Genomic DNA, 72,089 nt, shown 5'->3' with positions numbered 1-72,089 from the left:
GAATCTTCCAGAAACTTCTCCTGTGACACTTGCCTCTCTGAATTCACCCAGGGATGAGTAAGAGATCATGAAATCTCTAAGAGGAAACAAGAACTATCAGTGGAATGATACTAATCAGAAACCCAGAGCTAACTCACACCCTTGCAAGACATCTATAAATGGATCCCTCATCTGAGAGATCTAGAGGCTAGAATTTTGTATTCTGTAAGGAAGTGTTGTTGGTTTGTTGGTGAGAAGATACATTGCATTGTTGGGTGATTTACTTGTTCATGAGGTGAAGAGGGCTTCTACAACTGGGAGGATGATGCTGGATTAGACAACTGGGCTGTAATCCTCTCTTACATTACTATTAATAAAGTTCTTTGAGTTTTCCTCCATATAATCTTGTATTTGTGAATCTTGTTGTTTATGAATGCAATTGTATGGTCAATGTGTTTCTGATTCTGCATTGTTTATGATGTTTTAGATAGAGATGCTTTGATAGTTTGTCGTTACTTTGACTCTACAGGTACTCTTTGAAGTGGGACAAGTAGGAGAGGAGTGGCAAATTCTATCAAGGAAAGGAGAAATCAAGCTAGGATCAAAGCAGAAGATTGAGGTTGGTCCTCTTTTCTTCTCCTCCATCTATCACACTTAAAGGAACTCTTAAAAAGCTTTCATTGTTTGTTTCTAAGATAGCCACCCATCTTAGTGGGACTAGCAGTTCGAATTGACACTAGTTTTCCCTCTAACAAAATGGCGACTCCACTAGGGAACGAATAGTTTGTTTTGTTTGTTTATTGTTTGCTTTATAAACTACAGATAGAGCCTGAAGTTAGTCAGCTAGCCTTCGAAATGCCTTTGCTATGCAATTGCAAAGTAGATGAATACTGCTTCAGTCAATCTCCAGGTTGGTTTATGAACTGAACATCTGACTTACAAAGCATTCTAAGTGCCCTTGTGGTAGCTCAGAACCTTATCAAATCCTACCCTTATGCTTTGTGTTTACTATCCATCATTACTCAACCTAAATCACTGAACTTAGCTACAAGTTTTGAGCAAAAACCAAGCTCAGTTTCGCTCCCTGGCCCATCACACTGTCTGTAACTGTGCAACCTAGATGCATCACACCTATCATGTGTTGTAGGTGAGATGCATCCCTGTTTCCCTGTGTTGTAGGTTTGATGATTGAGTGACACTGTTTTTTTCTCTGAAATTTGGTTTTTCCTCCTTGTTTTCAGCTTTATTCAGTAGTTTTGTTGTTCATAATCAGTACCTTCTTGCTAAAACCTTCTTCCTTCACATTATTTCAGCCTCCATCAGTTAGGAATTGTAAATGCTTTTGTGTATTTGTCAATCATTTACAGTCTTCCTTTGTCGAAAGTAGCCTAATCGAACTGTCGTTTTTGATGCAAGTGTCGTAATTGTCATTTTGAATCAAAAGAAGAGTGTCGTAAAGTCTTCCTCTTCTAGATAGTTGATTGTACTTTTGTCATTGTACTTGATTTGAGTTATTAGTATTTGAACTGTCGAAAAACAGTTTCCAATTCGAAATTGAAAAGTGTCGTCTTAGTCTTCCTTTTGTTTTGAAAATAAATTGTTTGAAATGTTGCTTTGAAATAAAATAGTTCAGATCTGTACTTAGCTTTCTTTTTGGACATTCACACCATAAGAAAGTGGAAAACAAATACATGCATGTGCATCTGCATTTTGACTGCTTGCGAAATTTGATTTAGAAAAGTGCATTTAGTGTGTGCTCTATGCTCTCTGCTGAAAGAAAATCATAATCTTCTTTCCTTTGTAGCTGTTATACTCCTATAGTAATAGGTGTCATATTTCATGATTGACTGGTTGGGCTCTGTAATATGTTCATCCTTTTCCTTGCAACAAATGGTTTCCATATTATCAAAAAATCAAAAAAATTAAAAAATGTAAAGAGGGTATACCCTAAAAGAAAAATCAAAGGGTAAAAAGAATAAAATTGTCAAAAGAAAAAAAATGAGAAGAAATGAACCCCAAATAAAAATAGACCAGGAAAGTGTGCAAGTCCAAAAAGCCACTACTATTTCATTTTCCGCAAACAAAGCATTGTGTGCAACTTCTTCAATTTATGCCACAAGTGTTGAATTTTCTGTTTTAGAAATAGAGAATAAAATCTGGCCAAACTGTTTAATCTTGGCAGATATGTAGATAGGTAGAGAAACAAAGGAGCTCAATTGTTTAATATGAGCCCTTGGAAGTAATAAGTGCAGACTTAGGTAGGCTTACAATGAAAAGAAAAGAAGATTGATGAGGGTTTGCCAGTTTAAGTGCACCCAATGAAAGAAGGAAAAAATGTTAGGCAAAGTAGGCTGGGTAGGTAGATTGTTGTTGCAGACTGAGACTTGTGATAGGTTTTGTCTCTTGAAAAATGTGTTAATTTACACTTCTATCACAAGTGCCATGGCAAACATTACTATTGGAGCAACTCAAGCAAGCATATTTCTTAACTAATTTCCCTTCATGTTTTTCCCTAAATCATTCACTAACACCCCCCAAAGGTACTAATATTTGCTTAGTATCCATAAGTCAATCATTCCATTTTATCAAATGCCTAAGTAAAATCCCGTTTTACTTAGGGAAATGGCAATATTCTCCATAAAAACCCTTTTCCGGCTTTAGCCCAAGTTTTAATACATGTAAAGTGTTTTAGAACTTGGCGCTATTATTCATTTCTCATATTAACCACTAAAATTTATTATATAAACTCCCATGTAAATATTACCCTTATCTCGTATTATATGTATATAATAAAAATCCCCATATTTTAATATTCTCGACCCCAGTTAATTATAACCATATATATGTTTGTCAGGGATTAAAGGTTTATCCAAAACCTTTTAATAACCTCCGCGCTTAAACCGTGGGATAATTAACCACCCGGGTTAATTATAACCAAGCCTCGCCAACCAATGAAAATGCCCCCAAAACCATTAACAACATTGTTTTATTATAAACCTGGCCCATTGTTAACCCTCCGCCATCTCCGCTGAGCGCCCACCGTCCGATCAACAGCTCCACATCCAACGGTCCGTGACTGTATCGTACCTCCCTCCACTGCTGAACTTTAACTCCCGGGGAACCGGCGATATTACCCCCATACCCTTGCCACGCGTCGAGCTCTCGCCATGCTCGCTCCCTCCCCGCCCGAAACCGCCCAAGCCCAAAAGCGGTGCGGGCAAAATAGCTTACCGCCCTCCCGCTGACCCTTTGCTGACGTCATCTGCTGACGTCCTCAACCTTCTGCTAACGTCACTGCCACATCATTTGTCTCATACCCTTTGCTGACGTCATCCATCCTTCGAACCAAAAATTCCCGCCAAAGTTCATTTTGTCAAATAAAAGGGTAAAAATATCATTTTTTCTATGTTTTCCTGCATAATGTGCTCCGGGCGTAAAGGCAACTGAGGTTACAGTTCCAGTTTTTTTGACTGCCTTCCCATGAGAAAGACTACAGCAATGAGGTCATGACCTCAATCAACCCGCCATTTCACAGTTTCTTCCTCTTTTAAATCAGGAATCAGAAAAAAGAGGGAGTTTCGAGCTTACAGAAGAAAGAAATGAAGATGTATAGGGATATTTGCTACCATAGCTGGTGGAAAACTATGGAAACATGCATTGCAAAAGGAAAAGCAGTGAACAGGGGTCATCTCAGCATTAAAGAGCACCAAGAGAAGTCAAACAGTATCTGTTCAAGGATTAAAGCATATCAGACGAGCATTGAAGATGTCAGAACAGAATTAAAGAAGGAAGATCAGAATTTAATGCACAGCAAAGACAGACAGTCAGTGCAGAGCTACTACAAGACAGCTGCAACTTGAACCCTAAAGGCCTGCGTCCAGCACATCATTAGTTATCTTTATCAAGCCCCTTCTCTGTTACTTGTAAATTACTTTAGATTAAAAATAGATATTATCTCACAGCTGTTATGAGATATTGATTGTACATATTTTGTTGTATAAATACCCCCTCCATTGGAGTTTTGAAGAGGTTGGGTATGTGTAGATTTCTTAGACTCCGTTGTAATATTGAAACTTTGGAATAAAGAGCTATTGGAACCAGCTGTTGTCTAACCTACTAGATGAAAAATTGAAGTAGAGAACTTGTCACAGAATTCTTGAATCAAACTCCGGATCAATAAGTCCCTTATACCTTGTGTTTTACAGTTTTCTTGTTTACTATATCATATGTGTTTCATAATCTGAATGATAAAGCAAAAGGTTAATTCCGAATTTGCTTAACTGCACTCTGTTTTCAGTCTTTATTATTCTTTGTGTTTTCTTCTGAATTAGAATAAATAGTGAATTCTTAATTGCTCCTATTTCCTGATTCTCTCGTATTGATTATTTGCTAAAGAATTCTTGACTACTCTTTATCGGTAATCATCCATTTTCCCCCTTTCAATATGTTGAAGGATTCTTAACTGCCCTTCACCCATTTGAGCCCATTCCATCTTCTTCAAATCTTTTGTGTGTTCTTTGTTTGACTACCTTGCTCTGTGATGCCATCCTCTGTTAGAAACCAAAGCCAAAAAGCCTGCTTCTTTGACTCCATCATGCCCAATGGACTGAACTGTTCTGTTTTACCTCACTGTTCTACTGAATCTCACAACCCAAACTCAAAAAAAACCCTTGAATTTCATAACTAGCCTAACACCTTTAAAACACAAAGCTAAATCATAAAGAGAGAGCCCTCTCTGGATACAGGTTGGCTAGATTCTGTATCTAAAAGATTGGTCTGTGGTTACCTCAGTCGTATTCCCTTTCTTACAACTTTTGGGAACAACCTGAGTGATAACAGTAGCTAGGATTTTCATTGCTAAAAGAACATAAACGACTGTTTATCATTTTAGATTGCATATTTAGGAATTTCACATCTACATCATGTGGTGAACCTTGAAAGACAAACTTCTAAGCAAGATCAACTCTAAAATAAACCTCAATGAACATAAAAACGCTTTGGAACCTAACGCAACACATCTAGAAGTCTAGGCTAGAGACTTGTTCTGGCGTCGTAAAACCTGGTAACTATCGTTTTCATCGTAGGTTGGGTGATTCCTCCTCTTTGATACGACAAGTGCCAATACGGACTTGTGCTCCCCATACCATCGAGTATATATTGGGAGACCACAATAGGCTGATATCCTTTATCGTTAGGAAGCCGTGTCTGCCGCCCTATCGATCGTAATGCACTAAACACATACATAAGTCCTTGGTAATTTCTCTATCATTTATCACCAAGGTGTATTTTGCAGTTTTACGATCGGTTTGGTAAACCCTCTATCTAGACTTCCAGAATAGTCACTTTCGTTCCTTTTCGACTCCTTAAAAGAAAAGGTCCATCTTAGTACTTGTCACTTCGGGCTCATTAAAAATCGAAGGTGACTAGAGTCACCTTTAGCTTTTTCTCAACTCTTAAAAATTGAAAAGAAAGTTGCGTCATAGTGTCTTTAAAATTTATTTTAATCAGAATAACATCCTCGTTCCTTCGTTGATCTGAGGTTGAGATAATGGAGTCTACCAATAAAGGAATCCCTCTTGGAGCGAATCCTAGTCCTTTCTCCTCTTGGGGAGATATTGGTTCTCCATATATGGCTACATTGTCCCTTCCAGGAATCATAATCGGCCTGCCAGTATGGATTTTCTCGACCTCTGTCATTCAAAACACTGTAATTCCTCAACAATCTAATCAGCAACCAGATGATGCTGAAGTTACCCCTTCGCCTTCTACTTCGTTTGTTTCTCCTTCCCCTTCTTCTTCTTCACTTGGTGAAACTAGTGACACTAAAAACCAAGTAGCTCTGAAGAAAAAGAAAGGGAAGAAGAAGAAGAAGAAGCCAGCTAAACAAGGGAACACCCAAGCATCATCTGGTGAAAATCTGCACGCTAAAAATTCCAAACCAAAAACTCCATGTGCAATTTGCAAAGTGAGCCATTACCATCGAGATTGCCCTTGCATCCCGCAGATCTTGAGAGAATGGTCTCCCCATTTGCACCATTCGATGTCATCAACCCCTGACAGTCAAGTTAATAGCACACCATCAACTAGTGAGAATGAAGTCAGTAGACAAAAAGGAAATGTCAGAGTTTCATGTAGGTTATGTGAAGGAGATCATACTCTTCACCGTTGTCCTTTTCTGGATGAAGCCAAAAGCATTTTGGATAACCGTCCTGCTTCACCGCAGCAACTTCCACCTGGATACAAGAAACTCTTGCCAAGTCCTTCACTAGTTGAAAACCCAATTGACATAACTCAATTGTCGATTGAATCACCTATCATTGAAAGTGAACCTTCAGAGTCCATACTAGACCAAAGTCAACTGGTCGAGATGGCAATTGACCTAGTCTTGCCTTCAGAAAATCCACCTTCAGATGATATAATTTCCAAAGAGAATGAGAACGACACCGTTCAAATTCTTTTTGTCAATACAGAGTCTAATGAACTTGGGGCCAATCCACCCATTCCTTCACCACAGGAAGAGACCCCCCAGTTCATGAAACTTATCCAGACATTTATCCGGTACCTCCTCCAAGCAGTCTAGTTGTTTTCTTTGATTGGAATCAACTAGCAAAACCCCGCCTTCCATCTAATGTACCATTCCGAATCATAGTACAAGTTTACAAAATGATCGTGTCTGGCACTATCATAGATGAAGGAGCTTCAGTGAGTATCCTTTCCTCAACTACTTGGAAAGCACTTGGTTCGCCATCTCTTTTGCCTGAAAAACAAAATTTTTCAGGCTTCAACAAAGGAACTAGTCGACCGTTAGGGATCCTTCCAAAGTTACCGATAACCTTGAGAAAGAAAACCGTTCATTTGAATGCGATGGTAGTCCAAGGTCCACTAGATTACAATCTACTCCTTGGACGTGACTATTTATATAGCATGGAAGCTATTGTTTTCACATTCTTTTGAGTGATGTGTTTTCCTCATGAAGGCAGACTGGTACAATTTGTTGACCAGCTTTCATGTCCTGGTTCAAACACAGCTATGAATCAACCATCATCCCTAAATGGTCTCTTCACATCAACAATGTCTCTTCAACCTTCATTCCATCTGCCTAATTATAGCGAGTAGTTCGGTGAGTGCGATAAAGGTTAGGGGGCATGCACCCTAGTCTGCTTCAACAGGCGAACCCAGAGGAAAAGAGAGATTTTCTTGAAAGGTCATAATACTTGGACCAAATAACATTTCCGTATAGGTTATGTAATCAGTTTGACACAATTATTTCCTTTGTACACTTGTGAATGGAAGCTCACAGCATTCACCTTCGTACGTTATGTGATTGAAAGCTCACAGCAATCACCTTCATCTATTTCGATGGACAAAGCAAAGGAAGAGTTTTTGTCGGCCGACAGAAACAATCCTGCCTAACCACAGGGACTTCCATTTGGTAACCTGGAAACTCTCCTTTTACTGAAAGACCTGGGGGCATGCAAACCTTTGCATGCAAGTGAAAAGCGACCTTTGATTTTCTTAGTTTATAGGTTCTTAACCCTTTAACCTCATAGCTCGTTCATTTCTAGCTTGCATAAAAAGGTCATGAGCATGTGTTATAGTAGTGTTCAAGCTCATTAAAAAATAAATCTACCAAGAGACATTATCAAAATACTGGTAAGAGCAATGTTCCCGCAAGGTTCAAGCTCGTTAAAAAATCAACCTGCACTGAGCACATGTTGGCACAAGGTTCAAGACCATTAAAAAATAAACCCGCTTTTGGTAAATAACCTTCGTGTTTGCTTTGCTATCTGCCCTTTTGAACTTTTGTTGTGTTCCTTCTATCACCTCCATTCGTTTGGCTAACCATACGCTTCCACTTGATTGTTTACCCTTTTGAGGAACATCTGCGACGAGTGATTATGATTTCCACCCTCTTCACACTGCCATGTTTTGAGAAGTTCCAAACTTAGCTGGAACTAGCTACTACCTAGAAATACCACTCGTTCCTAAAAAACGAGTCTCTTTTAAACTCTTTTTAGACTCGTTAAATATAAAAATATTGTCGAGCTATTGCCCTTCCCAGCTCGTTAAAGAAAGGGGAACACCATCCCTCTCATATATTTTAATCTTTTAGACTTGAGGGATTATTAAACAAAAATATCGAGCACTTGTCTTTGTCGGCTTGTTAAAACTATCGAAAAGTCATCCCTTTCGTATTATTTTACACTTTTTCGAACTTAAGGGATTATGCCACGAAAAAGGACTGTTGGAGTCTCCTTTTTTTTCCATTTTCAAACTCTCTAAACATGAAAAGGACTGAGTTATCTTTTTCGTTAAACTTGTTAAAACAATAGCAACAAACTTGTCCACCCAGACAAGAACGAGTCTCACTAACGCTACGCTCGCTAAACAGAAAGCGATAGGTTTGCTCGAAGGGAAAATTATAGACCAAGCATATGTTATCCTCCTCAATCTTGTCAAAAAATAAAGAGGTACTAGTCAGCAATGACTGGGGAAAAATGGGAAGAAAACTTGAAGAACTCTATTGGTAGCAGGTCGCTCTTGAACATGACACTTTCACTCCATCACCATGATTGAGTTGGGTTGGGTTTTTCCGTTCACTGTCACCATTGGTCCATCATGCCATCCATGGGGTTAATGATACCACTCCATATCAGTGTTGCCAATATGTTTAAGATAATTCATTCAGATAATTCACCATCCAGCAAACGCCTCATCCACTGCATTACATCCAATCTTCATTTTACATGACCACCATTTCTGAACCTTATATCATCAGATCATTTTCACCTCCACAAAAATCATTTGCTCCGTTTCGCGTCATAGATGTGGGATACATCAAGGCCCTCCGACGACAAGTCACTTCTTGTCGACATCAGCTCATTATCCAAGAAGTTGACTTACAAACAACCCTTTCAGTACTTTGAAGCTTGCATGCCTCAATGGCAAGTTTCTCACTTCTCGCGACAGGTTTACATCAATGACCTTCAACCGAAAGACTTTGCATGGTGTTCGACATCGGCTCATATATTCACACCACGTGAATTGTACTGTAGTACCTTGAGGGTCATCATCATTATCAGTGACTCCTCTCGCGTCTGTTAACAGCTCTCATTATTGGCTGGTAATCAGGCGATGTCTTTCCATGTTCGACTTCAAAACATCTTTTCATATGGATCGACTTGTACATCAGGTGAATATTGGACAAGTTTTGAAGACCCCGGATCAAGTTTCATCCATCTAGGCTACGATATATTCAGGAAAATAATGACATCAATTGTACACAGAAGTTGTACAACTAGTCATCTAAGCTAGGGAATATGACTCTTCATGCGAAGAATCACCAGTCGGCAACAACAAATGATTTTCTGTCTTATGTAAATGAAAATGAATTTATAAAGCTGAGCATGGGAATGCCCGCCTCAACTAGATCATGAAAATAATATGATGATGATGTATTGTATTGTATATTATACAGGTCACCTTCCAGTTTGAATACCTTGGATCCTCATGAATAAAGAATTTCACCCGACATCAGAAGGTTTATGACCTCATGCTTTAGGGGGCATTTGTTATAGACATATTTGGGCACTGCAACTCCAAACTCATATGTCCATAAACTAAGGATTCCTTAAGTCCCTAAAAGTGTTGCTTCATACCCTAAAGAATCATGGTCAACTGATTACATCATTTCCCAGAAGTTCCACCTGAAAAGCTACTTAGAACTGGCCAAAATTGGACCATACAGGCTGCTCCATGGACAAGGTGCGATGCATACTGACTGCCTAACTGGACAAGTGCGATGCATACTGAAATGGCAGAGACAGTTTGCAAGGTGGATGATCATGGAATCTTCCAGAAACTTCTCCTGTGACACTTGCCTCTCTGAATTCGCCCAGGGATGAGTAAGAGATCATAAAATCTCCAAGTGGAACCAACAACTATCAGTGGAATGACACTAATCAAAAACCCGGAGCTGACTCATACCCTTGCAAGACATCTATAAATGGATCCCTCATATGAGAGATCTAGAGGCTGGAATTTTGTATTTTGTAAGGTAGTGTTGTTGGTTTATTGGTGAGAAGAGACATTGCATTGTTGGGTGATTTGCTTGTTCATGAGGTGAAGAGGGCTTCTACAATTGGGAGGATGATGTTGGATCAAACAGCCGGGTTGTAATCCTCTCTTACATTATTATTAATAAAGTTCTTTGAGTTTTCCTTCATATAATCTTGTATTTGTGAATCTTATTGTTTATTAATGCTATTGTATGGTCAATGTGTTTCTAATTATGCATTGTTTATGATGTTTTAGATAGAGATGCTTTGATAGTTTGCTATTACTTTGACTCTACAGGTACTCTTTGAAGCGAGACAAGTAGGAGAGGAGTGGAAAATTCTATCAAGAAAAGGAGAAATCAAGCTAGGATCAAAGCAGAAGATCCAGGTTGGTCCTATTTTCTTCTCTTCCATCTATCACACTTAAAGGAACTCTTAAAAAGCTTTCATTGTTTGCTTCTAAGATAGCTACCAGTCTTAGTGGGACTAACAGTTCGAATCGACACTAGTTTTCCCTGAAACACTCAGATGAAGGTGGGGATGTGTACTTGGCTTCTTCAGGTACACATGTAGATCATGAGGCATGGTTGATTGACTTAGGTGCATCCTTTCAATTCACTCCCCATAAAGAGTGGTTCTGCAAAGTATGAAAAATATGATGGTGGTGACGTCTTCTTGGGGGATGACAGGAAGGCTAAAATTGTTGGTCGCGGAAAAGTTAAGTTGAATTTGCAAGGTGGAAGGATTAGAACACTTCTGGGTGTTCTGCACATTCCTGCATTGGTCAAAACTTTGATTTCTATAGGCAAGTTGGATGATGTAGGTGTAAAAACAATGTTCGAGAAAGATACCTACAAGATGGTTCAGGGAGCACTGGTATTGATGCAAGGATTTGGATTGGAACTCTGCAGAAGCTACAAGGTAGCACTGTTGTTGATGCGTGCAACAGTTTTGTGGTTCCTGAAAGTAGAGCAGAAAAACTAGTGGTCTCTGGAGAGAAGACCATGCTGTGGCATCAAAGGCTTGGACATATTTGAGAGAAGGGCCTTCAAATACTTCATGGTAAAGGTATGGTAGAAGGTATGACTAATAGATCTCTGGATTTTGATTTCTGTGAAAATTGTGTATATGGGAAGAAGAATCGAGTGAGTTTCCCCTCTGGTGGTAAGAGGCCGAAACAAATATTAGAGCTTGTGCACAGTGATGTGTTTGGACCTGTGAAGGTTCCATCTCTAGGTAAGTCTGTGTACTATGTATCATTTATAGATGACTTCTGAAGGAATACATGGATATATTTCTTCAAGAAGAAATTTGAAGTCTTTGACAGGTTTAAAGAATTTAAGGCTCTGGGGGAAACCAGATAGAGAACGAGATAAAGGTGCTGAGGACAGATAACGGTGGAGAGTTTTCCAAGATGGAATATGAAGAATTATGTAATAAGTGTGGTATAGCACGACAGAAGACTACTCCATACACGCCTGAGAAAAATGGAGTTGTAAAAAGAATGAATAAGACTTTGATGGAAAGGGCAAGAATCATGCTCAGTGGTGCTGGGTCAGGACAGGAATTCTAGGCAGAGGCGGTGGAGACTACATGTTCCTGGTCAACATATCACCTTCATCAACGTTGGAGGATAAGACTCCACAAGAGGTATGGACTGGTAAGAAACCCTCTCTTTCACATCTTAGGGTATTTGGATGTGATGCATATGTACATGTTCCAAAGGAGAAAAGAACAAAGTTGGATAGTAAATATGAAAAGTGCATCTTTATTGGGTATAAGGATGGTTTAAAGGGTTATAAACTTTGGAACTCAGTAACAAGGAAGGTTGTGTATAGCCAAGCTGTGGTGTTCAGAGAGGTGAAAGATGTTATTAAACATGAAGTCCAACCAAAGGACCCTAAGAAGACAGAGTTTCAGCTAAAGGAGGAAGAGTCAGACTCTATGTAGAAGAGGAATCAAAAGATGAACACCAACAAACTCCAGTTGTGAGAAGATCAGTTCAAGAAAGAAGGAAGCCAACAAGGTATAGGTCATCTACTTTCTGTTCAAATTTTGCTTTATCTATTACTGATGATGATCTCAGAACTGTGAAGGAAGAAGTAGATTCAGAGTATGGAAAACTCTAGAAAGAGGCAATGGTTGATGAAATGGCATCTTTGCACAAAAATGAGGCTTGGGATCTGGTGGAGTTGTTGGCTGGAAGGAAACCCATTAGCAGAAAATGGGTGTTCAAGAAGGAGACAAGTGCAAAAAGAAAGGTGGAGAAATATAAAGCTCGGTTGGTAGCAAAAGGTTATTCTCAAGTGCTGGGAATTCATTTTGGTGATCTTTGTTCTCTTGTTGCCAAGGTAGCTTCTATTAGATTACTTTTATCTGTTGTTGCTGCTTTTGATTTTGAGGTAGAACAGATGGATGTGAAGACAAAATTTCTTCACGGGGATTTGGAAGAGGAGATCTACATGAAGCAACCTAAAGGCTTTGCAGTGAAGGGTAAGAAACAACTGTTATGCAAGTTAAAAAGGTATTTGTATGGGTCAAAACTGTCACCAAGGATGTGGTATCAGAAATTTGATACATTTATACGGGGACTTGGCTTCACCAGAAGAAAATCAGATCACTCTATGTATTTTAAATTAATTGATGACCATATTATTTATCTGGTCTTGTATGTGGATGATATGTTGCTGGTTGGAAATGACAAAGAGATTATCCAGGATTTGAAGATCTGATTGTCCTCCAAATTTGACATGAAAGATCTTGGTACTGCAAACTATATTTTAGGCATGGATATTAAAAGAGATCGGGAAAAGAGGAAGCTCTGGTTAAACCAGAGGAAGTATGTCGAGACAATACTATAGAGGTTTAATATGTAGGATAGTTAACCGTTGAAGGTTAATATTCCTGTAGGTGTAAAGTTATCTGTTGAACAATGTCCCAAGACAGAAGAAGAGGAAGAGGACATCTCCCATGTTCCATATGCAAGTGCAGTTGGTAGCCTGATGTATGTGATTGTCTGTACTAGACTAGACATTGCACATGTAGTGGGAGTATTGATCAGGTTTATGTCAAAACCAGCGAAGGAGAATTGGACAACAGTGAAGTAGGTTTTCAGGTATTTTCATGGCACTAGTGATTATGGTTTGTGCTACCAAGGAAGACCAAGATTGGACAGAGTGTTGGATATCCATGGCTTTTTTGATGCAGACTGGGCTGGAGATCTAGATCAGAGAAGATCTACAAGTGGGTATGTGTTTAACCTATTTGGAGGTGCAGTCAGTTGGATGAGTAAGAAACAATCTGTAGTGGCACTATCAACTACAGAGGCGGAATACATGGCCGCCACTCACACAAGCAAGGAAGTCGTTTGGTTGCGGAGAATGTGTTCAAGTATGGGGTTAGTACAGGGAGCTCTAAGGATAGAATGTGAAAACCAAAGTGCAATTTCTTGGAAACGAACATTGCTTACCATTCAAAGACAAAGCACATTGATGTTCAGTATCACTTTGTGAGGGATATTATAGAAGAAAAAAAGGTGTTGCTAGTAAAGGTGGACACTTTGAAGAATACTGCAGATGCATTGACAAAATCTGTGAGCTCTAAGAATTTCTCTTAGTGTAGAGAAACAATCGGTGTTATAGCGCTAGATAAATGACTAGGCTCTCCCGTGGCTCCCTGTGGAAAGAAAACAACAAGTGGGATAATGTTCGGTTGTGTTATATTCTTTCCACGACTAGCTACCCTAGTAAACTGGGGGGTTAGAGGAGGGGCGGAACCCCCCCTTCATTGCATCAACTACACAACGGGGGGCTCATAGGAGGGGGTTTAACGGGGGAGGTTAGGCCCCCTCTACAAGGCCTTGGACCCTATATTAGGTGGGTGGACCTACCTATGGTTTTGTGCATCGTTTTTGCACACGGTTTTGGGCACGATGGTTTTCTTTCCATGGTATTGGATGCTTCAGCTTGTATATATATGTATTGTAACATTTAAAGGAACATAATGAAAAAATCAATCTAGTAGTCCTAGTTTTGGGATCTAGGGGAAAATCTCTGTGCATATTTGTTCTATGTGTTATGCTCTCGCTATTGTTTATTTTTTGTGTTTTAGAATTCGTATGTAGGTAATTTCTGTACGGGGTTAAAACTTACATATATATCATCGTCCCAACATTCACAATATATAGAAATCCAACCAACTTTCAAAAGAAGAGAGTCCACAAATAGGAAGTTTCATCAGTGGCTAAGCTATTAATGGGTAAAGAGTTCACTTCACTAAGTGGTTCCTTAGTGTGTCATGCACCATAGCTTCAGCCCCAAGGCAACTTCTGGTGGTTCTAAAGCCCTTAAAAACACCTAAGTGTTTCATCCCAATTCTAACAGGTACATCAATCCACAAGGTTCAAGTGGGTCCTTCAGCCTTGCAAGCAAGCCACACTCTCTTAAATAATTCACACAAGAAGCTTCACTCAGAATTTCATAGCTGGTGATCCTCTTCTTGGAGTCATTTTCATGCTAGAGACCACTTAATCTCTGTTTCATCTCTATGTGCTCCCACACACAATAGCTCTAAACGTCTCATTTTCTTCCCATACTTCCCAACTTAAGCACACATGAGTGTTATAGACATTTTTGTGCCTTACAGCTATAAGCATGAAATGTCCATAAATCAAGGGATCCTAAGTACCTAAAGATGTTGTTACAGCTCCTAAAGGAACAAGGTCAACCAATGACAGCTTCTCCCAGAAGTTCTCCACCAGAAACTGCTCAAAACTAGTCAAATCAGGATCAATTCAGAATCTCCACTAGCTGCCTGCGTTGCAAAGCACCCAAATACACTGGCTAGGTGCGTTGCAACGCACTTGAATGCACTACCCAGGTGCGTTGAGCGGGAAAGGACAAGTGGCAGAGTCATTCAACGAGGTGGAGAGACAATGGAAGCTTCCAGAATCTTCTCCAATGACACTTGCCTCACTGAATTCGACTAGTGATGAGTAAGAGGCTCTCAGTCTCCAAGTGGAAGCAAGAACTGACAGAGAGAAGCCACAAGTCAAAACATAAGCTGACTCATCCTCTCTGCTTACATCTATATATGGATCCCTCATCCCAGAGATCCAGAGGCTGGAATTTTGTACTTTGCAGAGAATTGCTGTTGGTTTGAGATTGAGATTAGTACATTGGGTGATTTATGCTTTGTTGGAGGAGAGGAAGGGATTCCTTTGCTGGGAGGTAGATTTTGGATAGGGACTCACTTGGTTGTATCTCCTCTTGGACTTTCTTATCATGTCAATAAAATTATTTGAGTTTCTCCTACATGCTGTGTATCAATGATGTTTTGTTATATTTGCACGTTTAGCTTAATCTGATCCTGAGCTTTTTATGAATGTATATCTATATCTTTGTGTAGTTTCTCTCTCTTGTGATCTTGCAGGAATTCGGTGAAGCTGGGCCGGTAAGGGAGCATGGAGCTAGGAGCTATTGAAGAGAGGAGCGATTGGATCAACAAACTAGCGAAAGACACAGGTTAGTTACATCCTTTCTCCACATTTACATTTCATAAAGAAGAATACTCAAGTAGTTTTCCTTGTTTGTTGCTAAGGCACTATCACACCTTAGAGTGGGATAGGGGCGTTCTGAATAGATACTTTTCCTAACAACAAATTGGTGACCCCACTGGGGATCGTATCTAGTTAGTTTATTTGTGTTTCTATTGTTGTTCTTCTCATAAACTTAGGAGTGGCGAATCGAACTGCATTTGCCATTTACAAATGCAAAGTAGAGATCTGCCACTCTAGTCCACTCACTGGGCCTTTTTATGATCTGAACAAGCTGATCCACAAATGATCTAACTGCCCTTTGTGATAGCTCTTAGTCCTCCTTTAAATCATCCTTCTAATTGTACCTTATTGATAGCTTTTATCCGGCCAAAAACCTCAGATCAAACTGCAAACCGTGACCTAGAACCCGGAGACAATTTTCGTTTCTGCTTCAGCGCAGGCTCTGTGAAGAGACTCTGCATTTCAACGCAGGTCCTGAGAGGGCTACCTACGCTGCAATTCAGTTTCTCTGTGCAACAGGTACGCTGATCAGCCTTTGCCCTGTGCAGCTGTGGTTCTTTGCTTCATTTTGTTCAGTTTTATCTCTGATTTTTGTAGCCTGTTATTAGTGTGTGTACCTATCTGAAAACCCCTTTTCTCTGCCTTAATTCCACCTCAGTTGTATAAAAGAAACTTTATTTGTTTTTGTGTATTTGTTACATCATTTGCAGTTTCCCATTACAAAAGTAAACTAGTCATACTTACGCCTTTAGATCTAGACCTGTCGTAAGTGTCGTTTTGATCTTAGGAGTAAATTTGTTTGCTGTTGACAGTTGATTGCACTTTTACTTTTGTCTTTTGGTTTGAATTTGTGAATTTCTAGTGTCGAAACAAGTGTTTACTTCAAAATCATAAAGTGTCGTAATCGTCTTTTTGATTTCAAAAAGAAACTTGTTTGTGTTTTCACTTGAAATCGAATTCAAATTTGTACAACAGCTTTCTTTTTAGGCATCAATATTAAGAAAGTGAAAACAAATACATGCATTTGTGCATTTTCATATTGATAGTTTGTATGGTTTGGTTTAGGAAAAGTGCATTTACAGTGTGCTCTATGCTCTTTGAGAAAAGATTGTGTCTTTCTTTTCCCCTTGTAGCTAGGATTTTCATTGTTGAAAAGAGATAAAAGCTTGCTTATCATCTTTAGACTGCATTTAGGAATTGTATCTACATCTCGTGGTGATCCAAAAAGGCAAACTTCTAAGAAAGATCAACCTAAAATAAATTGAATGAACTTAACAACGCATTGGAACTTAACGCACAACATAGAGGTCTAGGCTAGAGACGTGTTCCGGCGTCGTAAAACCTGGTTACTGTCGGCCTCACTGATGGTTGGGTGATTCCTCTTGAGAGACGATAAGTGCTAGTACGGATTGTGCTCCCACGTACCGTCAAGTATATATTGGGAGACCCCTATAGGCATAAAACCTTTATCCATAGGAAGCCGTGTCGGCCGCCCTACTAATCGCAATGCACTAAACACAGCATTCGGGAAGATTGACCGCCCATACCTTAAAACGTATTCTGCGGTTTTGCGATTGGTTTGGCACACCCTCTACCTAGAACTCCAGAGCAGTCCCTTTCATTCCTTTTCAGACTCCTTAACGGAAAAGGTCCATCTGAGCACTTGTCACTTCAGGCTCATTAAAAATCGAAGGAGACTAGAGTCGTCTTTTGCTTTTTCTCGACTCTTTAAAATTGAAAAAGCAAGTTGTGTCCAAGCGTCGTTAAAATTTATTTTAAACGGAATATTCATACCCTTTTTCCTACGTTGATCTTTAGGTTGAGAAAATGGAGCCTACCAACCAAGGAATTCCCCTTGGTGGAAATCCTAGTCCCTTCTCCTCTTGGGGAGATGTTGGTGCGCCCCATATGGCCACATTGTCGCTTCCAGGACTGACAATTGGCTTGCCGGTCTGGCTCTTCTCAACCAATGTCGTTCAGAACACCACTATTCCTGAACAGTTGAATCGGCAGTTAGACCAGTCCAGAGTTACCCACCAACCTTCTACTTCCTCTAATTCTTCCTCTCTTCCTTCCTCTTCGCTTGACGGGACTGGTAAAGCTAAAAACCAAGTTCCTAAGGAGAAGAAGGAAAAGAAGAAGAAAGAGAAGAAGAAGAAGGAGCCAAAAGCGACTGGGGGCAAACGAGTGTCGTCTAACGAAAATCCACACACTGCACTGACCAGGCCTAAATCGCCATGTGTCATTTGCAAGGGAGACCACTTTCACAGAGATTGTCCCTGCATCCCTCGGATACTAAGGGACTGGTCTCCCCGTTTGCACAATCTGGTGGCGTCAACCTCTGATAGCCATGTTGAAAGCACACCGTCAACTAGCGAAAGTGAAGTCCCAGGACGAAAAGGGAGAGCTAGATCTCCCTATAAACTGTGCGAAGGCGATCACGCCATCCACCGTTGTCCCTTCTTAGACGAAGCTAAAAGAGTTTTGGATGATCGTCCGGTTTCACCGTTACGACTTCCTCCTGGATATAAAAAACTCTTGCCGAGTCCTTCGTTAGTTGAAAATCCAGCTGGCCCGCTCAAGTGGTCAGCTGAAGCGCTGGTCATTGAAGATGAACCAGCTGAATCCATACCCGACGAAAGTCAAAAGGTCGAGGCGGCAGTTGACCCGGTCTTGCCTTCAGAGGATTTATCTTCAAATGACACAGTCATTGAAGAGAACAAGGATGACACCATCCAAATTCTCTTCATCAACACAGACTCCGATGAACACGGGGGCAACCTACCCATTCCTTTATCACAGGAAGGAAGTTCATCAGAGCCGTACCCGGCCGTCTACTCGGTCCCACCTCCAAGCAACCTAGTTGTCTCCTTCGACTGGAATCAACTAGGCAGACCCCGTTTACCAGCAAACATACCGTTCAGAATTATCGTCCAAATATATAGAATGGTCATGGCTGGTACCATCATAGATGAGGGGGCTTCTGTGAGTATCCTTTCCTCTACTTCTTGGAAAGCGCTTGGTTCGCCATCGCTTTTGCCTGAAATGAGAAATCTGACAGGCTTCGATAAAGGAACCAGTCGACCTTTAGGGATCCTCCCCAATGTGCCCATAACATTGAAAGGGAAGACCGTTCAAATGAACGTGATGGTCGTTCAAGGACCCTTGGATTATAACCTACTCCTTGGACGAGACTATATTTATTGCATGGGAGCCATCGTCTCCTCACTCTTTAGAGTAATGTGTTTTCCGCACGAAGGAAGAATGGTCAAGCTCATGGACCAGCTTTCATTTCCCGGATCACGCATCGCAAATAGTCATATACCATCCCTAAATGGTCTCTTCACACAAGAAATGTCTCAACCCACGGTCCGTCCTCCCGATGAGCGCGAGTAATTCGGAGGGATATGACTGGAACCCAGGGGGCATGCGTCCTGGTCTGCTTCGGCAGGAAAACTTTGGGTATAGGGTAGGTTTCCGCGGGAGAATATGACTAGTCCGTACCCCGTCCGTGATTGGAAGAGGGGTTGTTCTAGAATAAGATTCTTTTGTCAAAGTTATGTGTTTGGCACTCGTTGCCACTCACCTTTGTCTATCTCGGTAGACATCGCTGAAGAAGTGTTTTGTTTGAAATATTAATAGAACAATCTTTGGTAACTTGAAAGAGGTAGGCCTCTCCCGGTTAAACAAATGTTTTTCCTGCAAATTGAGGGGTAACCTTGAAACTCTATTTTATGCCTGGGGGCATGCAAGCCTTTTGGAATGCAAGCAAGGGGCGGCTATTTATTTTTTAAATTTTTAGGTCCTCCCTTTAAACCCGTAGATCTAACCCTTTAAACTCGTAGGATTAGTCGTTTATGAACTTGCATAACGAGAGGATGCGGGGCATAGCTTTGTAAGGCGCAAGCTCCATAAAAAATGGCATCTTAGATGAGACATTCTTATCATATGACTGGATTATCGAGCAGTTTTAGCGCATAGTTCATGCTCGTTAAAAAATAAACATAAGATCGAGCAAGTGTTTCAATCCGCGTTTAAGCTCGTTAAAAAATGAACTATCCTCCGGTAAATGACCACCGTGAATGTAGCATTATCAGCCATTAAAGCCTTGGTCGTGTTTGCACCGTCACCTCCACTTTTCCATTGGCCGATCATTCACCTCCATTTGATTGTTTACCCATTTTGAGGAACAGCTGCGAAGAGTGATTTCACTAGCCATCCTTGTGACACTGCCGTGCTTGGAAAATTCTAACCCTTACCTGGAATCAGCTGCTACCCATTTTATCACTCACTCCTCAAAAGACGAGTCTTCTTTAAGCTCTTTTCATTTGACTCGTAAAATATGAAAAGATTGCCGAGTTTTGGCCTTCCAGCTCGTTAAAGCGACAGGAAGTGCTATCCCTCCTCTAGATTTTAATTTTTTTGGACCTGAGGGATTATTGCACAAAAAGATCGAGCACTTGTTTTGTTCGGCTCGTTAAAACTATCGAAAATTCATCCCTTCTGTATTGTTTTATACTTTTTCGGACTTAAGGGATTAGATGACAAAAAAGGAACTCTGGAGTTAACTTTACGTACCTTTTCAGACTCTCTAAAAATGAAAAGGACCAAGTTATCTTTGTCGTTAGACTCGTTAAAAAGATTAATAGCGACAAACTTGTCTTTAGACGAGAACGAGTTTCACTATCACTAGGCTCGTTAAAACATAGCGATGGGTTTGCCCGAAGGGCAAATTATAGAACAAGCATATGTTATCCTCCTCAAGCTTGACAAAAATAAAGAGGTACTGGTTAGCAATGACTGGGGAAAAATTGGGAAGAAACTCAAAGAACCTTTATTGGTATCAAGTCGCTCTTGAACATGACACTTCCACTCCGTGCCTGAGTCGGGTTGGGTTGTTTCATTCACCGGTCACATCACCATGGTCTCGCCATACCATCCACCTTTGGGGTAAATGCTACCAATCCATCATATAAGTGTCGCCGATATGTTCAAGAGAAGTCATCCAGAGAAATCAACCGTGTCCCATCCACTACCATACCTTATACTTCATTCTTTCATGACCGCCACCCTGAACCATATATCATCAGATCGTTTTCACCTCCATCAAAATCATTTGCTCCGTTCCGTGTCACTGATGTGGGATACATCAAGGCCCTCCTTTGACGGATCGCTTCTTGTTGACATCAGCTCATTATCCAAGAAGTTGATCTAGGAACACCCCCTCAGTACTTTGAAGCTTGCATGCCTCAATGGCAAGTTTCTCACTTCCGGCGACAGGTATACATCAATGACCTTCGACCGAAAGATTTTGCATGGTGTTCGACGCCAAGTCCTTTATTCACACCACGTGAATTGTACTGCAGTACCTTGAGGGTCATCATCCTTATCGGTGATTCCTCTCGCGCTTGTTAACAGTTTACATCATTGACTGGTAATCAAGCGATGTCTTTCCATGTTCGACTTCAAAACATTTCTCACATGGATCGACTTGTACTTCGAGTGAAGATCGGACGAGATTGAAGACCCCGGATCTAGTTTCATCCATCCGGGCTGCGATATATATTCAGGAAAAATAAAGACATTGACATGTACAGCATTGCAGAATAGATAATCATCCTACCAAAAGGATGATGATTTCATCAGAATCATCGGTCTACCATCAGACGATTGTCTGTCCTATGTACATAAAAATGAATTTATAAAGTTGAGCATGGGAATGCCCGCCTCAGCTAGATCATGAAAACAGTATGAAAAATAATGTATTGTATTGTATCTTATTACAGGTCTCCTCCCAGCATTGAAAGAACTTCAGATTCTCCTAATAAAGCATTTCACCCGATAAACGGCCTCATACTTTAGGGGGCAACTGTTATAGACATTTTTGTGCCTTACAGCTATAAGCATGAAATGTCCATAAATCAAGGGATCCTAAGTCCCTAAAGATGTTGTTACAGCTCCTAAAGGAACAAGGTCAACCAATGACAGCTTCTCCCAGAAGTTCTCCACCAGAAACTACTCAAAACTAGTCAAATCAGGATCAATTCAGAAGCTCCACTAGCTGCCTGCGTTGCAAAGCACCCAAATACACTGGCTAGGTGCATTGCAACGCACTTGAATGCACTACCCAGGTGCGTTGAGCGGGAAAGGACAAGTGGCAGAGTCATTCAACGAGGTGGAGAGACAATGGAAGCTTCCAGAATCTTCTCCAATGACACTTGCCTCACTGAATTCGACCAGTGATGAGTAAGAGGCTCTCAGTCTCCAAGTGGAAGCAAGAACTGACAGAGAGAAGCCACAAGTCAAAACATAAGCTGACTCATCCTCTCTGCTTACATCTATATATGGATCCCTCATCCCAGAGATCCAGAGGCTGGAATTTTGTACTTTGCAGAGAATTGTTGTTGGTTTGAGATTGAGATTAGTACATTGGGTGATTTATGCTTTGTTGGAGGAGAGGAAGGGATTCCTATGCTGGGAGGTAGATGCTGGATCGGGACTCACTTGGTTGTATCTCCTCTTGGACTTTCTTATCATATCAATAAAATTATTTGAGTTTCTCCTACATGCTGTGTATCAATGATGTTTTGTTATATTTGCATGTTTAGCTTAATCTAATCCTGAGCTTTTTATGAATGTATATCTATATCTTCGTGTAGTTTCTCTCTCTTGTGATCTTACAGGAATTCGGTGAAGCTGGGCCGGTAAGGGAGCAGGGAGCTGGGAGCTATTGAAGAGAGGAGCGATTGGATCAACAAACTAGCGAAAGACACAGGTTAGTTACATCCTTCCTCTTCATTTACATTTCATAAAGAAGAATACTCAAGTAGTTTTCCTCGTTTGTTGCTAAGGCACTATCACACCTTAGAGTGGGATAGGGGCGTTCTGAATAGATACTTTTCCCAACAACAATGAGAGAAAGATAGAGCATGTGTTCTTGAATCAACATCTTTTTCATCACCTAATGGTTTAACTTCATTTGTTTTCCCGCATAACAGTCCTTCTTCATAACACATCCCATGTTTCTCTTAAATTTTGTCCTTTACATTTATTGTTGTTTGAGATGAAGGACACTTGGACCAATCATTCCTCTTTCAGTTAAATTCATTGCAAAGTTAGCACATTAAATCCTCAAGAAGCTCTTTTCCTCAAGTAATGGAATATGTGTCCCTTTCTTATTGATAAGCCTCGGTATTGCAACAAGAATGCTAGAGCTCTCAAGGCTACCGACTTTAATTATCAACCCAGGGTTCATACAAACTTAAGAGGTATCGACACTATAAGTGCAGCATATAATGTATCCTTACTTTGCTATCATAATGTAATGGAGTGTATGTACTGAATTCAAATCCTAAACTAATTGAAGAAAATTAAATGTTCGAAATGGAACCTTAACCTTTTGTAAGAAAGAAAGTACAAGAGAATGAAATCAAATGCTAAAACACACCATTTTCTAACTAACTTCTAAGAGGCTTTGCTTGAAAAGAATGCTAAGTTAACATGTATGCAATCCTACTATCCTAAGCATGTAGATTCCAACCATCAAACCTTCTACTGCTGTGCATGTAAATCAATAAAATAAATTTGTTTTTCTTTTTGTCTTTTTCATGTGAGAGTGTGAAAGCTAATCATTTTTGGTGATGTGGCAAGTGGCTTGGAGATGATGGTGAATGGTAAAGAGGCTTGGGAGACAAGTAGGGACCATTTTCTAGCTTCCTAGAAGATTTTTCCTCAATTTGGCCTCAAAACATGCTTTCCTACAGGATGCTACAGTGATTTCCTATAGGATCCCCTGATTTCCTACAGGATGTATAAATTTACAATAATTCATCGAATGACCAAGAAAATCAAATCCAAATTGGATGGTAAAAATTTTGGTATTAAATAGGATGTCTTAGGTCCCCATTCCAAGTGGAATTACTCTAAAAGACCTTTGTTAACCTATGCAGAAAAAATAAAAAACATTACTAGTCGAAAATCTAAAAATTCGAGAACGAGTGAGCTAGTAAATCTAAAAAATACCTAACCAAATCAAGTGTAAATTCAATGGGGTAATTTTTGTTATGAAATAGAATTTTTTTTTTATCTAATGCAAGTGGATTCAATTCAATTGAATCTCATTAGCATGCTCTAAAAAATAGCAGAAATTTATTGTTCTTTGCTAAAAAGGAGGTCCAACAATCTAGATTTGGGAATAAGAAGACTAATCCAACCAACTCAATGATTATTATGAACTTCCAAAGCTTTTCCAAGGATGAAATAATGCTTTTGTTCCTTCAAAGGAACTTACATCAACCATTTAAGTCAATCCTACAATAAGAAATCATTAATACTAAATGTAGAAATAGAAAAAAAAAAAAAAAAAACTAGAGATGCATGTGAATAAGCAATGAAAAGAAGGAAAGAAAATGATACAAAAGGGCTCTGAGATTCCTGGGATGGCCAAGCCCAAGGAAACTCAGATACCTATGGAGGAGAACAATATTTATAAGTTGAACATGACACCAATCTTCATTATTCCATCAATACGATTACATCCCTGCAAGAAAATACAATGGAGCTACAAGAAAACAAGCTCTCTCCACAATAAAACTAATGAAAAATATATCCCCTAGAGGAAAATTCAACTTGGTACTTATACAAAATGATTATGAATCATTCCCCATGAATGGATGAAGCTTTCCCCACCAAAATCCCTTGATTAGTGGATCTAGTCCCCAATACTAGGAATTTGCATTAAATGGCAGGGAACAAATTCCTAGATTTTCTCAATCATTTGCTAGAGAAAAATTTGACTTGGTACTTATACAAAATGATTAAGAATCATTCCTCGTGAATGGAGGAATATTTCCCCACCGAAATCCCTTGATTAGTGGAACACATTCCTAGATTTTCTCAATCATTGGAGTTCCACAATTTGTGCCATAATTCCATAATATCTTGTTAACTTATTATTTATTATTGATCCTTTGGTAGTAGGGAACAAGTCCCTAAATTATCTCCTCCTCAAATTCTTCATAATCTGCCCAATATTCTCATAATATTCCACAAAAAATAAATAATATTAGGCACAAATATTCAATTATTCATAAACCTTCCTAATGAATATATTAAAGTTAAAAATAAATTATCTAATGCAAAAAGAGAGGTTTGATGTGCTGAAGGATGGTCATAGACATTAATTTATGTTTTAAATTAGAGGCGTGGGATTTAATTTATGTCTAATTTAGAGGCCCATCACTTATGTATTTTAAGATAGTTATAATTTCTACAAAAGGGTAAAATGTTAACCAGGGAACACTGTCCTCGATGTTTAGTAGACTTAAACAAAACAAACACAGCTAATATGGAGCTTTATGCACACAACTCTATATAGAATTTACAATGCATTTATAATTTTCTTCACTCATCAAATAGGAGAGGATATGTTTCCCTCAACTTGTCAACCATTTTCCACATGGCTTCCTCGAGCTCAAAGTTCCTTCACAACACTTTGATTTTCTCTATTACTTGGTTTTAGAGCATGAGTTGTATCTGATCTAGAATGCATATTGTTTCCCGCTATAACTCTCCCTCTTATTCCACCTATAACACAGACCAATCAATACATGATTAGCATCTTGTACATATATTCTAAGTAATGAAACATGGAAAACATCTTGGACTTTCATTGATGGTGGTAAGGCCAATCTATAGGCTACTGCTCCAATCCTTTCAAGTATTTCAAAAGGCCCACAAAACCATGGTGCCAATTTAGCACATGACCCAATCTTCAAGGAACTCTTCTTAGGTTCAATTCTCAAGTAAACATGTTCCCCAAATTGAAATTCCTTATGCACTGTATGTTGATATGCATAGCTCTTTCATGTGTCTTGTGCCACCTTTAAATTATGTTTGATGACCTGCATTTTTTACTCCATTTCCTTTAACATATCATGCCCAATAAGGACCCTATTCACTGGGTCACTCCAACTGATAGGATTATTAAGACTCCCCCCATAATGTGCCTAAAATAGGCTCATCTTTAGATATTCTTGATTCCCATTTTTGTATGCAAATTCTACAAGTGGACATTACTCTTCCCATTTCCTTAGTTGAGGCATTACATACATCCTTGACATGAAATTGATGATTTTTCTTCTCCTCTTTGTTTTCCCATTCGCTTGTGGCTGATAAGTTGTACTTAAAGCCAATTCAATCCCCAAGCTTGCAAGTAGCTCCTTCCAAAACTTTGAAGTGAACTTGGCATCTATATATGAGATAATCTTCTTGGGAACTCCATGCAGTCTTATGATTTCCTTTATAAAGACTTATGCCACTTCACTAACTAAATTGGTGAATTTGACTGCTACAAAATAGGCCACCTTTCTTAACTTGTGAATCACCACCATAATGGCATCGCATTGTTTCGAGGTTTTGGGTAAACTAGCAATGAAATACATGGAGATCACTTTCCATTTCCATTTTGGAATGGGAATGGGCTACAACAACCCTACTGGGTTTTTACATTCAGCCTTCACCTACTAGCATTCTATGCACTTGGAAACAAAATCAACCACTTCTCCTTTCAAGTTAGACCGATAATAAAAAAAAATGATGGTAGTGATAGTCTTCTGGTATCCTGGGTGGCTGAAATATGGCTTAATATGGAACTTTCTGATTATAAGCCTCTTTAAGTCATTATCACTTGGCACATAGGTTCTATTCTTGAACCTAACTAGGCCATCATCTAAGGAATGATATTCTTCATTCCTTCCACTCTCATCATCTTGTTGTAGCCCTTGTTTTTTTGTTGATATTTCTCATCATAATGCCCTACATTTTTTTACCCTTTATTGCAAGTCTAATTCATATTAGCTTATGACTGCTAAATGATTTAGTTGCACTCTCCTGCTTCATTTTCCTTGCATTTTATATATCTAATTTCAAAATCTAATTTGTTGAGCATGGTTAACCATCATGCTTGCCTTGCATTTAACTCTGCTTGCTCAAATAAATATTTCAGCCCTCCATGTTCAGTAATTATGGTAAATTTTCGACCAAGAAAGTAGTTTCTCCACATTTTCAACACATGAATAATGGCAACTAATTCCATATCGTGAATTACATAATTATTCTTATGCTCATTCATCTTGTGGGATTCATAACACCATTTAACCTTCCTACATAAACACTCCACTGAGTCCCTCCTTGCAGGCATCCATGCACACATTAAAATCCTTTTCAATATCTGTTATCCTTAATACCGCTGCATTGGTCAATAACTGCTTCAATTGATAAAATCTTGTTGCACAATTAGCTTTCCATTCAAATTTATTTCCCTTCCTCTACAAGGAAGTGAATGGGTGGCCTATCTTGGAGAATGTTTTATGAATCTTCTATAGTGACCTTCCAATCCCATGAAGGACCTACCATCAACCACATTTCTAGGTGTTGGCCATTCCATGATAGTCTTAACCTTCTCTAGGTCAACTACTACTTCATCCATTGATACAATGTGCCCCAATCAATGAATTTGTGATTGGAAGAAGTTGCATTTACTAATATTTTGCATAAATATTATGCTCTCTTAGTAATTGCAATATTGTTGCCAAGTGCTCTCCATGCTCCTCCTTGATACTTGAATAATCCAAAATGTCATCCATGAATACTATGAAAAACTTATCCAAATAAGGGTACAATACATTTTTCATAAGCCACATAAACGTTTCAGGTACATTAGTAAGTCCAAAGGGAACTACCAAAAATTCATAATGCCCATACCCCATTCTGATTTTTTTTGTGTGGATGTCCTTATCTTTTATACACACCTAATGATAGCCAGACCTTAAATCAGTTTTGGAAAAGATTGTTGCTCCTCTTAGTTGATCGAATAAATAATCAATCTATCGCAATAGATATAAGTTCTTGATGTACACTTTCTTTAATTGTTTGTAATCTATGCAAAATATGAGTGTACTATCTTTCTTCTTTACGAATAGGACTAGTGCTCCCTATGGAGGCACACTCGACCTTATATAACCTTTATCCAACATTTCCTTAAGTTATAATTTCAACTCAACAAACTCTAGCGTACTCATCTTGTATGGTTCCTTGGATGTTGGTTTTGCTCCTAGAATTAATTCGATGGAGAAGTCTACCTCTCTATGATGATGTAATCTAGGAACATTTGTTGGAAAATAAATCTGCATATTGTTGCAAAACAAGATAATGTTGGGTTGTGTTATATTCTTTCCACGACTAGCCCACGTAGTTAACATGGGGTTAGAAGGGGGGTGGAGCCCCCCCTTCATTGCGCCGATTATGTAACGAGGGGAGTCACAGGGGGTTTGAGGGGTGCAGGTAACCCCATTTGGTTTTGGACCCTATATTAGGTTGGACGAACCTACCTATGGTTTTGTGCATGATTTTTCGCACATGGTTTTGGACGCGATGGTTTTCAGTCCATGGTATTGGATGCTTCGGCATGTATAAATGTGTATTGTAACATTGAAAGGAACATAATGAAAAATCAAGCTGGTAGTCCCGGTTTTGGGATCCAGGGGAAAATCTCTGTGTATATGTGTCTTATGTGTTATGCTCTCGCATTGTTTATTTTCTGTGTTTTAGAATTCACATGCAGGTAATTTCTGTACGGGGTTAAAACCTACATTTGGTATCAAATCTGTTTTGGCTTCAAGGGGACGCCTTTGTTGCTGAGGGGTTTCGCTTGGGCCTGTGGTAGACCTTGTTTAGTGGGAGATCTGCGAGATCGATTCTGGTGGTGAAAGAAGATGGCAAGCAGTGGAAACATAGAGATCGAGAAATTTAATGGTCTGAGTTTTGAGTTGTGGAAACTCAATATGGAGGATCTATTGGTGGATAAAGATCAGTGGATCACGGTGGATCCAGGTACTAAACCAATGGGAGTGTTCGATGAAGAACGGAAGAAGTTGGATCGGAAGGCAAAAAGCACAATACGATTGTGTGTCTCAAATTCAGAATTGTTGAATGTATCAAGGGAAGCTACGGCGAAGGCTTTGTGGGACAAGTTAGGGACTTTGTACCAATCTAAGTCTTTGGTGAATAAACTATTCCTACGGAAAAAGTTGTATAACTTGAGGATGAAAGATGGAGACTTGGTGAAAGAGAATCTGAACGCATTTAATACTATGGTAAGTCAGTTATTATCTATTGATATTAAAATTTTAGATGAAGATAAGTGCATCAGTTTTTTGTGTTCTCTACTAGATTCATGGGATAGTCTGGTTATTGCAATAGGTAGCAATGCAACTGCCTTGCATTCTGATGAAATAGTCTCATCCTTGCCAACGGAGGAAATGAGACGGAAAAATGTGGAGAGCCAGAATGCTGATGCCTTATCTGTACAAGGACGCTCCCAGAACAGAAACAAAAATAAATCATCGAGTGGGAGATCTAAATCTAGAGGGAGATATAAATCTCCAGGAAACCTTGTAAAGCTGGTGTGCTGGAAATGCGGAAAGGAAGGGCACTACAAAAGGGACTGTAAATCTAAAGCTCCTGATAAAGAAAATGGATATGATGATGCTCCTTCTGCAGAGAGGAAAACCACCTCAGATGAAGGTGGGGATGCGTACTTGGCTTCTTCAAGTACACATGTAGATCATAAGGCATGGTTGATTGACTCAGGTACATCCTTTCACTCCACTCCCCATAGAGAGTGGTTCTGCGAGTATGAGAAATATTATGGTGGTTATGTCTTCTTGGGGGATGATAGGAAGGCTAGAATCATTGGTTGCCGAAAAGTAAAGTTGAAGTTGCAAGGTGGAAGGGTTAGAACACTTTCGAGTGTTCTGCATATTCCTGCATTAGCTAGAAATCTGATTTCTGTAAGCAAGCTGGATGATAGAGGTGTAAAAACAGTGCTCGAGAAGGATACCTGTAAGATGGTTCGGGGGGCACTGGTATTGATGCGGGGAGTTCGAATTAGAACTCTGTACAAACTACAAGGTAGCACTGTTGTTGATGGGTGCAACAGTTCTGTGGTTCCTGAAAGTGGAGCAGAAAATCTAGTGGTCTCTAGAGAGAAGACCATGTTGTGGCATCAAAGGCTTGGACATATTGGAGAGAAGGGCCTTTGAATACTTCACGGTAAAGGTATGGTAGAAGGTATGAGTAATAGCTCTCTGGATTCTGATTTCTGTGAAAAATGTGTATAAGGGAAGCAGAATCGGGTGAGTTTCCCCTCTAGTGATAAGAGGGCAAAACAGATATTAGAGCTTGTGCACAGTGATGTGTTTGGACTTGTGAAGATTCCATCACTGGGTAATTCTGTGTACTATGTATCATTTATAGATGACTTCTCAAGGAATACATGGATATATTTCCTTAAGAAGAAATCTGAAGTCTTTGACAGGTTTAAAGAATTTCAGGCTCTAGTGGAAAACCAGACAAAGAAGAAGATAAAGGTGTTGAGGACAAATAACGGTGGAGAGTTTTGCAGTAAGGAATTTGAAGAATCCTGTAAGAAGTGTGGTATAGCATGGCAGAAGACTACTCCATATACACCTTAGCAAAATGGAGTTGCAGAAAGAGTGAACAAGACGTTGATGGAAAGGGCAAGAAGCATGCTCAGTGATGTCGGGTTAGGACAGGAATTCTAGGCAGAGGCGGTGGAGACAGCATGTTACTTGGTCAACAGATCACCTTCATCAACGTTGGAGGATAAGACTCCACAAGAGGTATGGAATGGTAAGAAACCCTCTCTTTCACATTTGAGGGTATTTGGATGTGATGCATATGTACATGTTCCAAAGGAGAAATGAACCAAGTTGGATAGTAAATCTGAAAAGTGCATCTTTATTGGGTATAAGGATGGTTTAAAGGGTTATAAGCTTTGAAACCCAGTAACAAGGAAGGTTGTGTACAACCGAGATGTGTTGTTCAGATAGATGAAAGATGTTATTAAACATGAAGTCCAACCAAAGGAACCTCAGAAGATAGAGTTTGAGCTAAAGTAGGAAGAATCAGACTCTACAACAGAGGAGGAATCAAAATATGAAGAGCCACAAACTCTGGGCGTGAGAAGATTAGTTCTAGAAAGAAGGGAGCCATAAAGGTATAGTCCATCTGCTTTCTGTTCAAATTTTGCTTTATCTATTACTGATCATGATCCGAGAACTATGAAGGAAGCAGTAGATTTAGAGGATGGACAACTCTGGAAAGAGGCCATGTTTGATGAAATGGCATCTTTTAACAAAAATGAGGCTTGGGATCTGGTGGAGTTGCCGGCTGGAAGGAAATCCATTGGCAGCAAATGGGTGTTCAAGAAGAAGACAAATGCAAAAGGAAAGGTGGATAAATACAAAGCTCGGGTGGTAGCAAAAGGTTATTCCTAGGTGCCGGGAATTGATTTGGGTGATATTTTTTTCTCTTGTTGCCAATGTAACTTCTATTAGATTACTTCTATCTGTTGATACTGCTTTTGATTTTGAGGTAGAACATATGGATGTGAAGACAACATTTCTTCACAGGGATCTGGAAGAGGAGATCTACATGAAGCAACCTGAAGGCTTTGTGGTGAAGGGTAAGAAAGAACTGGTATGCAAGTTAAAGAAGTCTTTGTATGGCCTAAAACAGTTACCAAGGATGTGGTATCAGAAATTTGATACATTTATATAGGGACCTGGCTTCACTAGAAGCAAAGCAGATCACTGTGTGTATTTTAAATTAATTGGCAACCGTGTTATTTATCTTTTCTTGTATGTGGATGATATGTTGTTGTTTGGAAATGACGAAGAAATTATCCAAGATTTGAAGACCTATTTGTCCTCCAAATTCGACATGAAAGATCTTAGTGCTGCAAACTATATTTTGGGCATGGAAATTAAAAGAGATTGAACAAAGAAGAAGCTCTGGTTAAACCAGAGGAAGTATGTCAAGACAATATTGCATAGGTTTAATATGCAGGATAGTAAACTAGTGAAGGTTCCTATTCCTGTAGGTGTAAATTTATCTGTTGAACAGTGTCCCAAGACATAAGAAGAGGAAGAGGACATGTCTCGTGTTCCATATGCAAGTGCAGTCGATAGCTTGATGTATGTGATGGTCTATACTAGACCAGACATTGCACATGCAGTGGGAGTATTAAGCAAGTTTATGTCAAAACCAGGGAAGGAGCACTGGACAGCAGTGAAGCGGGTTTTTAGGTATTTGTGTGGCACTAGTGATTATGGTTTGTGCTACCAAGGAAGACCAGGATTGGACAGAGTGTTGGATATTCATGGCTTTGTTGATGCAGACTGGGCTGGAGATCTGGATCAGAGAAGATCTACAAGTGGGTATGTGTTTAACCTATTTGGAGGTGCAGTCAGTTGGATGAGTAAGAAACAATCTGTAGTGGCACTATCAACTATAGAGGCAGAATACATGGCAGCCACTCATGCAAGCAAGGAAGCAATTTGTTTATAGAGATTGTGTTAAAGTATGGGGTTAGTATAGGGAGCTAGAAGGATAGACTGTGACAACCAAGCTGCAATTTTCTTGGCAAAGAACCCTACATATCATTCAAAGACAAAGCACATTGATGTTCAATATCACTTTGTGAGGGATATGATAGAAGACAAAAAGGTGTTGCTGGTAAAGGTGGACACTTTGAAGAATACTGCAGATGCATTGACAAATTCTGTGAGCTCTGAGAAGTTCTCTTGGTGTAGAGAAACAATGGGCATTGCAGGGCTGGATAAGTGACTAAGCTCTCTTGTGGCCCCATGTGGAAAGAAAACAACAAGTGGGAGAATGTTGGGTTGTGTTATATTCTTTCGACGACTAGCCCACGTAGTTAACCGAGGGGTTAGAAGGGGGGCGGAGCCCCCCCTTCGTTGCGTCAATTGCGTAGCAGGGGAGTCACAGGGGGTTTGAGGGGTGCAGGTAACCCCACTCTATGGGGTCTGGGGCAGTGCCCCAAAATTTTTTGTTTTTGGACCCTATATTAGGTTGGGTGGACCTACCTATGGTTTTGTGCATGATTTTTTGCCCATGGTTTTGGACGTGATGGTTTTCGGTCCATGGTTTTGGACGTGATGGTTTTTGGTCCATGGTGTGGACGTGATGGTTTTTGGTCCATGGTTTTGGATGCGATGGTTTTTGGTCCATGGTTTTGGACGTGATGGTTTTTGGTCCATGGTATTGGATGCTTCGGCATGTATAAATATGTATTGTAACATTGAAAGGAACATAATGAAAAATCAAGCTAGTAGTCCCGGTTTTGAGATCCAGGGGAAAATCTCCATGTATATGTGTTTTATTTGTTATTCTCTCGCATTGTTTATTTTCTGTGTTTTAGAATTTGTATGCAGGTAATTTTTGTACGGGGTTAAAACCTACAAATAATGCTTCAATAGATCACTCTCCTCTTCTTCAATGTTGCTAGTGGTTTTTTTATTAATGGAAATGTGTACAATAAATAAATGACAACCTTTCATGTTGTTTCTCTTGGATTGCATGGTTGTGATTAACCTCACTAAGGTAGGCTTTCTCTTCCCTTGCAACATCCTTCTTTCTCCATGCTCATCTAGGCACTCAATTTCTTTTTCAAAATAGTTGAATTTGATCCTATGTGCATACATCCAATCTATGCCTAACAAAATGCTATATGCACACAATGGTAATACATTGATATTTTCCACTATTTGCATCCCATTGAATTGAATTGGGCAAGCCTTCACCCAATATTCGACCTTCTTCTTTATTCCTATGGCTAATTGAACTAGCCAAGATTCCTCATGTGGTTCATAGTTCAATTGACATCATCTCACAAGCTTAGGGATAACATAGCTATAATTAGAACCAAGGTCAATCAAAATAGTAATCGTTTGATTGCAAACCTTACCTTCCATTTCAATTATGGAAGCCAGATAATCCACCTACGGATTGTCTAGTGTTGTGTAGATCTCAAGAAAGCCATGTTCCACATCTCCCATAATATGTGCTTCCTTTGCATTGTACAATTTCAAGCGATCCTACTTGCATTGTGGGAAATTTGGTCTTAAATGATTTTCGCCACACATCCATCACTTATATTGACCCTTCCCATATCTCTTGGCTCCTTATTGAGCTAAACGATCTCTGCCTTCAGTGTTGAGCCTTCGTTGACTCTCTTGGGTAGCAAGGACAATATGCGATTCCTTAATTGTTTTCTACCTTTTCCCTTGAGTTTCAAATTACTTTTTGACTTCCAATGAGATTTAAATTTTGGCTTGCACATGGATTGAATACAACAATGTTTCAACTTTTCAATGGCATTATTTAATGTTTGAGGCTCATGGATCACAATTCGATCTTTGAATGATCAAGGCAACCTGCTAATAAATCTTTGGATTTTTTCCTTCTCATTTTCAATATGTGGCACATATCATAGAAATTCTAGGAACTTGGTGACATAGTCCTCATCCGTAACTTGCCCCTTTTTGAGATCATAGAACTTGTTTGCCTTGCTATCATAGTAATTGTTAAATAAATATTTTTCTATGAAGAGCCTTTCAAATTCATACTAACTCAACCCCCCTTCAATTATGCCTCTAACATTTTCTAGTCTTCCTACCATATGTTTGCTTTTCCCTTCAAATTATAGGTGGCTACCTTTTATTTCATGTTATCATAATAGTTATGGATTCTAAATAAATTCTTTATTCCCAGCAACCAAGCTTCTGCATCTCTAGATTTCTTCATGTCTCCATCAAATGAGGGTAGTTTGGCCTTCTTAAATTGCTCTAGCATGTAGTCCCTTTCTTTATTTCTTTGAAGGTGGTGATGAGAATGGATATAGTATCTCCTTACAGTAGAACTAGAATCTTCACTAGAATGATGTCCATGAGTGCTAGTTATTATTTATGGGGTAATCAGCGGTGCATTCCCCCTCATAGTGTCTTCACTTTCCCTTTTGTGCCTCTTCTTGGACCTGCTACCATCTACCCGATTGTTTCTCTCCTCTAATCCCAAAGGGCTCTGTGTATCTTTATGACTAGCCCCTATCTCATATTGTCTTTATCTTTGCAAGTCTAAGAGGCTTTGCAATATGAATGCATTTACCTCAGCTTGTTTTTCCTGGGCGCTTACAAGCCTTTCATTATCTACTTCGCAACTTCTTATCTCGACTCTTAGGCTCCCCAAGTTATACATCCAATCAAGAGAGTTTTCCCCACCTCCTTGCTCAATTGATCTCTCTTCTTCATTGGTCCCTACTTCCTCATATATATGCTACAATTCATAAGAACTATATTGCACCATCTTGATTCTCATTTCTTGATTCTCTCACTGCCTCTTACTGCTTGTGATTTGATTTCATCCACACACAATGTTAGTTACATCATAATATAGACAAATTATAAGATATTATACCGATGACCTTTCTCTTGCAGAGTTGTTATAGTAAGACCAACTGCAACCAACAATCCATGTTAGTACACCATTATAATTTAGTTAACAAGTCATCGACACTCATGTACTTGCATACAATGTTATAAAATACATATGTCATACAATTCATTAGCTCATCAAAACCATGGAAACATATCAATTGTGAGTACCATGCTACACAATTAGTTCACAAAGTAAGCATATCAATCTTGCATTCCATAATCCGTTATAGGTTGCTTTTTAAAACCTAAACATTTGTTTAGTTAGTTTTCTAAAAATTAATATGAAACTCCTTTGCAGGGGTCTTGATATTACTTGCTCATGGTAGAGCCCATCTAGTCCAAGTGTTGAACTTGAATGATTTGATACCACTCTGTAACACACCCCTCCAAATCCCCACCAAAACACCGGTTAAAACAAGGTGGTTACTATGTTGACCCAAGATCTAAGGTACCGTTATGGAAATGGGGTCTACAAACTTTGGTCTTTTTAGCTAGCTTAAAATGTCAATTAGATGTCATCGTTATGTCTATCTTATCAAGACGATTATGGTGATATAAATTTTTGCCTCAATTTTTCCTCTAGATCAAGAGATATCATTATATAAACTTCTGATGAATTAAAAGGTTTCATGTCATCAACCTGGCCACATGGCACTCACATGGCTATCCTAGCCAACTTGCTAGTACCACCTGGAAATGATATATCAACTGTCAACCTGTTCATGGGTTGGGTTCTCACATATATTGCATGCATAAATAGATTTAAAAACCCTGACTTATTCATACTGACCATGTATAAATATATATAATTATACATTCAATTGATAGGCCATCAATTACTGGAAATATTCTAATTATTTAGGCTTTGTTACTCGATCTTTTCCGTTTTCACAATCAAAATTTCTATAGGGTTAGTCTTCCAAGATGACCTGTAAGTTGGGTTTTCCCTTATGCCAATAGTTAAATTGATGGGCTCATGTGTACACCACCATAGCTCAAGCTTACGTCATCCCGCTCCTTTCAAATGCACACTCTGCTTTAAACTCTCAGGGATCAACCTCTGGGATTACATGTCCCGGTGGGTCCAATACCTTGTGCTACAAGTAACCCCAATTGGTCCATAACTTCTAGTTCTCACACCATATTATACCGACGTTGTGCACATGGGCTTCACTCAATGAACCTCTGACATATCATGTGCGTGCATGGAATACTAAACAATACCCCTAATTTGACTACATATTGGAAAATACCTCTAAAATCCACAGTATTTAACCCCCTACCAATACGAACCTAATACACCTTCCCAAATTAGAAAACCCCTGCTTTCACTAGATATTGTAGCTAGATCCATTTTTTCATTAACATTTTTTATACCCCTTTATATTTTTTCACTAACTTTCAGCTCTATTTTTTATACTTGCCAATATAAAAATCCTTTACCCCTATACATCCCCCAATATATTATGTCATTTTTTCTTTAATATATATCCCCCAATATGAAATCACACCATATGGTATTGCTCCCCAAGTGAAGTACCCATGTTGTTGTGCCATCCCGATCGTTCCTTAAGAGTGATGCAAGGCTACTTCTCGAGAGACTGAATCTGGGACATGAAATTTCCTGTCAATTTCCACTCAAATTCATATCTATGTGGGTCCCTCTTGCCACTACCTACAACGTGATAAGCCCTCTTTCCATGGGAGTTAGTTCTCTTGCCGACTAATGCACGACCTCTAATTCATCTCAACCTACTCCATGCTTTCGACCCTACCATGTTAGCCTAGTCCTTGTCAGCCCAACCTTTCCTTGCAAAACTTCTTATTGGCTTCTAGGATGTAACCTTCAGGCTTATATCACCCCGGGCTCTTTCTCAGTTGTCAATTTCTCCCATTCAATATCGGTCATTCATTATTTTGTCCTTGCAGTCAGTTATGCTTTGTAGTCGTATGGCTAGCGACCTATATTTCTTTCCAACCATAGCATGGCTTGATATACTTATCTAAGCTCATGGATAAGGTTGAAACGTTGTGTATAGGAGATAAGGTCCTTTTGTCACTCCTTATCTCCCACTACCATGAATTGAATTTGGACTACCAGAGGATAAGGAAACCTTCCTATGCGCTCAATTACATATACATGGTCAAGGGCACAGTGGTTCAGTCTGATACTTGGGTAATATAGAACCCACACAGAGACATATATGAAGAGCTCAACAATGGCTCAACCACAGTGGTTCTACAAATGTTTTTACTTGCACTAGAGCTTGATTGTTGCCTTTATAGATTTATGAAGCACTCCATAGACACTTGCAGCTAAGCCTTACTTGCAACTGTCACCCCCAAGATGGATTCCAAAGCTTGAGGTGGGGTGATTTTGAATGTTTACATTCAACTAACACAACTGTTGAAATAACATGTCACAAGGAAATTCCTACCTTCATCCACCAGCTAGGCTCATTAAAACTCACACATTTTAGGCATATAGATAGTCATGCCAACATTCACAACACAAAGAGAGACCACTATCAGGAAAGCTCATCAATAGTTAAGTTGTTGATGCGTAAAGAGATCACTTCACCAGGTGCTTCCTCTATGAGCCAAGCACCAGAGCTTCAACCCCAAGGAAACTTCTAGTGGTTCTATAGCCCTCACAAACACCTAAGTGATTCTTCCCAATTCTAATAGGTTCATCAATCCACAAGCTTCTAATGGGTTCTTCAGCCTTGCAGACAAACCACACTCTCTTAAATAATTCATAGAACAAGCTTCACTCAGAAGGTTCCTTAGTTGGTGCTTCTCTTCCTGCAGTCGGTTTCATGATAGAGACCACTTGATCTCTCTTTCAACTATGCATTCTCCCGCACATAGTAGCTTTAAACGTCACATTTTGTTGCCCATACTTCTTGGCTTGAGCATGCATGAGAGTAAGTGAGAGCATGTATTCCTAAATGAATATATCTTTCATCACCTAACAAATAAACTACCTTCGTTCTCCCCACAAGTTGCACAACAGTGCTTCCTGATAGCGCAGACCATGTTGTTCTTAAATTTTGTCATTTTCTTTCCTTGTCGTTTGAGCTGAAAGACACTTCGACCAATCCTTCCTCTTTTAGTTACATTCAATGCTCGGTCACCACGTTAAATCCCTTTCAACCAACTAGAACTGATATTTAGTTATCTTAAGTGCCACATAACAACTTTGCGAGGAAGTCCTTATTGTTTGTCTAGCTTTGATTTGTGAAGTTGTCTATGAAGGATGTTTTTTTCTAAAAAATAATTCAATTAGTAAATGTTAATAAACATAATCTATAATAAATATCAAATAATTATCTAAATTATAATTTTATTTTAAATCAATATTAATTATAAAAATAATTAATATATAAATTAAAGATACTTGTATTTAAAAAAAACATTGAACAAGATTTTTAACCATGAAGCTTTATCTTCACTTTGCCATGAAGATTCTTAATTTATAAATACACTTTCTTACAATACCATGACTATCAATACCAAATGTCCAAAACATCATAAGTCACTTGATATGACATTGATTCATTTGACATTCTTTGTTAATAATCAATTTAATTAGAATTGTAAAAAAAACATAATTACAATATAGATAAATCTCAACCATTCAATTGTGTATATTACTATGAATATTCTAAAATATTCCATAGAAATTATATCTCTAGCATACACCTAATAATTAATGATAATTAAATTAAAATTCTAAAAACCCTATTTCAAAATAAACATACCTACCCTTATATAGATAAATTTAAATATAATATTTACCACTATTAAATATATAAATTTAAATATAATATATTTAAATCATTCAAATATTCATCAAATCATCAATTATTTGTTTTACAGGAAGTGTTTATTTTTTTCCATTAAAAATGATTCAATCCAAATAATATGTATAATTTTTAATACAAGGTATTTAGGTCAACAATATATTAATCATTCTTTTTTTAATGAGTTATATTTTATATTTTTATATTAATCAAATCTTAACAATAACTTTTTTATAAACAAAATTTCTAAACACTAAAATAAAACTCTTTTTTTTTAACATAAATCTTATCAAAATGTAGATAATTTTTAATAAGGCCTTGTCCACAATTGTGTCTAGACAGCAAAATTTTTGCCGGAATTTAGCAAGAAAATTTTCAAAAAATCTGATTATTTTAGTGTTTGAATCACTATTGAAGTCACAATTTTGCCAGCAAATTTCTTGAGTGAAACTAGCCAGAATTTTTTTTTTTAAATCTGATTATTAAATTGTTTGAATCACTTTTTTGATGATAGAAATAGATTCAGTATCATCAAAAACCAGTAAAAAACCCAAAATCCTGAAAAATAAAAAATAACCAAATTTCTACCAAATTTTATTAAAATCTTAACCGACAAAATTGTTACCCGATTACTCTATTTTTAAAAACCAGAGACATATAAATACTTATTTTATCCACACCCATATCTCTCACTAAAACCGCAGGCCAACCAATGCACCGAGAAGAACAGGATTCCCATATTCACTTTCCGCACAGTGTTTTCGACTCATCTTATTGTTGCGACCTATAAACAAGTACGTGAAAGAATAAAAAATTTAAAGAATATGTCTATTCAGGCGCGGCTGGCGTGGATTCGCAGTTCGATGGCGCCCACACGGCATCAGGAAACCCACACTCAATACGCCGTACATTCAGTGGAGGAGCCCACACGGCAATCCACCGCGACCAAATAATGTGATATTTTGCAACTTTCCTCGAACTGAATGAATGTTTGATGTGATGACCAGACCATACCTGTCAATCTCAACCCATCGAGGATGTCCCCGGCTCGACTCCAGAGCTTATTCTGATGGCCAGTGAAGACACCATCGAATCTTCCCTTACTTCCTCTGGAAGCAAACCAAAGGGCAAGATATGGAAGGAGAAACCAAGAGCTCTCCCACAAACATCAGTAACATTAAGCGAGACCAATTGGGAGAAATTTGAGATGGCGGAAATTGAAGTTTCTTTCCCATTTCCTCCTGTGGATGGCGCCATTCAGACAATCAAACTCGGAGAAACAATTGCAACAATCTTGTCGATTCAGAACCCTAGCTCCAGTTGTGATGCAAGATTGGTGGCAGTTAGGATTGAGTCGTCACAGCCAAAGGGCACGTTTACTCTTTGTTACAGTGGACCGTCATCTTCCTCATCCTCAGCTTCAGCTTCGGCTTCGGCTTGGGCTTCGGCTTTGGCTTCGGCTTCATGTTCACAGGCGGTGAATCGCGAAGTTATCAGCTTCCCTGGAAACACAGGATCAATGGAACCAGGGAGGCGCATTGCGCTGGACTTATCGTTTACCCCAAAACGGCCGGGTCTGAGCACGGTGACTATTGTGGTTGATATCAGGGAGAAGGAAATTGTGCGCACTGCTACTTTGTTGACCATAGGATCCCCGCCTCAGCAGAAACAAGATTCCGACTTTCCGGTTCCAGAGCACTTGAAGGAGAGCTTCAGAATGAATAGAACACCAGCGATCCTTCGTAAAGGGCTCTCTGAAGAAACATATTGCGATTACTTCTCCACTTTGCTATATTTGGAGGATCTTTATTTGAAGGTATGTTTTTGGCTCATTGCTGTAAGTAAATTTCCAATTTAACTAATGTATTAAATTTTAGTAAGAAAAAAGAAATTAACGAGGCTTAAAAAAGAAGGTTAATTTTTTTTTATTATATATTTTTAACTTATTAAATTTTAATAAATAAATAAAAATATATAGTTAATAAAATTTAGATTAAAATTAATAAATAATACATAATATAAATTGCGTCTTATTTAATAGTACAATTGGATAAATAAAATGTATTAATATTAAATTTTTTTTATATCAGTAGTTTTCTTAATTTATATGAATTGAGTGTGAGCTTTGTAAATTATGTGATATCAATTTTAATAAAAGATTGGTTTATAAGATATGGATTACAAAAGAGTTTATCGTAATTTTATTTGTTTTTAAAATAGGGGTTATATTGAAGTAAAAAAAATTTAGATAAATCACGAAATGGAAGAGTTTTGCTTTAATTTTATTTGTTTTTAAATCAAGTTTTTAAGGATTAAATTTTAATTAAAAATGTAGTTGAATTTTTTTAAGATGGTAAATTTTTAGAGATTAAATTTGGATTAAAGATGTAGTTGAACTTGTTTTAAGGGTTTTTGGATAGGATACATGTGATCCGGTATCTTGTTAAGACACATTTTCTAGCTTTATTTGTGTGTTATTCTTGAACACATTTCCCAGTTTTATGAAATGAGGCATGTGTGAAATTATAATGCATTGTTTGAATTGGAGTAAAGGATATAAGTTTGAAATGAAATGTGATACCATGTATTAAGAAATTGAACATTTAATAATAGAGGAAATTATGAAATGAGGTATTAAGAATTGGTATTATTTAATTTTTATTTTTATTTTTTTAGGTTAAAATTTAGTTATCTAATTATTTCAAGTTTATAATTTTAATTGGTTAAATAGTATTTTTATTATACAGAATAGATTCAACATTTTGAAAATTTATAATAATATAATGATATAAATTACACAATTCAAATTTATAAATTTGACAAATTATTATATAAATTCCACCACTCAAATTTATAAATCTCGTCCATTTAATTGAAATATATTATACAAGAATTCAGTAAATAAAAAAAATATATAATATATTTGAAAATAATTATTTAAAACTAAAATATAAATTTATCCCAGAATTAAAGTCTGGAAATGGAATGTGGTATATGGTATTTAGAAATTGAAACTTTGTTTTAACCTTTCTTTTAAGTTCCAAACTCATTATTCACATATCTCCCAATCCCAACTGCAGGGTCATAGTCTTTGATCAAGGTCATAAAACCGTTCACTTTGAAGATATTCAGTGATTAAACCTCGAATAGAATGTAAAATTCTTCATCACTAGCATTTTAATTAATTATTTTTTCTCTGGCAACCAATATTTGTGGAGATATAGCTCCATTAATACATTGGGACAGTATATCAATCATTGAATTGATATATACTGCCCCAATACATTAATAAAACTATAGCTCCACAAATATTGATAACCCATGCCCATCAGCTGAAACCCAGCGAGTCACATCTCAAACCTTAACTCTTAACTCTACAACACCTCGGTTCTCTTAGCACAAGAATCTACCGTGTGCTGTAACATGCAGAGGAAAATATGTCTTAAACTAACATACATATAATGTAATGGTAATCAGCTTTGTTATATCAGAGCTTAAAACTTATCATTAAAATTCACACAGAATGGTTTGTTTCTGCTGTGGAAGCACAGGAATTGAGTGAGCAAAGCGTAATGGTGAAGATGAGAATTGACAAGGAGTCCCGGCTACTGAAAGTACTGACATTGCAGTGCGGTGGAAAGAAGAAGAGTGTAGGCACATTGCAGTGCGGTGGAAAGAAGAAGAGTGGAGGCCGTGCACCCTCTACACTAGATTTTGTCAGTGTCAAGGATCCTAATAAAAAGGGCAAGGAGTATAAGGTCAGTGCTTTTCTATTTTCTGTATGTAATTTTGATTCGATGGACTTTACAACTGCCTCTGCATTTTTCTCCACCGAATATTTTCAACTTTTCTGAAACGATTCAAACAGGGATGCATCAATAAAGTCGACAAGAAAAGAGTATTCGTGAGATTCGAAAAGCAATTTAAGGTGAATTTCGACATTGAGTATGAGGCTAGGTTTTCGTTCAACAGAAGCAACATAATAAGGGGACATCATGCAATTGCAAAAATAAAGGACCTGAGCAAAAGCTTTTTATTTCCAAGCAAATCCCCTCCAAGGACAGTGCAGACCTTATATCCTGAACATGGAGAAACAGATACAGTACTTGATACTCCTTTCAATCCATTGCTTAATTCAGATCAGCAAAATGCAATTATGAGTATACTCAGTTGCAATGGCTCTCCACCTTACCTAGTCTATGGAGAACCTCGTACAGGCACCACTGCAACTATTACTGAAGCAATACTGCAAATCCATGAGAACAATCCAGATGCCAGGATTCTCGCCTGTACGCCTTTCAATCGCACATCTGACTCTCTTCTCAAAAGATTCATCGGCTCTCCCATCGAGGATACCGAGATCTTCAGATTGAATGCAAAGTTTCGTGATTTATATGATGAAGTGCCACCAGAGATTTACTCCTTCTGTTGCTACAATACAGAAGAGGAAATCTATTTTTGCCCTCCTGTGAATGAGCTGAGGGAATACAAGTTAATTGTTTCCACATACATGAGTTCTGCGAGGCTTTATGCCAGCGGGCTGTCTGCGGGGCATTTTACACACATATTCTTAGATTCAGCGGGACAAGCTTCCGAGCCAGAAACAATGGTGCCTATTGCAAATTTCGCCACTCAGCAAACTGTGGTTGTAGTTTCAGGTAATCTTAAGGAATTGGCACATGAAATCAGTTGTCCCATGGCTAGGGAGTTTGGGTTAAGCAAATCTTATTTGAAGCGCTTCGCTGAACTTCCATTCTATTCGTTGGGGCATGGCAGAGGAAACCAGCAATTTGTTACAAAGCTGAAAAAAGAGTTTGAGGATCCCCTTTCAGACGAAGGTAGAAGCAAAGGACGAAAGCTGAAAGGTGTGTGGAACGCATGAATGTGCGAAGAATTTTTATTACTCTGGAGTCTGGTTAGTAGATTGTTGATGCAAACAGTATAATGTGGATTGTGGGTGCTGGGGAGTTTTGATTCCAATATGGAATTACATGGAATCTTGTATTGAATGGCTGTCACAGGAAGTTCTGAAGGTTTTAGGAAAATTGAAATGAACCTTGGGGCTTTTGGATTTATATCCAAACCTGCCACCAAATGATGACTTCAACATCTGCCCCTCCAGTTCAGTTCCAAGAAGGTTTGCAAAGGAACATAGTAGAATATTTTGGTGTTTTGTACGCTTCGCAGCTTTGTGTAATCACATGCACGTCTCCAGAGAAAAAGTATAATTATCGTGTACAGTTAACATATCATGAATATTTTGATTAAAACAGCTACAGCTTTCGTGTGTACAGTTAAGATGATCATGAATATTTTGATCAAAACAGCTACAGCGTTTGTGTTTGTGTTTATAGACAAGTATGGCAAAATATATATTTTTAATTAATTTTATAGAATTTTAATTTCTTTTGGAATCGAATATATTAGATATCATTTTTCAGATTTATTTATGATTTTCAATAGTTTAAATGAAATAATATTTATAATGTTTTAGGAGTAAAGTAAGATAATGTTCAGAGGAATAAAGTAAAATTAATACCGGCCGAATAAACTATAAAGCATCAACCATCACTTCTAAACTTATTTGAAAATAGTAACATTGTACTAAAACTTACTTGAAATAGTAATATAGTGTTATAAATTGATATATTATTATGCAACAAAAAATATCCTTGAAGTAGGGGAGAGATATTTAATGTTGTGGAGGGACCAGTGATTGATATAGTATTGGTCCCACCAAACTACCAAAAATTGAGAGATATGCAACCAATATTTAAACAAAAATAAATAACATTAAGTGAAAATATGTTTTAATTTATGTCCAAAATTTCCCAGTACATTCACTCGGCCTACAACTGTCCGTAAATAGTATCTTAATACTTAAGAGTAAATCATATTGACCCAACTAGAAAACACATAAAACCATAAATCCTTTGAAAAATGAGCTATATAGTCCAAATAAATATCCATACCTGCACATAATAAAAGTGAATATATGTCAGCCCTTACCCAAACAGAAAACAGATAAAACCATAAATCCTTCCAAAAATGAGCTATGTAAAAATAAATATCCATACCTGCACATAATAAAATTGAATATATGTCATCCATCACTGCTATGTTGTTCAACATTTAAACCCAATGTGTTCAATAAATGAGACCCAACCCAACCCATTATATTTTTCATTAAAACATATCAAAGCACATGGATCAACAAATAACAAATTCCCAGCAATTGGATCACATCCAATTAAATCCAGATCACACATTCAAAATGAAGCGATTGCAATCCATGTCCAACCTTACCACCAATTAAATTCAAGTGCAAAAAACTATAAAAAAGTTCAACAACTGCTGAAGTTGCATGTTATGCATTCAAACTATCCACCAACCTTGAAGAAAAACCATCACAGAAAAGTTGACAATATGTCTAGGTTAGTTATTTAAATTGCAACACATTTTTCTTACAGTTCTATTTTCATTTCTCACAGTGTTTTATTTCATTTCTTACAGTTTCATTTTCATGAAAATATATATTTTTTCTATTTTTCTATATTCTCAAAAAGAATAGAACCTATGAGACATTAATCTTGCGCTAAATATTTGAAGGAAATGTTATGTCTTCCTCATAAAATTCTGAAGTATTACAATTAGAATGAATTTGGTCAATTAATGTGCTCATCATTCCCATCAATATGTTCTCAGGTTGGGTATGGTAACTTGGAACATTACTATTGGCAGAGACTAGAGTATATGAAAACACCAAGAGAAGCCTACAATACTAACACTAGCAATCCTAGATCAAATCTTACAGGAGAAACTTATACGCTAAGGCAGACAGTCATCCCTCACACAAAAGATTTTATATAGATAAGTAGACTCAAAAGTCACTCCCTTGACTCTAAGCAACTAAGGTATCTAACAAAATTATTTTCCTCGTGTATCTCCACACTCCTTCAATCTATGTCTTCGAACAACTCATCTTTGCAAGCCATTTCTCAGTCAATTGAAAATCATATGTCCCCATCACATATTTGAAATAATCCACAATACCCATAGGATCTATATCATCCAGTTACGTAGTAAAAGCATCCTCATTAGAAGAAGCACTTGGGCCTCTCACTCTGACATCACACTGTTGGTGAAGACACTTGGTTGCCATAACCGAATCCTATGGATAGAAGCTCCCTTGGGAACCACAAGCTCTATTGAAAGTGATATTGAGAGCTAGTCACTGTTACACCCTTTGATGAAGATCCAAAATAAAATCCAGACGCCGAAGCATTAGAAACCTGCTGCTAATCAAAACACTCTTATAACTAGCAATTAGAACTTCCTTTAAACAAACCTAGTACAGCTACAGACCCGAGAAAATTGATTCAATTACATGGTAGGCATGATACAACGTTCTTACCTTTCTACCTTACTGATAGCCTTTAGGGACCCACTAAAACCCCACATTATTTTCATTCAAAAGCTCAAGAAGGCCCCTAAATGAATAAGAACAACTCGTAAGGGATTGATAAAAAAAAAATATCCTAATATTCTGAAAAGAAATCGTGCTTTGGCTTCATTTCTTCAAAAATCATAAACATTCCTTAGACCAAGCTCCTTGAGACATTAAATCAAATGATGGGCATGAAAGCCAAAATCCTAGTCAAGGAGTTAGTAACAGCAGGACTAATTCTTCTGGCTGAGTTTAACACTTTGTACTTGACCAAATCATAGTTTGTAGAGATAGTCCTTATAAAGGGAGTTATTTTCAAGGTCTAAAATCTGAGTCTTAATAGTGACAAAGAAGCAAAGATCATCTTCAATCTCTGTGTATTTTGTGAACCCACAAAGATTCTTCTTGAAGATCGAAGAACAGACCTAGAAGGCATTATCTCTATGGTCTGAATTTAAGATCCAACTTCTCCTACCCAACCTATAAATTGACTCAGATTGTCAATTTAAGATGCTCATGTAGGCATGTCCACCTTCTCCCTTTCTTGTCTATCATGAGATAGAGTTGACCCTTCTCAAACTTATGTAACTGAGGATCTATCTCATACAACACAACTATGAATACCATTGAATGATATCCCAAACTACTCTTCTTCACCATTGGCACTATATGAGCTCCATGGTCTCTAATGATAAAAAGTTTATCCTTCTCCAACAAAGGAAATGTTTGCATTGTCCTCATAAAATCCAAGCCCAAAATCATCGCATAATCCTCCAATAGTATAACTCTCAAATATATCCTACCAAACATATGAGCCCACTCCCATCAATGCATCCTTGAGAATACCAAATGTTGACCTCATCTTAGAGTTCATTACTGTGTAGGAAAACATCATTCCCTTCAATATGTTCTCAGGTTGGTTATGGGAACTTAGACCATTGTTGTTGGCAGAGGCTAGAATATATGAAAACACCAAGACAAGCCTACAATATTGACACTAGCAATCATGGATCAAATCTTGCAGGAGAAAATTCTACTACAATGGAAGTTTCTTATTACTCAAAAGTTATTTTCAACTTGAAAGAAACATAAGGCAAACACTACTTGAACTACATGATTGACAATGCAAGTCCACTTGGTGAGACAGCATGGGCCATGAATGAATTCAATTGTGATAACAAACAAGATTCTAAACAAATTAATTCAAGCAATAGTAACTACCAGATCTTCTCATAGTACCAGAAGAAGGTGGAAACTGACAATAGTTTTCCAAGTACAAATACAATCATGGTATTTTAAGTGTAAAAACAAGTTATCAAAACAACAATCACTGATAATTTTGAAGACATACAACAAAATTTTCTGTATATTTGATTTTTCAAGGATACTAACATAGTAGAAGTTTCTTATTACTCAAAAGTTATTTTCAACTTGAAAGAAACATAAGGAAAACACTACTTGAACTACATGATCCTCCAATAGTATAACTCTCAAATACATCCTACCAAACACATGAGCCCACTCCCATCAGTGCATCCTTGAGAATACCAAATGTTGACCTCATCTTAGAGTTCATTACTTTGTAGGAAAACAACCAATCCCTTCAATATGTTCTCAGGTTGGTTATGGTAACTCGGAGCATTTCTGTTGGCAGAGGCTAGAATATATGGAAACACCAAGACAAGCCTGCAATATTGACACTAGCAATCCTGGATCAAATCTTGCAGGAGAAACTTCTACTACAATGGAGGTTTCTTATTACTCAAAAGTTATTTTAAGGCTGCAAGCAACATAAGGAAAACACTACTTGAGCTACATTATTGATAATGCAGGCCCACTTGGTGAGACATCGTGGGCCATGAATGAATTCAATTGCAATAACAAACACGAGTCTAACAAATTAATTCAAATAGCAATAACTGCCAGATCTTCTCATAGTTCCAGAAGAAGGTGGAACCCGACAGCAGTTTTCCAAGTACAAATACAGTCATGGTAATTTAAGTGTAAAAACTAGTTATCAAAACAACAATCACTGATAATTTTGAAGACATACAACACAATGATTTTGTATATTTGATTTTTCAAGGATACTAACATACATGTTGACAATTGCCTGTAACAAAGAAGAAGTATTTTTGCATTGTATGAAAGCATAATTTACAAATATTCTTAACTAAATGCATGCAATAATTTTGTAGGTTGTTGCATCTATGACCAAAGTTAGTTATGTTGCTCGTACAAGGAGAAGTGGCAAGAGAGTGACAAGGGGTGCCCAGTTGTGATGCCCATCATCAAATGAGAACATTACAAGTGATGTCAATGTCAACAATGCCCCAAGGAATGTTGTTGAGGATGGCCATGCAACTAAAGTTGATGTTGTCACACCATCACCCACAAAGCCACCATCAACAACAGTCCAACGGGCAAGTTCAACTAAAAATATAAGTGCTATAAGAGCATGAGAAAAAGAAGAAATGTTAGTTGCAATTGATGACATAGAGTTTAATGGATACTCAATTCGGGCATTTGCAAAAAAACATGGTATTTCTCCCTCATCAATACATTATTGGATAAACGGACTAACTCATACAAAACGTAGAGGGCCCCTACAGTTATGACTGACAAGGAGGAGGTCGAGGTGGTTGAGTGTTGTAAAGAGATGGCTCAATTGGGACAAGGGCTAGACTTGATACAACTCAAATCCACAATTGCTCAAATCTATCAAGGGAGGCCAAACCCATTCAAAGATGGGTTTCCTGGTAAATCATGGTGGTTTGGGTTTCAAAAAAGGCATCCAGACCTTGTATTTCATACAACTGAGGGCCTTGACAGAGACAAAGCATTAAATTTGTCCCTTGCAGTTGTACATAAGTTCTATGACACTCTTTCGAGTGCTTATGATAAACATTGTTATGGAGCAGACCATATATGGAACTAGGATGAAAAAAGTTTACAGACAGGGAGGAATTGTGGCATGTTGGTAACTGCCAAGAGAGGGAGCTGAAATGTGCCAAATATTTTTCCTAAAAGCAAGGAGTGGATAACTATTTTATGTTGTGTCGATGAAATTGGTACTTCAATCCCATGATTTTATCTATTCAAAAGTAAAAATCAACTAAAAAACTATATACATAATTGTGAACTAGGTCCATGCATGGATGCACATCACCATGCACAGATGACTAAAGAACTGCTTATAAGTTTTATTTTTCACTTTGTTGCATCGGTACGAGGTAGCATCTCACCTAATAACAGACACATATTGATATTAGATGGCCATGGGAGCCACACGGTTGTACAAATAATTAAGGAAGAAAACAATTTAGGCATTAACCTGTTGACATTTCTCTCTCGCACTGCTCACAAATTGCAATCCCTTGATGTTAGTGTGTTTGGCCCTTTCAAGAACTATTTCAGGTTGGAGCGTGCTACATGGATGGCAAAGAATTGAGGGTTTGAGGTGAAAAGGTTCAAGATGTTGGAAATAATACTAAGAGGGGGGGTGAATCAGTATTATCAAATTCTTTTCAATCTATCTTCCTTATTTATACTTTGAATAATTCTTCAAATATTGATCATTACTTTGTATGTCAGTATCATAAAATAATGAGCAGGAACAAGAAAAGCAAATAGTCACACAAAAGAACACCAGATATAAGGTGGAAACCCAATGTGGGTGAAAACCACCTGCTGCAATATGTCTCTATCTTCTTTCAATTAGAAACTCCTTTTACAATGATTTTGTACTGGTGCAGTCCTTTACCAGTACGCAGGCTACAACCTGCAGAGGGCTAAAACCCTCTCTCATTCTCCAGCTTCTCCTGGAAGGGGGATACAACCCCCTTAGCTCTTGTACTAGACAAGATACTAGTACATAGGTGCTGGCCTACTGAAGGCTACAACCTTCTCTTTCTTCCAGGGACCACGTCTCATAAATTTTCAGACTGGATCCATGAACATCAATCAATCATCAAGTATATCTGCATCAAACAATCTCCTTTTCCCAATTAGCACTGAATCAAGTAAACACTTCTCTGACAGCTGTACCCAGAACACAGTAACAGTAACCACACACCAAATTCTGAACCCAGAATACTACAACAATAGACAGAGGCAGCTAGATCATAATTTAAAGATATACGTTACTTCAACAACCTGAAACCTGCGTGTAGATCTATAAAGGATAATTCCTTCTTTCAAATATTCAGACACTAATTAACCCAGATTGTCAGATTTATAGATCAAGCATGCGCCTCATATAACAGATCAAAATCATGCAAAGATACTATTATTCAAGCATAAAGATTATGACCCATCAATAGAACTTATCCTTCTTTATGCGCTAAGGTTCCTCCTTCATTCAGATCCAGATCTGCACCATAACCCAATCAAAAATATTTCAGATCTAGCACTTATTAGATATTCAATTTATTCGATGATACTTTGCCAAATGATCTCCTTCCTCTTTTATAGTCTTAGGCCTTCCACAATACCACGGTCCAAAACCATAGCATCAAAAAACTGTTGGACTAATACCATGAACCAACCATGAAAGTGCATGAGATCAACACTTTTGGATGCAATACCACGAGCCAAAACCATAGGATCAAAAACTATAGGACTAATACCATGAACCAACCATGAAAGTGCATGAGATCAACACTTCTGGATGCAATACCACGGACCAAAACCATAGGATAAAACACTGTCAGACTAATACCATGAGCCAACCATGAAAGTGCGTGAAATTTTCTCTTCATGAAAGGAACTTTTCTCTGCATGAAAGTGCGTGAACTTTTTCTCTACATGAAATAAACTTTTCTCTGCATAAAAGTGCGTGAACTTTTCTCTCCATGAAATAAACTTTTCTCTGCATAAAAGTGCGTGAAATTTTCTCTACATGAAATAAATTTTTCTCTGCATAAAAGTGCGTGAACTTTTCTCTCCATGAAATAAACTTTTCTCTGCATAAAAGTGCGTGAAATTTTCTCTACATGAAATAAACTTTTCTCTGCATAAAAGTGTGTGAACTTTTCTCTACATGAAATAAACTTTTCTCTGCATAAAAGTGCGTGAAATTTTCTCTACATGAAATACACTTTTCTCTGCATAAAAGTGCGTGAACTTTTCTCTACATGAAATAAACTTTTCTCTGCATGAAAGTGCGTGAACTTTTCTCTGCACAAAAGTGCGTGAACGTTTCTCTACATGAAATAAACTTTTCTCTGCATAAAAGTGCGTGAACTTTTCTCTCCATGAAATAAACTTTTCTCTGCATAAAAGTGCGTGAACTTTTCTCTGCATAAAAGTGCGTGAACTTTTCTCTACATGAAATAAACTTTTCTCTGCATAAAAGTGCGTGAACTCTTCTCTACATGAAATAAACTTTTCTCTGCATAAAAGTGCATGAACTTTGCTGCACTATAATTTATCATCTGAGATGAGTGGGTTTCCATCAAGTACAACATATGTATCATAATGCCAACACAAGATAGAAGAGCTTGCAAGTAAAGCTTTTAAAAGGGCTCTGAAACCATCAAATATCAATGCTGACTTTAGGAGGACACGAATCTGGCCACTGAATTATGATGCTCTTATGCATGATACTCATTGTAGCTAGGCGTTTCATGTGGATGGTTAGGAAGAAGTGCATGTCCAAATAGATGTTGAAGTGAAAAAAGTAGATGAAAAAGATTATGTGGTTGTAGCTGGTAATATGATTTCCCTCTCTCAAGGACACTTATATGATGAAGATGATGAAATTGTATGTGAAACACAATATAATCATGAAAAATTTTGTAGTAACATGGAGATCATTCTACCAACTCAAGAACATGAAACTCCCGCTATTGATATTGTTAATGACATTGTTGAACATGCAATTGGCAATGACCAATTGACATTGCCAAGCAAAGTAACCGCACTGCCATGGTTGGTTGAAGCCATGATTAATATGAATGAACATAGTGTCTCAACAACTAATGAACAAAGCATGAACATGCGCTCATAACCAGCAGAATTGAACAATGAAATTGTGCATTTTTTTTGGACAACAAATCAGTGGAAGAAGATGAAGCACATAATGAGGCATCAAATGAAGATAATGATATAGTTCAATCAGTTATCTCAGATACTGAAATGGAAGTACCAACCAATGACATGCAGGTGGGAGGGGTGGAGAAGATACTTGGTCAGTTCCTAAAGCTACCAGTAGAGAGAGTATCAATGAAAAAAAAGTAAGGTATACCAGGCAGTCTTCGTTTGGGCCGAAGTTCATAGTTATTCACCTCAGAAGACTATATAAACATGTTAGTTGAGTCTGAAGAAAATAAATTTGAAATGCAGGAATTAATACATAAAAAGAAGGATCTAATGAAGGATAAAAAGTCAACAAGGATTGTTGCAGCACAATATCGAGCATATGAAAGGCTTGAAAGAGATAAATAAAGGCAAGTTAAGGACCACCAAAAACAAATGGAAAGATAGGAAAAGGAATCAAGAAAGACACAACAAATGCTTGAAAAGGAACAAGGGATGATCAATATGGTTGAAAATTATGCAAGCATAGCTCATGAAACGAGGATTATTTCAAACTCATTGGTAAATATTGTAGATAATACACCATTATTCCAAGACCTCATAAACATTCAAGTGCCTCACTATCAAACTGAGGATTTACCCACTTGCCTTATTCCTACCAGAGGAGGTTTCAATTCTATGTATGCTCATTACACACCTCCACTTGATGCAGGGGTTAGTAGTGCAAATGTGAGGTATGGGTACTCAATTCATCCATGGTTGGAAGGCGCAAATTGGACTCAATCATATGGCAGCAATCAACCATTTCCTAATCAACGCTTTTTAGGTAGGCCAACCTACCTAGCTCAAGAAGGTAACTCGGGGGGTTTTGGCACTCAAGATTCTCAAGGCCATAGAGAATATAGGTGTCATATGTTTTTGGTTGTAACCACATTATGATATGGATTTTGGATGAATTTTATCCTTTCCTTGTCACGGAAAGATTTTGGCTTACAATCTACATTGTTTTATTTCATATTGTTTATGGAATTGTAACCAAAATCCATTTTAGAAGGAATATCTATAGTCTATTATAACGTAGAAATATTACCTGATAATGCAAATGGGATTTTCTGCTTTTCCTCTACACAGCAAATGATTTGAAATACATTTATAACTAAGTTGTAAATATGATGACAAACGAGTGAATAATGAAATCTTGAACAAGTCACTTATTTTAATATAAAAATTTCATAAAACAGCGAACAACAAAAGTACATACCTATTGGTTTCATATTCACAAAGAAACTAGCATTCCATACATCAACAAATATAGAGATAGAAAGTTATAAAAGGACAACGTACTTCCAATTAAAACATAATACAAATGGGTAATGCACTCTCGACATTGAATTTCCCTTCTAACCCAATTTACTTCGAATCCAAACACAATGCAAAGTTTCTCTTACAAATAGATTTACCTCCAATCATGCCAACTATGGACATTGAATGACTCTTATAACTAACTATACAATGAAAAATGGGCTGGTAGACCAAATTTCTATGAGCATCAGTTTACCTTTTTACATCAATGCACTTCCAAATAAAACACAATACAAATGGGAAATTCACTCTCGGCATTGAATTTCCCTTATAAACCAACATTCAATACATCAACAAATATGAGACAGAGCAATAAAGAATATCTTAAATATGGAAATTTAGAAAAGGACAACTTAGATCCATACGATATCAACCCAATAAGACAACAGACTAAATCTGACCATAACCAAAACCATTTCCAAAATGACATAAAATCTAGACTTCTCCACAAACCAAAGGCCAAAAAGGAATTAAACAACAATACATAAGTACATTCATTCCAACCCAAACGTATTTCAATTGTACATTCGTTCCAACCTAGACATTAAGTGAAATTACATATTTTAACCCTTAGTGAATTGGAAAATGAATTTCACATATTAATGCAGTCGCTACATTTAAAGTATTTCTCTAAGAAGTTCTAATGCGAAACCTTTGAATGTGAAATCTATGCATATTATCAGAGACTCTATTCCAAACAATAGATAAATTAATTAAAACAGAATGCAAATGGGCTGGAATGCCCACTATGAGCATCATAATACCTTTATAAATCAATGTACCTCCAATTAAAACATAATACAAATGGGTAATGCACTCTCAACATTGAATTTCCCTTGTAACCCAACTTACTTCGAATCCAAACACAATGCAAAGTTTCTCTTACAAATCAATTTACCTCCAATTCTACCAACTATGGACATCGAATGACTCATAAATGAATATACAATGCAAAATGGGCTGGTAGATGAAATTTCTATGAGCATCAATTTACCTTTTTACATCAATGCACTTCCAAATAAAACACAATACAAATGGGCAATGCACTCTCGGCATTGAATTTCCCTTAGAAACCAACATTCAATACATCAACAAATATGGAGACAGAGCAATAAAGAAGCTCTTAAATATGGCAATTTACGAAAGGACAACTTAGATCCATATGATATCAACTCAATAAGACAACAGACTAAATCTAACCATAACTAAAACCATTTCCAAAATGACATAAAATCCATATTTCTCCACAAACTAGATGACACAAAGGAATGAAACAACAATACACAAGTACATTCGTTTCAACCCAAACATCTTTCAACTGTACATTCGTTCCAACCCAGACATTAAGCGCAATTACATCTTTTAACTGCAAGTGAATCAGAAAATGAATTTCGTAGATTAATGCAGCCACAACATTTAAAGTATTTATCTAAGAAGTTCGAATGTGAAACCTCATAATGTGAAATCTCTGCATATTATCATAGACTATTCCAAACAATATATAAATGAATTAAAACACAATGAACATGGGCTAAACTTCCCACTATGAGCATGAAACTACCTTTATAAATCAATGTACCTCCATTTGAAACATAATACAAATGGTTAATGCACTCTCAGCATTGAATTTCCCTTGTAACCCAACTTACTTCGAATCCAAACACAATGCAAGGTTTCTGTTACAAATCAATTTACCTCCAATTCTGCCAACTATGGGTATTTAATGACTCTTATAAATGAATATACTGTTGGGTGTGGAGCCTGATTATCTTCTATAGTACCGGCATATTGGACCCCAGTTCAAAATGGGGTGGGGGGTTTCGGGGGTAGCGCCACCGATGCTAAAAACAGCTGTAAAATTGCCTTGTAAAAGTATAGTAATTTCTAGTCAATCTGGGCCGTTCATTAGGCGGATGATCTGACGGTAGAACTTATGTTTAGTTTAGGGTTTTTTGCCCTAGAAGGCAACCCCTTTCTTTATATGAGGGCATTGTATTTGAGGCTGTGAGATAGATGTGTATTCGGTGAGCGAGAAACATAGAGGTGAGACTGTGAGAGAAAACAGAGGATATTACAGCGGTTTTGCTGTAGGTTGTATCTCTTCATTTGATGGATAATAGAAAGGAAGGACTGGCTGTTCGGGGTGGACGTAGCCCAAACTGGGTGAACCACCTATATCTGTGTCTTTCTTGTTTTGTGCGTTTTCTGTGTTTATATTTTTGCAATATTTTATGTGTTCCATTGCTCCGTAATATATAATTTTCTAACAACTAGTATCAGAGCCGAAGGTCTATTTGGCTGATAAACTCGCAGGAAAGAAGGGTTCCTGGTTCGAGTGGGAGCAATGGCGGAAGATGGTAAGTTTAGGGTCGAGAAATTTAACGGCCAAAACTTCTCACTGTGGAAGATGCAGATGGAAGATTATCTGTATCAGAAAGATCTATACCTACCATTGGGCGGAAAAACAAAGATGTCGACGGGTATGAAAGACGAAGAATGGAACCTTCTCGATAGAAAGGCACTCGAAAAATACGGCTGTGCCTTGCTGCGTCAGTTGCTTTCAACATTTCGAAGGAAACCACGACAGCAGGTTTGATGGAGGCGTTGTCGAAACTATATGAAAAACCCTCGGCCTCGAACAAGGTATTTCTTATGAAACGGTTATTTAATATGAAGATGTCGGAAGGTGGATCTGTTGCAGACCATTTAAATGATTTTAATACAGTTACAAGTCAGTTAAGTTCTGTAGGGGTAAACTTTGATGATGAAATTAGAGCTCTGTTATTCTTATGCTCGTTACCAGAAAGTTGGAATGGTTTGGTAATGGCCATCAGTAACTCTGTTTCTGGATCTAGTACTTTAAAGTTTGATGATGTTGTCGGTGCTATCCTTAGCGAGGAAATGCGACGGAAAAGCTTTGGTGAGACATCGGGAAATGCTTTGAGTGCAGAGTCTAGAGGAAGAAAAATGGAAAGAGGAAAGAGCTCAGGATATCGCAGTAAATCAAGGAAAGGCAAATCCAAGTCCAGATCGGGGATAGTGTGCTGGAAATGTGGAAAGAAAGGACACCTAAAGAAAGATTGTAGATCTCGGAAGGGAAAAGAAGGAGATGCACAGCAAGAAAACAATCATGAAGCAAATGTGACAGGTGAGGTGTTACAAGATGCTTTGATTCTTTCTTTCGAAAATATTACTGATTCCTAGGTGGTAGATTCAGGGGCTTCATTCCATGCCACACCTGATAAGAAATACTTTCATGACTATGTTCAAGGAGATTTTGGACAAGTTCGTCTCGGTGATGATAAACCCTGTAAAATCGTTGGAATGGGTAAGGTTATTGTAAAACAGCAGAATGGAAACCAATGGCTACTAAAGGAGGTAAGGCATGTTCCAGATCTAAAGAAAAATCTGATTTCAACAGGGCAGTTAGGCAGTGAAGGTTGTGTGACAACTTTCACAGATAAAGCTTGGAAGGTCACTAAAGGAGCCCTGGTAATAGCAAAAGGTGAAAAGGTTGGTACATTGTATTTATGCAATGGTATTTCTAACTCTGTTAATGCTTTAACTTCCAGAGGAGCAGATGCAGCATTATGGAATCATAGGCTTGGACACATGAGTGAAAAAGGGATGAAGATTCTTCACTCAAGGAATTTGTTGCCAGGTTTGAAGAATGTTGATTTGGATTTCTGTGAGAACTGCATTTATGGAAAACATAAGAGAGTCAGATTTCTCAGAGTTGGGAAAGAAAAGAAGAACGAAAAATTAGAGCTTGTGCATACAGACGTATGGGGACCTACTCAGGTATCATCTCTCGGTGGCTCTCGTTATTATGTTACTTTTATTGATGATGCAACTAGAAAAACTTGGATTTATTGTATTAAGAATAAATCTGATGTATTTGATACTTTCAAGAAATGGAAAGCTTTGGTTGAGATCGAGACAGGAAAGAAATTGAAGTGTCTTAGATCAGACAATGGAGGTGAATATTGCAGCAAAGAGTTTGATAGGTACTGTTCAGAGCATGGAATTCGCAGAGAGAAGACAGTTCCAAGAACACCACAAGAAAATGGTGTGTCAGAAAGGATGAACAGAACAATCATGGAGCGTGCAAGGTGCATGAGATTGCATGCAAGATTGCCTTTACAGTTTTGGGCAGATGCTGTAGATACTGCTGTTTATTTAATAAACAGAGGACCTTCAAGTTTCTTGGATGGTGGTGTTCCAGAGGAAGCATGGACAGGGAAAAAGGTAAACTACTCTATTTTAAAACCTTTTGGTTGTGAGGCCTTTGTCCATATTGATAAAGAAAATAGAACAAAGCTTGAGGCAAAGTCAAAGAAATGTACCTTTATTGGATATGGTGTTAATGATTTTGGTTATCGCTTATATGATTATGAAAATCACAAAATAATTAGGAGCAGAGATGTAATATTCAATGAAAAGGTCTTGTATAAGAATCAGTTGCAGGAAAAGAAACAAGAAAAAGAAAACAAGGAATACGCAGTTCTTGATGAAATTACTGAAAAAGTAAAGGTGCCTGAAAATAATAATAATCAACAACCACAACAACATCAACCATCACAACAACAACAGGCACCCCAAACACCTGAAAGTGGTGTTAGAAGATCTACCAGGACAAGTAGACCTCCTGAACGATACTCTCCTTCATTATATTATTTATTGTTGACTGATTCCGGTGAACCTGAATGTTATGAAGAAGCAATGCAAGTTGAAAGCAAGAAGAAGTGGGAGGTAGCCATGGAAGAAGAGATGGACTCCTTAATGCATAACCAGACTTGGGATTTAGTCAGGTTGCCTGCAGGAAAAACTACATTGAAGAATAAATGGGTTTACAAGCTGAAGGAAGAAGATGGAGGAAAGCAAAGGTACAAAGCTAGACTTGTGGTGAAGGGGTTTGCACAGAAGAAAGGTATTGATTTTGATGAAATATTTTCTCCTGTTGTTAAAATGACTTCAATCAGAACTATTTTAAGTCTTGTAGCAGCTGAAGATTTGCATCTTGAGCAGTTAGATGTAAAGACAACCTTTCTCCATGGGGATTTGGAGGAAGAGATATATATGCAGCAGCCACAAGGATATGAGGTGAAAGGGAAGGAGAAACTTGTGTGCAGGTTGAAGAAGAGCTTGTATGGTTTAAAACAGGCTCCAAGGCAGTGATATCTAAAATTTGACAAGTTTATGTCTGAACAAGGTTATACTAGATGTCACTCTGATCATTGTGTTTATCTGAAAAAGCAAAATGATGGTAGCTATATTATATTGTTATTGTGTGTAGATGACATGCTTGTTGCAGGATCTAACATGCAGGAAATAAATGTGCTCAAAAGAAAATTGGCAAATTCATTTGCAATGAAGGATTTGGGTGTTGCAAAACAAATCCTTGGCATGAGAATAACTAGAGACAGGAAAAATAGAAAATTAACATTGTCTCAGAATGAGTACATACAAAAGGTGTTGAAAAGATTTAACATGCAAAATGCAAAACCAGTTAGTACACCTTTTGCTAGCCATTTCAAACTTAGCAAAGAAATGTGCCCAAAGACCCAAGAAGACATGGATTATATGTCTAAAGTTCCATATGCATCAGCAATTGGAAGTTTAATGTATGCAATGGTCTGCACAAGGCCTGATATTGCACATGCAGTGGGAGTTGTAAGCAGGTACATGAACAATCCAGGAAAGGAACATTGGATGGCATTGAAATGGATTCTCAGATATTTGAGAGGTACCACAAATCAGGCATTATGCTTTGGTGGTTCAAACATATCCCTACAAGGATATGTTGATGCAGATATGGCAGGTGACAGAGATAATAGGAGGAGCACTACAGGATATGTATTTACTGTCGGAGGAACAGCTGTCAGTTGGGTTTCAAAAATCCAAAGTGTTGTTGCACTCTCAACAACAGAAGCAGAGTATGTTGCTGCTACAGAGGCTAGTAAAGAAATGATTTGGTTACAAAGGTTTATGGGTGAATTGGGTAAGGAGCATGATATGGGCACGTTATACAGTGATAGTCAAAGTGCCATTCATCTTGCAAACAACTCAGCATTTCATTCCAGGACAAAACACATACAGCTCAAGTACCATTTCATACGATCAGTGTTGGAAGATGGAGAGTTGAAGCTGGAAAAGATACACACTAGCCAGAACCCTGCAAATATGCTAACAAAAGTTGTAACCAGGGAGAAACTGAGAATATGCTCAGTTTCAGTTGGTCTTCAAGGATGATGATGAAGATGAGAAACAGCCAGGTCCAAAGAGGAGTCATTGTCCAGCAAATGGAGCAGCGGTGGAGTTGCTACAATCAGTCTCCAAGTGGGAGATTGTTGGGTGTGGAGCCTGATTATCTTCTATAGTACCGGCATATTGGACCCCAGTTCAAAATGGGGCGGCAATGCCACCCGTAAAATAATCGTTGCCCCCCCCTAGCGGGGGGTTTCGGGGGCAGCGCCCCTGAAGCTAAAAATAGCTGTAAAATTGCCTTGTAAAAGTATAGTAATTTCTAGTCAATCTGGGCCGTTCATTAGGCGGATGATCTGACGGTAGAACTTATGTTTAGTTTAGGGTTTTTTGCCCTAGAAGGCAAACCCTCTCTTTTTATGAGGGCATTGTATTTGAGGCTGTGAGATAGATGTGTATTCGGTGAGCGAGAAACATAGAGGTGAGACTGTGAGAGAAAACAGAGGATATTACAGCGGTTTTGTTGTAGGTTGTATCTCTTCATTTTGCTGGATAATAGAAAGGAAGGACTGGCTGTTCGGGGTGGACATAGCCCAAACTGGGTGAACCACGTATATATGTGCCTTTCTTGTTTTGTGTGTTTTCTGTGTTTATATTTCTGCAATATTTTATGTGTTCCATTGCTCCGTAATATATAATTTTCTAACATATACAATGCAAAATGGGTTGGTATACTAGATTTGTATGAGCACCAGTTTACCTTTTTACATCAATGCACTTCCAAATAAAACAAAATACAAATGGGAAATGCACTCTCGGCATTGAATTTCCCTTATAAACCAACATTCAATACATAAATAAATATGGAGACAGAGCAGTAAATAATCTCCTCAAGATGGAAATTTACAAAAGGATAACTTAGATCCATCTGATATCAACTCAATCAGACAACATACTAAATCTTACTAGAACCAAAACCATTTCCAAAATGACATAAAATCCATATTTCTCCACAAACCAGATGCCACAAAGGAATGAAACACCAATACACAAGTACATTTGTTCCAACCCAAACATATTTCAACTGTACATTCGTTCAAATCGAGACATTAAGTGCAATTACATCTTTTAACTGAGTGAATCGGAAAATGAATTTCACAGATTAATGCAGTCATTGAATTTAAAGTATCTGTCTAATAAGTTAGAATGTGAAACCTCTGAATGTGAAATCTCTACATATTATCACAGACTCTATTCCAAACAATACATAAATGAATTAAAACACAATGCAAATGGGCTGGACTACCCACTATGACCATCAAAATACCTTTATAAATCAATGTGCCTCCAATTAAAAGATAATACAAATGGGTAATTCACTCTCGACATTGAATTTCCCTTGTAACCCAAATTACTTCGAATCCAAACACAATGCAAGGTTTCTCTTACAAATCAATTTACCTCCAATTCTGTCAACTATGGACATTGAATGACTCTTATAAATGAATATACAATGCAAAATGGGTTGGTAGACCAGATTTCTATGAGCATCAATTTACCTTTTCAAATCAATGCACTTCCAATTCAAACATAATACAAATGGGCAATGCACTATGGCATTGAATTTCCCTTATAAACCAACATTGAATACATCAACAAATATGGAGAGAGAGCAATAAAGAAGCTCCTCAAGATGGCAATTTACAAGAGGAAAACTTAGATCCATCTAATATCAACTCAATAATAAAATAGACTAAATTTGATGAGAACCAAAACCATTTCCAAAATGACATAAAATCAATATTTCTCCACAAACTAGATGCCACAAAGGAATGAAACAACAATACACAAGTATATTCATTCCAACTCAAACATCTTTCAATTTTACATTCGTTCCAACCCTGACATTAAGTGAAATTACATCTTTTAATTGTTAGTGAATTGGAAAACATAATGCACCCATTTATCCTTTAATCATTTTGTAAACCTGCGACAATTCCTTAATGGCTTTAACAAAAGAATTCAGAGAGGAGACCTTGACTTTAAAGGATATCAGCATGCCACGAAGATAAAGGGAAAAAATCAAAAGAGAGCCCCCAACTCAAAGTTGGTGAGCACCCATTTAAGCACATTCTACCATAAATAGAAAGAAAGAAACATAATGCACATGCAAATTTTCCATCTTATATATTTTCATGGAGATTAACGTTATTAGTCAAATTCAAATAAAATGGACTAGAATTGTTCTGATATTCATAGCACAAAAGTTACTTTCCATCTCGATACCTCCAATTGTGTATTGTAACAGGGAGGAAGATGTAAATAGAGAGACTCCACCTGTTCCATTTATAAGGGGAGTTTGTTTTACTTTGAACATTATATTTCAACAAGAAAATAATCTGTAAACATGGGAACAACTTCATCCTAGTGTCCATATAGCTTGTAGAGATAGTAGTTTTGAATTCCAATGAAAGGGTCAAGCAAAAAACGTACAAGAATTAGGTTATAACATATACAATCATACATTAAGTCATCTTAACATTTCTAAAATTGCACAATGCTAAAGTATCTTCCTATATAAACACTGAGCAAACAAATCCAAATTACTCAATGAGTCAGTGATAACACGATTCAAATGGTAGCATTGAGCGCAAGTGGATGACCACACCAGAAAAGAAAAAGAAAGAAATATGAGGAGAAAAATGTGGTAGAAAAGTAATATTCAACAAATTGCAGGTCCAACGAAAAACCAAATTTTCAAATGAATGAAGTTGCAGGGAATGGGTGTTAAGCACAATGGCGGTTATTACCATCACGAAGGTGAGAAATTTTGGGGTTTAGGACAACTTAAATCCAACCAAAGCTTCTTCCCAACAGGGCTTTACAATGATTCTTCTGTTAGAGCTTGATTTTTACATCAATGCACTTCCAAAGCTACCAGAATCAACAAAATCCATAAGAAATTGCAGAAAACATGCGATAAGATTTAATTTCCCAGCAAATTCAAGTGTTCACAAACACAACAGTGCAATAAGAGCAAAAAAACAAAAATCCCAACAACAAGTTTAGGTGTTGAAAAACACAGTGGCTGGTAGGATTTAAAATCCTACCAGATAGATGCAGAAGCCACCATAGCCTCCAAACATCCCCCAGACCTTGCTAGACCTGCAACCAAAACGAAAAAATTAGTAGATGCCAAAAACATACAAACAAATTACAGGTAATTCGAAAAAAAAACCAGGTATTTAGAAATTTACGTAAATTTACCTTTATGGACCTTGAACTAGTTAGAATTTCGCACAAGCTGTGAGAATAAAGAAAAACCCTAAACCTTGAACAGAAATGGCAGGCACAATCAAACATCCACGACATAAACCATAAACTGCTAAGGAGACATGGCAAGCAATCTCGCCGAGTGAGTAGGTCGCAATGGCAGGCACAATCAAACAACCACAACAAAAACCCTAAACTGCTAATGAGACAAAGCAAACAACCTCGATGGGTGAACAGCTCGCCATGGCAGGTGCAATCAAACAATCACAACATAAACCCAAAATTGCTAATGAGACAGAGCAAGCAACCTCGTTGGGTGAGCAGGTCAAGAATGGCAGACAAGGCACATAGGTATTGGATCCGTCCCAAGCCATCGTCAGCAAAGCGCATCGCCTAGACACCAAACCTGAAAAGAACAACATAGGGCAGAGAACACATCAGAGAAAACAACATCAATGAAACCCTAAACAGGGATCTAGGTGGTAAGTTAAATGCCCCCACCCACAACAACACATGGCGGGCTCCACTTGGCATGTGTCATACACTGTTGGCAGGTTTCCATGTGGAAAACACTGAGGTGGAGGGGAGGGCGCACAAGTAATGGTGTCCCTCCCCTATAGAATTCCAGAAAAAATATTTGACCGCTAAGTCTACGAAGGCATACATACTCTACCCCCCTTTGGTTTTGAACCTGTGACCTCTTAGGAGGAAACACATGCTCTTAACCATTAGGCCCACTCAAGCTGTATATATAGAAAAAAAAAAGTTTTTATGGTTAAATTTTTTATTTGGTCTTATATATACTCTATTTAGTGTTCAAAAATACAATTTCAACAATGAAAAATTACACATTGTATTTTGCACTCTAAAAATGTTTGGACGCGAAGAAATTTGATCCCTCTGGGTCAATGTTAAATCAGTTCTTAAAATAGATCTATGATAATTATTTGTTTAAAGTAAATCAATTGGCAATGATCATAAAAATAAAATTTAGATAACTAAATTAGCAATAGTCGTTTATATATTTTTCATAATACTAAATCTATTTTTATCTAGCATAATAAAAATAATATAAAAAATTAGTAAAAAATACTAATTTCTAAATTTTCCATAATATTAAATCCATTTTTATCTATTTTATAATCCTCTATAATTTAAATAATGAAATATAAAATAATGTACAAAAATTGCTAGGCGACCCCAATTCTAAAAGCAAATTCAAAGATCATATTTATCCCTAAATTTCTCTTTGAAATGCCTTAACTTTATAAGGACGGCGCACGTGAAATTTTAACAAAAGTCAGATTATTATAAACCATGGGCAGGTAAGAAAGTAGAATAAAATTATTATAAAGCTGCCCAGCGCAGTTAGATTTTGATAAAAGTAATATTATTATAAACGAAGTGCAGGTTCGATAGTATTAACTAATCTGAGATTATTAGATAGCAAAGTAGATTTAAATAAAATAAAATAAGATTATGGCAGATGGAAGGACGTATAAATGTTTGATTTCATAAAGGGTTTAACTTATTGATGTGTGCTTTTGCATTACCATTGAGGATTCCATCCTAGTTTCGGCCTCGGTACATTGCTGAAGTTGCGGTGTGAGGTATAACACAATTAGTTATCAACATTATATATATATAGAGTTAAATAATTTTTATTCAATAATTAATTTTAAAATCATAAATATAAACATTATTATTATTATTTATGGTCAAATATTAATATAAAACTTAATTTAAAAAGTTTCATATAATATATGATGAGAGCATTCAAAATCTTATGTTATGTAATGAATTTTAAAATATCAAAAGTTTTTTGTTCTTCCATTTTAATTTTGTTTATTTTGGTGTAGAGTATGTGGTTTTTTTAGGAACCAATTTTATTTTGGTAATTTGAGGTACTGAAAATTCTAGAGATGGTTTGAGAAGTTAATTAGTTGTTTTAAAGGTAAAAAATTGCAAATAAAATTTCTAATCTTTTAAGGTTATTTTATTTGTTGATAGATTTCTCTAAAACTAAGTTATCATTTCCCTGAATTTACATGTTTTTACTATTATTGTATTAAGGATGTTGTATCAACTTCCATTGTTCATGTGTGGAGATGTAGAGTTCAAAGAAGATTCTCAAAATTGCCCGACACTAACCCTAATAAGGATTCAAGGCATGCAGAAACCATAACCTCTGAAGACTATCAAAACATGTTATATTAAATTGCCCGACACTAACCCTAATAAGGATTCAAGGCATGCAGAAACCATAACCTCTGAAGACTATCAAAACATGTTATATTGATTTATTGTGCCATATTTAACCAAAGCAAAGGATTAAAACCTCGTGAGAATAGCAAAAGAAGTAGACGAACCTGTAGTAGATATTCACGCCATGGTGACTTTTTCAACTTGTTACTAAGTCCATACTTCTTCATATTTGTGCTTAAATTTAGGAGAAAAGAGCAAGGCATACTCCCCACCTTTTGGTTGGTTTTCCCATGTTAGGTCTCTTATGGTATATTGGATCTCCTAGGCTATATCTTATGATCATTATGTGTAAAGTGTGGTATTTTTTTTAGCATATTTTAATACATGGTAGTTTATTATTCATATTGATATTAGAGCAATTTTTATTTAGGGTTCTTGTGGTATATTATATGATTTATAAATTAGATTAAGGAAATAAATCTCAAACCCTAGCCTTACTGGATAAGTACAATTATAATCCAAGGGGTGATTCAAAGGAGAAACATTCATAAATTCCAAAGTACAAATATTTGGCATTTCTCTTGACATCGGAATCCTCATGGAAAATTTAGGAAGCAACTTTGGAATTTTTCGGAAGTTTAATATCTCTAACATAGACATTGCCTCTAACAAGAAATCTAAAGACAAGGAAGAGCTAGAGGAGTTCAAGAAAGAGATACCAAGTTCTTGCATCTCCTCTTCCTAATCTCCATTCGAAGTGGAAGTAGAAATGGGCATCCAACCTTATTAAGGTAACATTGACGATGTTAGTTGAATCAATGGTTGCAAAATTATAAGCATATTTCATTGTTCAAATGATGGATAGAGATAAAAATATATTATTTTCTTACTAAAATTAGAGGATCATGCCCATGATTAGTGGGGAAGTCACGTAAATACTCCTAATATGGAGGGTGATCCCCTAATAACTAAGAGGGAGGCATTTAAAACCCATTTAAGTGCTTATTCTACCCTGTTTGATGCAAAGATGACCAATGGATTCATTAGCATTACATTTAGTAGAAGTAGAAGTGGTAGTTCTGGATACTTCTGCATAAAATTCTCATCCTCCCATGTGGAATCTTCAGCGGATAAGTTCTTCCACTTGATAAGGTACTCTGAAATTGAACGATTTCGTAGCTGTCAAGTTCGTGTTTCTATGACTGCTTCCGGTTCCAATATAATTTTTCCTTCCTCGTCAAGTTCTAGCAATATTGTTTGAACTGGGAGATTGTCGCCTATAACCTTCTTTAAACATGAAACATGGAAAACTGGGTGCAATCGAGAAGCTGCAGGAAGCTCCAATTTGTATGCCATAGTACCAATCTTTTGCAAAACCTTGTACGGACCATAATAATTTGGTGATAATTTATTATCCTTCTTAGCTTGCTTGAGGGAAATTTGCTTATATGGTTGTAGCTGTAGGAATACCCAATCACCTACATCAAAACTTCTTTCACTGCGATGTTGATCTGCCTGTTGTTTCATTCTATTCTGTGCCAACACGAGGTTATCCTTTAAGAGTTGGAGGACTTGTTGTTGATGTTCGATGTGATGTTCCACTGCCTGAACCTTAGAATATTCTCTTAAATATGATGTGATGGATGGTGGTTGATACACATAAAGTGCCATAAATGGGGTCATTTTTGTTGCTGTATGGAAGGAAGTGTTATACCACCATTCAGCCAGAGGCAACCATTTGACCCATTGTGTCTGTTTATGAGATACAAAGCAACGAAGATATCCTTCCAAACATTTGTTTACTATCTCAGTTTGCCCATCAGATTGAGGATGATAAGATGAGCTATGAGCTAACTGAGTACCAAGACAAGAAAATAATTCTGTCCAAAAATTTCTAGTGAAAATGGGATCTATGTCACTTACAATAATCTTTGGGTTTCCATGTAGCTTTTGAATTGTTCCCATAAATGCATCAGAAACTGTACTGGCTTTAAATCGATGTGATAATGCACAAAAGCGTGCATACTTGGTAAGTCTGTCAACTACCACCATGATGACACTCTTTCCCTCAGACTTGGGTAAACCTATGATAAAATCTGTTGAAACCTCCTTCCAACGTTGGCTTGGAATGGATAAAGGTTGTAATAGACTCGGTGTCTTAATTGTTTCAACTTTATTTTGTTGGAAAACCAAACATTCAGCCACAAACTTTTGAATATCTGATTTAAGGCCATCCCAAAAAAATTCCTTCTTAACCCTGTGGTAAGTTTTTAAAAATCCTGAGTGCCCTCCTAAGGGAGAAGTGTGCAATTCCATAAGAATCTTTTGTTTTAGCTGGGAATTCTTACAAAGGTATAAGCGATATTTGTACCATGAAGAATCATTTTGCCAGCTAAATGTACCAGATGTACTGGAATCTTGTTGTAACTTTCGAATAAGTGCCCACACTTCTTCGTCATTCTTCCATTCCTCCCTTTCTTCGTTTATCCAATCTGGTTGGATAATAGAAATGGCGCACAACAATGCTTCCACATCCTCATCCTTTCTTGAGAGTGCATCTGCCACCACATTTTGCTTCCCTTTTTTGTAGATGGTTTCAAAGTCATAACCCAACATCTTTGTGACCCACTTTTGTTGCCCTTTAGAGGATAATCTTTGTTGTAAAAAGTATTTAAGGCTATCATGAACCTTTTTGACCTTCAAGTGTCTACCCATTAGGCAGGGTCGCCATTTCTTAAGTGCATGGAGTATTGCCAACATTTCCTTCTCATAAATAGCTTTTCTTAAAAACTTTCCCTTGATTGGACGACTTTCAAAAGCAATGGGTCTTTCATCTTGCATTAGAACAGCACCAATTCCATTTCCTGAAGCATCACATTCCACAATAAAGGTTTTTGTGAAGTCCGGTGTAGCTAAGACCGGTGCTTGGAACATTTCCTCTTTAAGATGTTCAAAGGCCTTTGTTGCTTCCGAAGTCCATGAAAATGAATCCTTCTTCAATAATGTTGTTAGAGGTGCTGCTATTCTCCCATAATTCTTAACAAACTTGCGATAATACCCTGTCAACCCGAGAAATCCTTGCAGATGCTTTATGGATATGATCCAGGTGGATGTTGGTGGCCACCCACCTATCCCATTTGGACCCCCACAACCGTCTCTTTCAGTTTTTCAGTTTCCTTAATTATGGCACAGTTTACTATTTTTAGCAGTTTTTCGGGTCCTAAACTTCCGGAGCCGTTTTGAGGCCATAAACGACGTTTTTTGGGAAATCCACCGCCAGCGATTTTTTTGATAAAAATCGTCTTTTCCGTCGTATTCCTCAGAGAGATCTTTCCAACGGGCTATCATGCGCGTCAAACAGAGATAATACGACCAATTCGCGACCCCGGGAAGTTGGCTGTCCAACTCACCCCAAAACGGGGCCCACAATTTGACGTTTCATCTTCTAGGGTTAGGTTTTGGAATGTGAAGGTGTTTTCCATTGTTTCTCAATAATAAATAGGCCTCCGAGCCTCATTGTAAAGACAGTTCGAAACAGTTCAGAGGCATGTAGCCACCACATCTCTTCTCAGAGATAAGCTACCATCGCCCTAGCTGGTTCATTTCAATTTCTGTTTGTAAGCATATTTCAGTATTTTACAGTAATGAATTGAGGTATTATTTCCGTTGCATATATGTCTTTATGGTTATCTCTGTATTTTATTGCGTTCCTGTTTAAATCTGGATCAGTGGTATCAGAGCGGTATGCTTTTTCTCTGTTTTTCTTTGCATGTCCCCAACGAGGTCGGGATATAAGGAGTTAGGGCTTGAATTGGTCGAACCTTTGCAAGACCAGCCTCACAAATCTTGACGACCTCCCATGGCGGATGAGAAGAAAGACGAGGGGCCAGGAGATCCTATCAGAATCTTGCTCGAAGAAGCCCTCGAGTGGCAAAGGAACGCGATGATGGATAGCTTTGCGCAGATCCTTCAACAGCTACTCAGAGGCGACGCATCAGCTTCCAACAGCTACTCTGGAAACGCCACACCGTTCAAGGTACAAGTTAATTTTGGAATCCCCATATTCGAGGGTCAAATAGACGCAGATGTCGTAGATAAATGGTTAAATCTGCTAGATGGGTATTTTTCTGTTCATAAATTTTCAAGTCGGGAAAAGATTGTTTTCGCTCTTCTCAAAGCAGCCCCCCACGTCAAGGACTGGTGGGAAACATACTGCGAGCAGAAGGATGAAAGTACAGGCTCACTGTTTTCAGCCGCACCCACTTGGAATGACTTCCGGGATGCCATCAAGGAGCAGTACTACCCTGTCGGAAGCTATGAGGACAAATACATCAAATGGACCACACTGCGGCAGGGACGAGACCAAGATGTGGCAGAGTTCACAAATATTTTCCATACCCTTCGCACACAGTTGGGTATCAAAGATTCTGAGCTGCATCTGGTACTCAAATACCGCGGCTGCCTACACAGATACATCCAGGAAGAGATGGAGTTATTGAACATCTCCTCACTCGGCACAACATACCGATACGCTGTTAAAATCAAGCAAAAGTTCAAACAGAAGAAGCGAGACTTTGGATCTGCAAATCCGAAGCCCAAAGGACAAAGCCAAGGCGGGGTGACCCAAGACAACTCGTCGAAGCCACAAGAAAAGAACACCACCACGAAGCCGAAGAAGGACACAGGAAAGTGGTGTGAGTTCCACAGGAGTCCCACTCATAACACAAATGAATGTCGGACCAAGCAGTCGCTAGTGGCCGAGTTGAAGGCTTCCGAATCAGATGCATGTTCCGACTCTGAGTCAGAACCTGACAAGGGGAATGACAAAGGGAAGCAGATCATTGATGCGGATCCCAGTGCCACTGTTGCTACTGCCAAGATCCAGAAAAATGAGCCCGAAGATCCAGAGGAGGGGGAACGTATTTTCCACTCACAGATGTGGGTGAAGGGTTCGCCGCTGCAATTCATTGTCGACAGTGGCAGCCAAAAGAACCTCATTTTAGCAGAGGCCGTGAAGCGGTTGGGCCTACCAACTACACCACACCCACAGCCGTACAGTATCGGTTGGCTTCACGAAGGACGAGATCTCAAAGTTCGCCAACAGTGCTGCCTTCCCTACAACATCAAGCCCTTCACGGAAGAGGTATTGTGTGATGTTACACCTCTGGATGTTTGTGATGTACAATTAGGCCAACCATACTTGTGGAGGCGACATGCTGTGTATGAGTTAAGGCATCGCGCTGTCATTATTTCTTTGGATAATTCATTATACAGGATACCGGAGGTAGCCCCACCTACCGCCACCTCTTTGATCACTGCCAAGAAATGAAGCAAGCTCATTTCCCAAACTAGGAAATTCATTTTTTGTCTGGTTCGCTCCCAAAGTAAGGGGAAGATCGTTGCTACATCCATGACCCCCGCAAAGGGTTCCTCCACACAGCAGCAGCAGCAAAGGGATACGGTCATGACAGAACACAGGAACAACTTCTCCTCACCCACAGGGGTACCGCACAAGTTTCAGGTGGGCAACAAAGTTTGGTTACATCTGCAGAAAGAACGCCTTACCAGAACCCATCAGAAACTCAGACCACTCCGACATGGTTCTTACACCAGTAACAAGGCTACAGGCAACAATGCTTTGAAGCACAACATTCCTCCATTCCTTCGCTTGCACCAAGTGTTCAATGTGGATCGTCACCGACCATGCTCCCCACCATTTCTAGACACATCAGAGATTGCAGAACAACTCACCAGAGACCCAGCTCAGCAGAAGCTTCCTCATCTCAGGGAGGAACTCAACGCAATGGGGACCATTACTTCCTAAGGGGGGAGGAATGATCCAGGTGGATGTTGGTGGCCACCCACCTATCCCATTTGGACCCCGACAACTATCTCTTTCAGTTTTTCAGTTTCCTTAATTATGGCACAATTTACTATTTTTAGCAGTTTTTCGGGTCCTAAACTTCCGGAGCCGTTTTGAGGCCATAAACAATTTTTTTGGGAAATCCACCACCAGCGATTTTTCTGATAAAAATCATCTTTTCCGTCATAGCCCTCGGAGAGATCTTTCCAACGGGCTATCATGCGCGTCAAACGGAGATAATACGACCAATTCGCGACCCCTGGAAGTTGGCTGTCCAACTCACCCCAAAACCGGGCCCACAATTTGGCGTTTCATCTTCTAGGGTTAGGTTTTGGAATGTGAAGGGTTTTCCATTGTTTCTCAATTATAAATAGGCCTTCGAGCCTCATTGTAAAGACAGTTTGAAACAGTTCAGAGGCATGTAGCCACCACATCTCTTCTCAGAGATAAGCTACCATCGCCCTACCTGGTTCATTTCCATTTTTGTTTGTAAGCATATTTCAGTATTTTACAGTAATGAATTGAGGTATTATTTCCGCTGCATATCTGTCTTTATGGTTATCTCTGTATTTCATTGCGTTCCTGTTTAAATCCGGATCAGGATGTGGGGATTTTCCATTCCTTAATGGATTTAATTTTGCTATGGTCTACCTTAACTCCTTCATGAGATACAATATGACCCAAATATTCCACCTCCTGGACTCCAAATAAACATTTGGATCTTTTTGCATATAATTGTTTCTCCTTCAATAGTTGTAGCACCTTGTCAACATGTTCAACATGATCCTTCCAAGACTTGCTGTAGATTTGTATATCATCAAAAAATACTAACACAAATTTTCTAAGGAATGGTTTGAAAATTGAATTCATAAACCTTGAAATGTTGAAGGTGCATTGGTAAGGCCAAAAGGCATGAC

General features: G+C 37.9%; 1 protein-coding gene across 1 annotated transcript; it reads left to right on the top strand.

Annotated features, from left to right (window-relative positions):
* The first annotated feature begins 39,767 nt into the window (after nt 1-39,767).
* Nucleotides 39,768-44,128, top strand: LOC149188356 (putative RNA helicase SDE3). Its single transcript, XM_089412997.1, has 3 exons — nt 39,768-40,595; nt 42,331-42,537; nt 42,648-44,128. The coding sequence occupies exons 1-3, from the start codon at nt 39,849-39,851 to the stop codon at nt 43,659-43,661; spliced, it is 1,968 nt and encodes a 655-aa protein (XP_089269123.1). The 5' UTR covers nt 39,768-39,848; the 3' UTR covers nt 43,662-44,128.
* Nucleotides 44,129-72,089: the final 27,961 nt, after the last annotated feature.

This window comes from Pinus tabuliformis, chromosome 3_1 (assembly GCF_031772625.1).
Source record: "Pinus tabuliformis cultivar Carrire ecotype Pingquan chromosome 3_1, CPIR1, whole genome shotgun sequence".
NCBI classification, from domain to species: Eukaryota; Viridiplantae; Streptophyta; class Pinopsida; order Pinales; family Pinaceae; genus Pinus; species Pinus tabuliformis.
This window is presented reverse-complemented; position numbering and strand designations above follow the sequence as displayed.

Excerpts from the sequence above, each read along its gene's own strand:
- LOC149188356 (XM_089412997.1), top strand. The coding sequence starts at position 39,849 with ATGGCCAGTGAAGACACCATCGAATCTTCCCTTACTTCCTCTGGAAGC. Across the intron at positions 40,596-42,330 it reads TGGAGGATCTTTATTTGAAG|GAATTGAGTGAGCAAAGCGT; the intron begins GTATGTTTTTGG and ends GTGGAAGCACAG. Across the intron at positions 42,538-42,647 it reads AAAAGGGCAAGGAGTATAAG|GGATGCATCAATAAAGTCGA; the intron begins GTCAGTGCTTTT and ends CGATTCAAACAG.